Source organism: Pituophis catenifer, unplaced genomic scaffold (assembly GCF_029215685.1).
Source record: "Pituophis catenifer annectens isolate HBS135680 unplaced genomic scaffold, rPitCat1.0.hap2 SCAF_11, whole genome shotgun sequence".
In the NCBI taxonomy this organism is placed as follows: domain Eukaryota; kingdom Metazoa; phylum Chordata; class Lepidosauria; order Squamata; family Colubridae; genus Pituophis; species Pituophis catenifer.
Genome location: NW_027256891.1, coordinates 2,152,027 through 2,224,115, shown reverse-complemented (window position 1 = coordinate 2,224,115; position 72,089 = coordinate 2,152,027). Strand labels below are relative to the sequence as shown.

Genomic DNA, 72,089 nt, shown 5'->3' with positions numbered 1-72,089 from the left:
CAAGGACCCCGGTCAAGGGTACAGCTAGAGGACTAACCCAGTAGGACTATTAGGTGCCCTGCCTACCTCCACGATTGCATGAACTTGATTGGCCACAGATTGGCCAATCCTCCTTCTAGGAGGGGAGGGCTGTTACCTGGGTACCTAGGTGAAGGATTTGCAAGACCGCCACTGATTGGTTAAAATTGTGGCAGGAAAAATAAAGCGCTGTCAGTGGCCGGCTTGCATGCCGGAGCTCTATATAGAGCCAGTCCGGGAAGACTGCTGCTCTTCGTATTGCTGGCTGTTAACTAAGAAAAAGGTGCTGAATAGCTCCACAGCCTGGCTCTTCTTTCCCGCGCTCGCAATTTAAGGGGGGGGGCTCTTCTCTTGGCCGTGGGTATGTGAACGCCCCCCCCCTTTCCCTGCGTCCAGCTAGGGTTACCAGAGTGCCGGAATCGCCCGGAGCTTTCCCCGCAGGAGCAGAGTGGAGCCCCCGGAGGCATTCCTCCCTGTGACTCCAAAGGTCCCCCGGCTTTCTTCATCTCCCTCCTGGCCTCTGTCCCAGCCAGCCCTGCTGGGGACCCGTTATTAAAAGCCTTTTTAGCCACACACGGATGTTTGCAAGATGGGAAAGCGCGGGGGGGGGCAGATGATTGGCAGCGGGTGGGAGGTGGGAGCAGCCCCTGCAGGGGGAGGCTGTGTGCTGCGAGGCAGGGGGATTTAGCCGCGTGGAGGGGCTGCGTGGCTGGCCTGGCTTGTTCTGGCTCCCCTGGGGGCGAGGGGGCGAGCGGGGCAGGCAAGGGCCAGCGGGACGGCTGCGTGTTTGGGCGAGGCGAGGGGAGGCAGAGTGAGGCGCTTGCGGAGGGGCGAGGGGAGCGCAGTCCTTCTTAGGGAAGGGGAGGGTGGAGGAGGCAAAGCGCCCGAGAAAAGCAGCAGAGGAGCTGCCAGAGAAGCGAGTTCAAGGGGCTAAAGAACTGCAATTCTTCAACAGCGCGGCTGGCACGGGTCTCACCTGGAGAGGTGAGCAGGGTGACGGCCGTGGAAAGGATTTTCCTCCCTCTTTCAGGACTCTCCCCTTAGTCTACCCAGCGCCCGCCCACCTGTACCAAAATCCCAGCTCTGCCCAACTGGTCCAAACCTCTTGGCCTCCCTCTTCTATTCTAGCCAGGACGCCGCCTCTTCCACTCCCTTAGCCCAAGCGGGAGGCTCTCTCGGCAGCCCCGGAGAGGCTCGCTCCGCTTCCTCCGCGCTTTGGTTTCAGCCGAGCCCTTTGCAGACACGGCCAGGTGGAGGTCACAAGCGGCTTCGGCAGGGGAAGGGGAAGCAAAGCTGGAAAGGGAGAGCAAGGGGAGTAGATGTTGCCATAATTCGAGGATCAGACTCAATAATAGATTCAGACTTCTTATATTCAAACAGAAGATAGTTTATTTACAGAAGGCATTCTTTATTCACAGAGTGATTACAGAAAGAAGCAAGGGAAAAGGAGTGTGCATCATTTTATATACCAGGGAGGTGGGATTAGAAGTAGGGAGTGGTTAGTGAGGAATACATTAGAAAGGGGGGAATGAGTTAACTCTTGACACTCCTGAATATATGTTTCTTCCATTCAAGAATGAGGCATTTATACATGACAAATCCCCCTCTAAATGCCGATTCGATACACAACAATAATTACATTCAGAATTATAATAATGTTGAACACACAACTTTGATGTTACATATTTATGTTGTTTGGATTGTAAAGGTTTAGTCAATATATCAGCTATTTGTTCTGTAGTGTCACAATGAATAGCTTTGATGAATCCATTTTCAGATAATTGTCTTACATGTTTGTATTTGATATCTATATGCCTAGACCTTTGACCAATAGTGTCTGCTCTTGATATTTCTATTGCGGCTTTATTGTCTTCATATATAGTGATGGGTTGTGATGGACTCTTCCAAACATTAGTCAATAAATCATTGAACCAGATGAGATTGTTAGATGCTTTTGACAGACAAATATACTCTGCTTCAGTGGTCGAGGTGGCTACCAAATTCTGTTTCCCAGTATACCAGTAGACTGGGCAGTTGTTAAGAAAGAATACATAAATAGTTTGTAAAAAACAAACTATTTATGAATATAATTGCAGAGAGGCTCAAAAAATTTTTAAATCGATGGATACATAAAGATCAAAATGGTTTTCTCCCAGGGAGACAGATTAGAGATAATTTGAGAACAGTCCTTAATACTATAGAATATTACGAACAACACCCTGAAAAACAGCTGGCCTTAATGTTTGTCGATGCCCAAAAGGCATTCGACAACTTGAATTGGACCTTTATGATAAACCAAATTGACCTAATGGGATTCGGAACCAACTTTAGGAAAATGATAGAGAATATTTACCAAAATCAGAGGGCAAACATATTAGTAAATGGAGACAGAACCCAGGTATTTCAGATACAAAAAGGAGTGAGGCAGGGATGCCCCCTATCGCCCTTACTTTATATCTTGGCACTAGAGGTGCTACTTAGAAAGATTAGAGCTAATAAAGATATTAAAGGTTTAAAGATTAGGAAGGAAACATTCAAAATCCAAGCTTTTGCGGACGACGTTGCCCTCATAATAGAAGATCCATTAGAAACTGGTTTAAAATTAATGCAGGAAATACAGGATTATGGAGAAGTGGCAGGCCTTAAAATCAATAAGAACAAAACTAAAATAATAGTGAAAAATATGACAGATCCACAAAAAATAGAATTAGAAGATTTATTAGGCCTCCAGACAGTTAAGAAAACAAAATATCTGGGAATATGGATTACCGCAAGATTCTCCTCATTAAAAGACGATAACTATACCCCCCTATTGCAGAAAACCTATCAAGACCTTGATTTATTTATTTATTTAATTAAATTTTTATACCACTAGATAAAAAATTCTTTTTGGACCTGAACAAACATATTAGGAACTTTTTGTGGGAGGGCAAGAAATCGAGGATTTCTTTTAAGATACTTCAAGGGAAAAGAAATCTCGGAGGATTTGGGCTCCCTGATTGGGAACTATATCAAAAGGTGGCAAAAATAATCTGGATAAAGGAGTGGATCAAGCTACAAGACGGGAGAATTTTGACACTAGAAGGACATGATCTCCGTGAAGGATGGCATGCTCACCTGTGGGATACAAAGAATAGGAGGAAAACTTACTTTCATAAACATAAAATTAGGGAGACACTTATCCGTACGTGGGAGGAAATTAGACAGAGGGTTTACACCAAGGTACCTAGCTGGTTGTCTATTATGGAAGCTTTAGTGGCCCCCAATAGGAGAGATGATTACAAATTGGGCACATACAAGGATATCTTGGATGAAGAAGGGAAGCTCAAACCTCTGGATGTATTGAGGGACCAGGGGTTCAACTTGGATTGGTGGAATTACCTCCAGATAAATTCCAGATTTCAAAAAGATAGAGATAAATTTGGTATTGAAGCGAAACATGGACATTTTGATAAAATTATTTGGGGAACAGATAAGAAAATGCTATCGAAAATTTACAATTTCCTATTAGATGAGGATAGAGCAGAGACCATAGCAAAAAATCAGCTAAACATCTGGGAAAAAAATTTAGGATACAAACTTAATTTCAACGACTGGGAGACGGCCTGGAATAGGAACTACAAAATAACAAAATCGGCAACATTCAGAGAAAACCACTATAAAATGTTTGTTTTATAACCAATTTATTTAAATCCCCCCTTGGTCTTACTGATGTGTACTCCAAGATATTTGTTTACTTTCCCCAAAGACTTTAATGAGAAATGTTCTCCTAGTTTTGTTACAAAAATATCTCTTTTGTCTTTATGTTTGCCAATATACAAAATGTCATCCACATAAATTAATACAAATTCTAGTGATTCACCTTCTCTTCTAACGAAAAAACAATTGTCTGCCGTTGTGGCATTGAAATTCATGATCTTGAGTACATTGACCAAGCATTCATACCAACGTTTGCCGGATTGCTTTAATCCATATAAACTTTTGTTCAGTAACCATGTGTCATTTCTACTTGTGTTTTTGCTGTGTGGAGCTCTTACATAAATTTCTTTATCAAGTTTGGCATGTAGATATGCAGTTTGTATATCGTATTGAAAAACTTCGAGATTAAGGGCTGAGGCTATCACTAAAGCTGTCTTAACACTTTCAGTTCTCACTGTGGGAGAATATGTGTCGGTACAATCCTCAGGGTACCTTTGAGCAAAACCCTGTGCTACTAATCTTGCTTTATAAAGTGTGTTACCCTCTTCTAAATTTTTAATCTTAAATATCCATCTAGTGCCTATAACTGTTTTATCCTTTGGGACTGGTGCTGGAGTGAATACATTAAGTTCTCATAAGCTGTCCATTTCTTTGGCCATGGCTAGTTCCCATTTGTTTCTTTCTTCTAAAGGGAGTTTTAATACATCTTCATATGTGTTTGGTGTTGGTGTTTCATTGTGTATGTGCATTATATAATCTTTAAATCGTTCAGGTACTTGATTTCTGTTACATCTAATTGTTCTTTTGGGTCTGTCATTATTATCATGTAAATATCTTGCCTCCTTTTGTGTTAATGAATCTATGTTTTGTTTTACCTTGTGTTTTGATATTAGGCCTTGTTACTGGGAGTATTTCATTGAGATGTATCTTGGACCAATTGGTTTGTTCGTGAAATACAGCGGTCCTAGAGATTATAAATTTGTTGTTACTGTCAATAAATCTATATCCTTTTGTACCTGCTCTTGGCCAGTCCACCCAACTGCACTGGAAACAAGCCAACACCAGAATGGAATAAAGCAGTTGCAATCCTTTAATTAGGTTCAGCACAGCAAACACAGGCAGGAGAAAGGCACAAGCCGGAAACAAGGTTTAAAGTTAGCACTACACGCAATCGCAGTGTAGCCCCTTTTATATATGCAGCAATAAATCAAGTGGCAATTAAACAGTTAACATCACCCCTCCTTCCTCTAGCAGGCCTGTAGGAAGAGCACCATAAATCAATTAGCAATCAAACAGTCAACCTCATCCCTCCTTCCCCTAGCTGGCCTGTAGGAGGAGCGCGCTTCTGTTACATCACAAGGCAGCGTCATCTGCAAACTCCATGCCCCCCCATCTCCGATGAAAGAGTTTGCTTCGTTTTGTGCATGAGTGGTAAAGACTTCTCAAACAGCTGATGACACGCCCCCGGAGAGTCCAGCAGCTTGCCCCCTCCTCGTCGTCCTCCCCAGTGATGGCGAGACCCAACCGAGGCTCGACACCTGTTTCATAACCCATGAATCTAAGCCTTCTGGACACATTATCCCCCTTACGCCTTAATTGTTTCGGTATATGTACATCTGCTGTAACTCCAAACACATGCATGTGGGCTATCTTAGGTTTTTTACTATACATTAATTCGTATGGTGTTTTGTTCATGACGCTAGACCGAAGTCGGTTGAGTGTATAATAGGAATATAACAGGGCTTCTGACCAGAAATGCTTACCTAAACCTGCATCCTCTAATGTACATCTAATCATGGTTTGTAGTGTCCAGTTTCGTCGTTCTACTACTCCATTTTGAAAAGCAGAGAAAGGACTAGAGGTGAAATGCAACATTCCCTTTGATTTTAACCATTGAGAGAATTCTCTTGACATGAATTCAGACCCTCTGTCTGTCATGATTTGTTTGATCTGTATGTGATGTTGTGTTTCTACACGTTTATAAAATTCTTTAAATTTTTGAAATGTTTCATCTTTATGTCTTAAGGTGTAGACAAAACCATAACGACTGAAGTCGTCTACAATAGTGAGAAAATATCATTTTTTGTATATAATTGATGGAGTTAATGGACCAACTAGATCCATATGCACTAGATTAAAAATCTGATTTGATGACCTTGTTGCCTTTTTGGGTCTGGGCATAGTTTTCAGTTTTGAAGACTTACATACTGAACATTCCAGGTAGTTATTACAGTCTTTTATTTTACACCTTCAGCATGTTCACTCATTTTTTGTATTACAGGAAAACTGGCGTGTCCTAATTTTCTATGTAATATGTGTGCACATTCATCATGAATTGGCTTTCCAATTATGGGTTTTCTGTTTATGTGTGTATTGTTGTTAGATGTAGTTTCATCATCATGTTCTGGTTCATGTTCTTCATTGTCACTATCTATATCATTTTCTGTTTCTGCATTAGTGTTAGTGTCTATGCTTGAATTAATGTTGTGTAACCATTTTTCTTCTGTAATTAAGTATGGTAGGTCTCCTTTGGTAATTATATTACCTATGTTCATTTTGTTTTTCTCTAGAGTTACTTTTCCCTTTGAGAATATTATATTTATGTTTGAGTCCCTGCTTAGCTTTACTGCACTGAGAATGTTGTGAGGTATTTTGGGTATTAATAGTACCCCCTCTATTTTCCCTAGACCGGGTAATTCTACATTTCCTCTTCCAACAACTTGGACTTCCTCTTGGTTTGCTACTTTAATTAAAAATTTATCTTCGACGAAGGAAGATAATATTTTCTTATCATGTGTTGTGTGATTTGTTGCCCCAGAATCAATGAGCCAAGCATTGTCTTTTGAGTCTTGATTTTTGATTATTGTGTGTTTATCTATTCCGTACAATGATCCGGACTTCCTGTCCCTTGAGTTGTCTCTGCCCCCTCTATGTTCTCTAAAGTTTGGTGAATTTCTGTGTCTATATCTGTCAATGGATGATTGTCTATCATGATATCTGTTTCTTGTGTCATGTCTTTGTCTCTCTCTAGGAGGTTTTGGACAGTCTCTCCTATAATGTTCTTTAGACCCACAGTTATAACACTCTATTGTGTCCTGATGTCTGTCTTGGAATACTACCCTTTTGATTTGTCTATGCTCTTTATGTACATTGTAGCGGCTTCTTCTCAAATTATCTTCAGCAATTAATCTGTTTGACAAACTCTCTATAGATAGATAGCCTAAGTTAATAGTGTCTAGATGTGATATGAAGTTATCCCATGATGAGTCTAATGAATTAATAATAACGCTTTTCATTGTCTGGTCAGATATTATTTCTCCCCTTAAATGAAATTCTGCTCTAGTTGTGTTTAGTAATAGTAGATGTTCACTTATAGTAGTCCCAGGTTTTATCCTGGCTGAGAAGAAGTTTTTAGACATTCTAGTTGTGGTTGCCACACTTTCACTATGAAACAGTTTAAACATACAATGAATTATTTCTGAGACAGTTAAGTTATGCTTAATACTATGATAAATAGCAGGTGAGATACTAGAGATTAGTAAATAAAATGCTCTGTGATGTAGGCAGTCCAATTTCAGTGTCCATGGTTTTTTAGGAGGGTTAGTTATGTAAAACAATAAATTTTCTTTTAAGAAAACAACCTGGAGTTGCTGACTCCATTCCTGTAAGTTAACACCGTCTATTCTCAATTTTGGAAAATCATTAGGCAAATTTCCAATGTTATTTGTTGCATTACTTACAGCTGGTGGCTGTCCATGGTCCTGTATATGCTGATAATTGCAGAATGGTGTAGGGATACTCGCGATTAGTCTGAATGGTTCCCTCTGTCTTTTAGTATCTCTAAGTTCGTCTGGGCGTATTTGCACATGCGCGTAGATCATTTCATTCCTGAAGCTGTCGGGGAAGGGTCTCGCCGCTGCAGCTCCCTCGCAGTGCTCTTCTTCTGAAGATTCGCTTTCTGGCTCGACTTTGGGTGTCCATGTGTGGATCGGGGTTTGTTTCTTCTCACTGTAGTCATCTCGGCTGAGGTTTCTGGCTCCCGGAAGCGTCTGCGGTGTGGGCGAGTACTTGCAAGGCTCTCTGGGTTCAGGCGTTAGTGCTCTCGTTGGTCGGATCGGAGTAGACTTTAATTGATGTTGGGACGCTTGTGTGTTCGTTCCTGTGTCTTCGTTATTGGATTGTGTAGTTTGTTTTTTCTTTATTATTTGATTGACTGTCTTTGGTACTTTCGTAGATTCTTTTGTGATTTTTAAATTTGGGCCGAAGGCTGCGAAGAGTGTTTTCATAGCTGTTTCGATTTGTAGTTTGGTTGATGTTTCTTCGGTGTCTGTATCGGATTCTTCTGATGAGTAGAATTTTTCTTTTTTATTTCTTATGTTGTGTAGAGTTTTTCGTGCCAGCCATTTTGAACTCTGCTTTCTGATTGGTTCTGAGTCAGCCATTTTGGTGGGCTGACAAATCAAAGATGGCTGCCATTCAAAATTTTGTGCGGGATCGTTAGTCTTTTCTTTAGTTATATTTTCATCTATGGGTAATTTGCTCACCATTTCGTGGTCTTTTGGTCCTGATGTGTTGATGTAGTTTTCTCTCGCTGCTCTGCTATCTTTTATGATGTCTTGGAGGTTCGCAATGAGATTTTTGTCGTCTTTTTGGCTTTTCAGTAGTCTTAGTATTTCTAATCTGAGTGTGTTGTTTTCTGTCTCGCTCACTTCTTGGTCGCTGGATTCATCGATTACCTCTTCGTCGTCTGTAGTGAGGTTTTCAGATTCTTTTGTCATTTTTATTGTAGTTTCGTTGATCATTTCTTGATCTGTTTCCATTTCTTTGGTGTGTGCCCTGGTGTTGGGTCTTTTTCTTTTGTTTCTGGAGTTTTCTTTCTTTGGCATTTCTGTTTCTTATTGAGTCAGTCCAACCATCCTCTGCTACCAGATTGTTGCCGTAATTCGAGGATCAGACTCAATAATAGATTCAGACTTCTTATATTCAAACAGAAGATAGTTTATTTACAGAAGGCATTCTTTATTCACAGAGTGATTACAGAAAGAAGCAAGGGAAAAGGAGTGTGCATCATCTTATATACCAGGGAGGCGGGATTAGAAGTAGGGAGTGGTTAGTGAGGAATACATTAGAAAGGGGGGGAATGAGTTAACTCTTGACACTCCTGAATATATGTTTCTTCCATTCAAGAATGAGGCATTTATACATGACAGTAGAAAAGGAACTGGGGGAAGGGAGGAAAGGCGAAGGGAAAGGAATCCCTGTAAGGATCCGCGTAACCGACTCACAATCTCAGAGATCAAATCAATCAGAAGGCTGCTCTCTTCAGCAGGGATCCCTACAGCTGTCTTTGCTTCTGGGGTTTCTTGATTCCTCCCTCCCTCCCTCACCTTCCCTTCCTCCCCACCACCTGCCACCAAGTGTCTGCAGCGTATTTGTGACGTCCCCTTACGCAGCTCTTACCCAGGAGAGGAAAACACAGCAGCCAGCCAACCCAAGCGCTAGTTGGCACAAAAGAGGCCAGAGCTGTCAATCAGAGCCAGGGGAACAGAAGCCCCCCCCCAATTCACCCCCTTCTGGGACCTGGATGAATATTATGCAGCATTGAAGGTTTGTGACATAGTCCGTGATGCAGCTGCCTTCAGACAGGATCCCTTCAACCTCCTCCTGGGGAGAGTCTCAAGGTCCCCTTTCTCTGGGCATCTGGTCCAGCCCTTCACAGACAAGACAAGCTTGGAAGAGGAGCAGAGAAAATGCTTCAGGTAGAAATTGTAGAGTGGGAAGTTAAAGGGCCTGAAAACTGCTATTTTATTTTTCTGGTTGAGGAAAGAAAAAAACACAGTGGAAAATTCTTTACACTTTTCATTTTTTAATATTTATTTATTTATTTATTTAGGTGTGAAGTACACACCAAATAAATAAATAAATAAAAATAAAAACAATCTCAAGCTGAAATCCCAGACAGCTGTTCTGCTGAATTCTTTCTGCAAAGGAAGTTTTATCAAGAAATCAAGAAAGAATTATATAAGAAATTGATCTCCCCCCCCCTTGGATGCATTCCTTCCAAGGTCCTTTTGGCTGGAGGGGCAGACAGGAGCCAAGGCCTGGCTTCTCCAGAGGTCTCTGTGGATGGAAGCCTCCCTGGTGATTCCTAAACCCCTTGACAAGCTTCTTTTAAATGAAGGTTCTCTGGTTATGAAAAAGAGCATTGAGTGTGTTAATTCAACACCAGTTTGACCTTCCTTTGAAAGACTCTTTGAATCTTGGGCTGCACAAAAGGTCAATTTATATCAGGAAGGAAAGTTGGGTTCTGCCAGCTATAGGTTTCTGATTCGGCTACTACTAAGTGAATTACAGAGGGTGTGTGTTATACTTCAGATGATAATGAGTCTCTTAGAGCCAGACTTTTACTGTTTTTACTACTTTTATTCATTTTTCAACACCGCACTGTTGCCCTGCCTGGTTGAGGCTCTCAGGACAAACTATATAAAATATATACCGTCCTCATTCTGATACTGTTAAGTCTGCTATTCGCTATAACCTTAAGACAGATCATCAGATTCGTACTGTCCATCATATGAGTCAAATATACAGAAACATACAGTAAGCAATCTGGGTGCCAGGCACTGAATTATGTGCAGCCCCCCGCCTGCTATAAAGTAAGATCCCCCAAAATAAGACTTAATATCGGTTTTATATACTTAAAATGGTCTTTAGGGCACAGAACCAGTTGTTAAATTATTTGAATCCCACCATTGTCTCAAAATATTAGTGGGACTAACAGGAGAAAGGATAGAATCCCTCAGGGCTAGAAGGGACCTTGGAGGTCTTCTAGTCCAACCAGTAATCTTTTCTTGGAAATCTTCAGTAATGGAGCCCCCATTAAGCTTTATTATCGTTGTTAAGAGAACAGTGTACCAGTCAGTTATATTTTATTCTTTTTTTCTTCTTCAATCCCCAGAAAAAGGTGTCTGCAAGTGTCACCAGAGCAACCAAGCGAAGATGTTGAGGCGGCCACCATCACCGTGGAAACTTACATACCCGAACCCATCAACCCCAACATCACCGTCATTGATGAACGAAGAAGGATGTCAGATGTTCTACCTTGCACAACAATGTGACGGTTGGTAAGTGTGTGAACTAATTTGGTTGTTGGTTTTTCTTCATTTTTCTATTTTAAAGGTATTGTTATTATTATTGTTGTTCTTTAATTCTTAGATGGATTCCAGGGACGGGGCAGAAATCCACGGGTGGCTGCAGTCAGGGGACCCTAATGAGCTGCTGCGGCCATCCAGTGACAGACCCCACAACTTCCTTGGAAACCCCTGGAAAATGACCTTGTTCGTCCTTGGGGTCTATGTATTTGTTGGCCTCTGCATTTTTCTCCACCAGTGCAGGTAAATTGCTCCTGATCAAGGGAGTGGTGTCACCACAACCCTGGAGCCCTGGGGCACTGAAAACCCCCCAAAATGTGGGTGGGACTAACAGGAGAAAGGATAAAATCCCTCAGGGCTGGAAGGGACCTTGAAGGTCTTCTAGTCCAACCCCTAAGCTTTTCTTGGAAATCTCCAGTAATGGAGCCCCCATTAAGAATAAGCTTTGTTATCATTGTTAAGAAAAGAATGTACCAGTCAGTTATATTCTTTTTTTCTTCTTCAATCCCCAGAAAAAGGTGTCTGCAACTGTCACCAGAGCAACCAAGTGAAGATGCTGAGGCTGCCATCATCACTCTGGAACCCTACATACCCGAATCCATCAACCCCAACATCACCATCATTGATGAGAGAAGAAGGATGTCGAACGTTCTACCTTGCACAACAATGTGAGGTTGATAAGTGTTTGAATTAATTTGGGTGTCAGTTTTTTCCCATTATGATATTATTGTTATTTAATTCTTAGATGGATTCCATTCAAGAGGCAGGAAAACCCAGGTGACTGCTGTCAGTGGACACCTTGGAGGCTGGAAGAAGTGAGTGGACCAAGGATTTGTCTAAAAGAAGAGTCCTAGCTGAAGGGAGAGGATTTGGGGTCTCTTGAGGTCACCTGGTGTCCTTGGTTGCTTTGTATTTCCTGCTTGGGGTTTTTGGGTGGGGACGGCTGACCTTGGAAGCTAAAAAGAAAGAAGAGTAGCAGCCTGATAATTTTAAATATTAATTTGGTTGCTAAGTTTTATTTATTTATTGTTGCTTGCTTATTTATTATTTTATTATTAAAATATTAAATTGGTGCTTCTTTTGCCCCAGGATGAATAGCTGTCATGGGTGAAAGCTGAAAACAACTGATGCCCCATTTGGACTACATCGGCATTGACAACCTCACCATCAGTCAATTGCCAAAGGCAGCTTTCCTTGGAACAGCTGACATCTCTGGCTGACAGTGTGAAGAACCACAATCCCCCTGTGAGGCAGGACCTTGACGTGGTTGTGGTCTTGTGTGCTCTGAGGAAGATGCTCCATGGCTTAGGACCTGAGTACTTACGAGACCACCTGCTGCAACCGATAACCTCCCACCAACCAATACGCTCTCACAGAGTAGGCCTACTCATAGTACCATCATTAAAACAATGTTGTCTAGTAGTTCCAAGGGAGAGAGCCTTCTCTGTGGGGGCACCTACTCTTTGGAACAAAATACCCCCTGGAATACAAATAATCCCAGATCTTCGCACTTTCCGACGTGCCCTGAAGACCTTTCTGTTTCAACAAGCAGGGATAGCATAAACATCTAAATTCTATGCCAAGGTCTTAGCAGATACACCGTTGACTCAATTTATTATTTACTGTTTAAAAAAAAAAAATTATATGTATATGAAATCTTAATCTGTTCACTGCCCTGAGTCCTTCGGGAGAAGGGCGGTATAGAAAGCCAATAAATAAATAAATAATAAATAAATAAATAAATAAATAAATAAATAAATAAATAAGTAAATAAATAAGTAAATAAATAAATAAATAAATAAATAAATAAATAAATAAATAAATAAATAAGATGAGGGCTACACCTGAGGTTCATGCATACTGGACAGGACTCATGAGAGGAATCGGACAAAGAATGCCTCTCCCATAAACAATAGGGGAAAACATACATTACAGAAACCCAGATTGGCTCTCTAGTTGCCCAGGTCAGAAAGGACCATGCCAGGGGTTCAAATTCCTGGACATCTGGTGGAAAATGACCTGCAGGACTCAGGACTGCTGGCTGAGCATCCAGCCAGCAGCTGCTGAACAACTGGAAGGAAAGTGTTTTTCCGACTCTCCCCAAGATGGCAGCCAGACTCAGCAGGGGGTTTTATTCCCTGCTCCTGGTTTCCTCACCAGAACTGGTTCTTTTCTTTTCTTTTTCCTTTCTATGCACTTTTTAATATAGTTTTATTTAGCTTTGGGGGCTTGCTTGTATTTTTTTTTTCATTTTTTGGAGGTTTTGAAAATAAAATAAAATTAAAAATTGATTTAAAAAAAGAAATATGAGAAAAAATACAAATGAAATCTTAACATTGCACATTGCACTGCCATCCATTTGTTATTATATGAGAATAGTTTGTTAAGTCCTGCTAAATATATATATATATATATATTTCTACTGGATTTTACTTATGCACTCTATTGGGAAATCATAGATATTGTTCTAAAAGCTGGGTGGTATTTCTAAAACAACATCAAAGTAGCTTTGTCTAAGAGTTGAAATAAATGTTGCATCACAAAATCCTATTTCTTCAACTCTCCTGCCACTACTGATGACAATATAGAAGAATAGATGAGCAAGGACCAATTGCTATTCATACCTCCTCAGTTTTATGAGGCAGTAATTGTCTTAATTAATTAACTTAATTATCAGGAAGTAATTTACTTTGCAGAATCAAGGTATATCACCAGCATTCCCACAAACTATTAAGGAAGTGTAATGATATGTGCAAATAAAACATGGCACCAGGCTAGAAAGAGAGAGATCCTGAGTTCAAATTCTGCCTTAGTCATCAAAGGTAGCTGGGTGACTTTGGGTCAGTCACTATACCTACCTACCTCACAGGGTTGTTATTGTGAAGGGAACTAGCCGGAGGAAGGTGTGTTTGATATGCTCACTGCCTTGAGTTATTTATAAAAATAATTAAGAGAAGAAACAAATAAATAAAAATCACTAAATGACCTTGGGGGAAAGAAGGCGAAGATGCTGTATAGGGAATAGTCAGATAATTTGGGGGAGCCCCCAGGTGCATAATTGGCAGAGGAAGAACCTCAGAAAGGACCGTCCCTCACTTTTCAGGCTTTCAAAAGCATTGGTGGGAGATTTGCACTTTCAGACATGCAAGATTCTCTTATGTACCCTTCCAATAAAGTAGAGTTTCCCATCTGGTGTACCTGGGCGAAGATGGGGGGGGGACTTGCTACCTTGTGTGCCAGGTGAGTCTGGCCACAGCCAGATCTGGGAGCTCAGATGTGGCTGTTGCAGACTTTTGAGGTGCTTCTTCTTGTTTCTCCTCATAGTCTGAAGAGGGTGACTTTCTCAGTTGGCTGGAGTGGCTTTTCTCAACATGGTAACTGTAGTCCATCTCAGCCAGTTCATGCTGCAGACTCTGAAGGTGCTTCTTAAGTTCTGGCAGAAGGTTCCTCACCTCTTCCAGGTCTTTCTCAAAGTCGGCCTTCTCTTGTTTAAGATGGACACTTGGCTCAGATAGTTCTTTGTGGAGTTCTTCACTGCATTTCACCAAAGATGTGTTCTCTACCTCTAACTGATGGCATGATCTTCTGCAGGTCTTCCGTTGTGGTCTTAAGTTGATCCACTTTCTCCTGGAGACAGCTGTGCTAATGTTTCACCCATTGATTGTCTTTCTGGAATTTCTGGGTCTGAAAGTCAAAGGAGTCTCTTGGTTCATCAACCTGGAGATTGGGACCATCAGTGGTTGCTGAGAGATCACCCAAGGATATTGACCGTATGACCATTTCTTCCTTCTTGCTAACCTGTTTGAAAAATGGAAAGACACAGTCACATCCTCTCTCAGTTCAGGGCTAATTTTGCTAATCTGCCTTCTCCACTCTGGCTTTATCCTAATGTTTTGGAGTCCATCATCTTCTGCTCGGATGAGATGCAGGAGGAGTGAAGAACCAACAATCTGCAGAGGGGTCTCCTGCCAAAGGATCCTTTAGATATAATCTACCCAGATCTGTTCTCAACTAAAAACCACCAGGTTCAAAATATGATATTTGAGGGCACATCAAGTGAAAAGCAGCTCTCTGGAGACGTTCCTAATGCTGGGAAAGGTGGAAGGAAAGAGAAGGAGATGACAATTTGGGGTAAAGTTAGTAGATTTGATTACTGTGTGGATGGGTGAACTTTTGGGAGACCTGAAAATCCAGACTGGGGACCGGTCATCCATCTACCTCTGTAGTCACTCAGAGTCCACACAGTTTCAGTGCTGTCAATCAATGCAGACCAAACTCCCTGGAGAAGTCAATAATGCTGGCATGGGTGAAGGAAAGAGAAGAAGAGAACAAGCACCATAAGCAGCTATAGTGTAGATGGGGGCAGGTTGGGATACTTGAAGGACCCCCGTTGGGGACAGATCTCCATGGAGGAGATCGATCTATGGGCTGCTAGGCGTCAACATTCAACTTGATGACATAGAATCAATCCATCAATCAGGCAGGCAGACAGGCAGGCAGACAGACAGTTGACTTACAAGGTCCCTTTCAGCTGTAGGCTCCTATTGTCTACTTCCTTTTCACTATCGCCTTAACCTACAAATAGGGAACAGATTAGAGTTAATACAATCAAATGGCAGTAGCCTAAAGCAGGGGTGTCAAACTCGATTTCATTGAGGGCTGCATCAGGGTTGTATTTGACCTCTGGGGGGGGGGATGCTGGATGGGTGTGGCCAGAGTGGTGTGGCCAGCTCGACATCACTCATGTTCAAGGCACCCCTCCCAGGCTCCGTTTTCGGCAGTGACAGCCTCCTGCAGCGCTCTGCCAGTGAAAACAGAGCTTGGAAGAGCTGGTGTGCGGCCTCCTGAGCTTCATTTTCTCTGGCAGAGACACCACAGGCCAGTCCTTCGCTGTTTCCAAGGTGGCCCTGTGAGCCAGATCTAAGCGCCCTGAAGGCCAGATCTGGCCTGTGGGTCTGAATTTGACATCCCTGGCCTAAAGCAGTCATTAAATTACAGTATAACAATTTTGTCTAAAAACCACAAACTTGGCCCCTTTAAGACATGGATGGTCTTCAACTCCCAGAATTCTGCATGCTGGCTGGCTGGAGAATTCTGGGAGTTGAAGTCCCCCCATACCTTAAAGGGGCCTAGTTTGAGAAACACCAACATGATCCCTTAATACTGATCTCTCTTCAAACTATCCTGATTTGCCATTTAATTCTGAGTCCAACTCAAGGCAGATCATCGCTCAGAACCCTCCAGTATGAGTCAGTATTGGCTCTCCATCTATTTGGCCATCTTTGCACTGCTTTTGTGCTTCTGATAATAGGAAAAGGTGGTAACCGATTTGAATTAAGAGAGACCACACCACCCCCACCCCCAAGTACTTACGAGTCCCATCTCAGCCATGAAAGCCAGGTGGGTGACCTCGAGCCCCTCCCTCTCTCAGCCGTCACAAGGTTGTTCTTGGGGGGAAGAAGGAATCTTAGATATGTTCACTGCCTTGAGCTATTTAGAGAAATAATAAAGGTGGTGTGAAAATCCATGTAATAAAAAATGAAAATAAATGAACACTCCAGTCACCAGGCCAAGTGTGTTATTGGGAAATAACTACTATCTGGCCAATGGAATCAGAGTTTAGGTTAATTTCCCCAAATCATTAAACAGGTCAATCTCTAGCTTTGTGGTTGCAGTGCCCATCCAACTGGGACATCCTGAAGCCAATTTTTGGGCCCCTAAACCTTGCAGGTTTTTCTAGTGCATTTTACCAGCCAGCCAGCCAGCCCCAGCCCCTTTCCGGAGACAAGAACCTTTGACATGGTGGATGTGGAATCTGGTGACAGGTATGGAGCCTGCGGACACGGCAGGTATCAGCAAGTCTGTCATGTTTGGTTGAACCCCCCTTTTCTAATCTCCCCCCCTTAATCCTGCCTTAAAGGGAAGGGTCTCTCCTTCCTGAGGAGCCCAGGCGAGGGAGACCCTGCGATGCCCCCAGTGCTGCCATCCAATCCAGCCACTTTCCAGGGATTTTGAGCAGAGCCTCCATTATGTGGTCCAGACTCCCCAAGGATGCTGGAGGTTGCCATGGAGAGCTCCAGCCAATGAGCTTAGGATGAGCCTCTGATGTCACGAGCCAAGGTTTTGATTGGCCTGGACCTGAGATTTGAAAAATAACCACCAACGGCTGCCTTCACCTGGGGGCGGGGCTTGTCCATGGATGAACCGCCTCTGAAGGGGCTTCGAGCCCCGAATTCCCTTCAGCCAGAGCGGCTCCCTCTGAAGGGGGAACCCTCTGAAGGTTGGCTGGGGAGCCCCAGATTCTGTCCCTACTTTGCGGGTGAAATTAGAATTTTGTCCCTTGGATCTGGAATCTGGTATTAGGGATCCAGGTTTTCCTCTCCATGCCCAGAGGATGAAGGGGAGATGAAAGGGAAATAAATCTGCATAAAGGATCAGATATTATTCCTCTTAAAAAGGCCTTGTGAGAACAATGTGCCTAAAGAAGCACATGGGTCAGCTTTAGCTCTCCATCTCACTGCCTGCGGAGGCCAGGTGTGACTTAAAGGCCAGACTATAGACTGCCTCCAACAGGTAGTGAGGAAAGCTAAAGCTTGCATGGGCCCTGCAGCATCCTCCATTTTGTAGCAGGAGTCTCTCTGGAACTCGGGACTCCTCAGGGAAGATTTTTGGCTGCCTGGCAAAGCCTTTCTCGGAGTCTGGCTGGCTTCAGCTGAGCCCCAGCAGAACTGAGTGGCTGTGGGCAATGGAGGCTTCTCTGGGCCCAGGCGTTTCTCTCCTTTGCTCCTGGATGGGTCCGCTGCCTCAGAGCTCCGTTTCCTCTCATGTGGGTGGAGAGCCCCTTCCGCGCCTTCGGGGGGGAGAGAGGAGAGTCCATTTCCTCCACTGAGGGGCCTCTTCGCCTCCCAAAAATAGGAGCCCTCGGGTGATTCAGGCCAAGCACAAGGGATTCCTCGAGGGGTACATAAAATAATGGCACACACATCCAGTCAGCTCCTGTCGGCGAGCAAAGGGCAAAAGGCGCTCCTGACTCCCGAGCAGCTTCAGGGGAGGCTCTCCGAGGGTTGCCCAGAGGGAGAAAGTGGAAGATCCAGGAAGAAGCGGGGGAACAGAGCTTCAGAGAAGGGATCTCTTGATCACCACAGAAAGATCCCCAAAGGGGAAAACCGCATCCATGCACACGAGAGTGAGGAAAGGTCACTCAGGGCAACCTTTTTTTGGCACCTCTAATGAAGTCCATCTTAGTTTAAGTCCTGGAGTTTCCTCCTGGCCTTCTTGCACCCATCTGAGGCCGGCTGAGCTTGCTGACTCCTAAAAGCCAGGCCTGGATGGGGGAGGGTCTCCCCTCCGATCCTCTCCTGGGTCCCCAGGGGGCTGGTTGTCGGGAGGAGAAACTGAGGGGGGTCATGAAGGGAGGGGGCAGCTGAATGGACCAGGAGCTCTTCCCCCCAAAGACGGGGGTCCCCAGGAGGGGAGGTTCAAACATGGGGTCCCCTTCTCCCTAATTACATGGGAGGAAGGAATGGGATGTTGAACACGGGGGTCCCAGGGAATCCAGGAGTTTTCCCTCTTCTTTTTTATTAAGAAGATTTCTCTTTCTCGTCAACCAGCAGAGGACCCACACCAGCCACAAGCTTCTACTTTTATTCCTAGAAACTGGGAAGAACGGATACTGTTACGTAGTGCCAGGCAGATATTCAGCTGTGGCAAACTGATGATATCCCTACAACACACTTAACCTGGTCCCTTCACCCAGGGCTCCATTCACACTTGCAACTTTTAATCAGGGTTGTTTTCTGAGGGTGGATCTGTTGGTCGAGGAGTCAGTGAATTACGGGAACGCCGAAGTTCATTAATTCAGTGGAAACTAGATGAACAATAGCTGACAAATGAAATAAACTGTGGAAACTTTTCTTCCTGCAAGGACCATATTTGCACAACATACTTGACCAGGCTGGGGAAATGTCCTCGCAGCCATCCTGAGGTATAATACAGGTCTAGGTGCACTAACCAAGACCCTTTAGCAAACCACTGATGGCAGCAGCTACCCTTCCTTCTCTCCCCTGGGGTCTTTCCTGGGGCAAATCCAGAAATCCATGTGGGCACATTTCTGACCGAAAATAGGAGCATCCTCTCCTCTGGCTACAACCAAGCTTCAGTCAGACATGGCAGAGAACATTCTGGAGGAGAGCAGCCTTGTTACCCATCAACCTGTCATCCTTCCATGTTCAAAAGGAACAGCCTGAACCCAGAACCACCCAGGATCTCATAGCCAGTAGAACCTGAGGGATGTTCAGTGCCTCCTAGTCAGCTCTCCTCTAAAAATGTATATTGCTAGGAAAGATGGGCAGTTTAATTTCACTTCCGGCACAACTAATGTTAAAATCAGCTACAATTTAGGATTAATATATGGAGAAATGAAAATCCCAGACAGGCCCCACTCTTAACATTAGGCAGAAACCAAGGGGACTGATTGCTTCCTTGGGGTTCAAAGACTGGCAGCAGAAAAATTAAGAGACATCAGTCTAGAGTCTCACCAAACTCCGTAGCTCTGGGTGACCCTTCCCCAGCAGCCCCTGGAGACAAGAGGCCATGTTGTAGCACAGCAGAAGTCAATTCCCTTGTAATTGAACTATCATCATTTTTGCACCATTTTCTAGACATGTCCAGACAGGAAGAATCCCAAACCATTACATAACAGAGCCCTCAGGGGCTTTTTCTCCTCACTCACATGTCCCCCCCCCAGATAATTCTCCTCACATGGATCTGCAAAGAAGTTCAGTGTCTCCAGTGGAAATAATAATAATCACCATCCCGGTCTTTGGGGATTGTTCTGCTACTTCTCCAATAACTGCCTTTGATGTAAACATCAGACTGAAGCAATATGGAAGAGATTGTTCATCAGAAAAGGATAAATACCTTAGTTCACATTCTGTGTGGCCCAAGTTTTCAGACAGGCAGGTGCTGTGCTCTTAAATGTACTTTTCTTTCTTTTCCAGGTGAAGCTTGGGGTGTCTCTCACTGAATCGGCCACTAGCATTTCCATCTTGTGAGAGTGCTTTGAATACTTCTCCCTCAATTTCTTTCTGTTAAGAACTGGGAAGTGATTCATCCCCAAGAATTATGGACCTTCTGCTTCTGATGCTGCTGGTGTTCCAGCCGGTCTCTGGGAAGCTTAGAATGAAATGTCCACTGAGTTTGGCGCACCAGGATGGAAAACAGCCATGGAGCTTCTACAGCCCAGGAGACCATCTCATTGGTATGATCATCACTACGACCAACAGTGCTTCTTCTAGTCAGTCTCATTTGTAAGTGATGGAGTTGCATTCCCTCCATTTGCAGGGTTTTTTTCTTCTTATTTTACTTACTTCTGCATTGCAGGACTTATCTAATTTCCTGAATGATTCTGATGTTGATTTCCATGACTTGACTCTTTCTTCAGCTTTTGTGGAATCAAATTTAAAGAAGGAGCTGGAGAAAAATCCTGGGTTCATCACTAGACTACTGGCCTAACTGATCCTGGGTTTTGGATCAATGTTGGCTTGAGGCTCGGTAGACTTGTGGAGACAAACAGGATTGAATGTTTTAAAAACGATTTGTTGTTGCTGTTGATAATAATGTGCACATTTTTTTTGCAGTACGCTTTCCTTTGGTTTTATAAAAACTCTGCAATCTATTTTTGCCATTCAATTTTTGAACAAGGATCTCCAGCTCCTGCACAATCTCACACTTGGCTACAACTTCCATGACAACCATTTGAGCACTTTACGCACTTCAGATGCCTTGCTGGACATGCTCTCCACTGGAGAAGCCAATGTCCCCAACTATGGCTGTGGAAGGAAGGAGAACCTTCTGGCTCTTCTTGATGGAACTCACAGGGACATCTCCAACCAGATGTCAACATTACTAGGCACCTACAAAGTCCCACAGGTTTGTGTGTGTTTCTTCTATCTGATAAAGGGAGGGGTGGGTGGATGCAATTATATTTACAAGATCTGTGTTTAACCATATTAGTGAACATGTAAATTATGTTTTAGCACATTATGCTCATGTTCAAATTCATCATAAAAGGCCTGAAGAGCAATAAGGTCCCTGGAGAGGACTTTCTACTGGCTATTTGGCTATTCAAAAAAATACCCCTAATTGTGGGTCCTTCTATTGGCACTTTCATTTTCACATGTGAATAATACCTGCCATATTTGTCAAAAACAATCAGGTCACGCAAATCTTATTGCATTCTTTGTCAAAGTGCCTAAATTAGTGGATCAGAGAAATATTGCGGATATAATTTACTTGGACTTCAGTAAGGCATTTGATGAAGTAGACCACAGCCTACTCCTTGATAAGAGAAAAAAAAATGTGGGTTAGACAGCATCACCACCAGATGGATTCATAACTTGCTGACCAATCACATTCAACATATAGTCCTTAATGCAACTGCATCTTTATGGAGGGAAGTATGCAGTGGGGTACAGCGGGGCTCTGTCTTAGGCCCAGTACTCTTCAACATCTTCATCAATGATTTGGATGAGGGGCTACATGGGGAACTCATCAAATTTGCAGACAACACCAACTTGGCAGGAAGCCAACACTTAAGGCTTAAGATACAGAAGGATCTTGACAGACTTGAACATTGGGCCCTATCTAGCAAAATAAAATTCAATAGTGAAAAAAGTTAGGCTCTACATTTAGGGAAGAAAAACGAAATGCACAGGTACAGTATATGTGGTATATGTGTCACTATCGCGGTCCTTCTCTTCACTTCCTTTATTTTCCTCCACTTCAATCCCCACTGTCCCCGAAAGGTAGCCTTTTCTTTCTTCCTGCTGGATTTCACTACAGGTTTTTGTCTCTCAAAACACTGTTTCCAGTGTGTCAACCATTCAATCCACACTCACAATCACTTTCCCTCCTCACCAATCCACAACAATTCCGTCTTCTTCCTTCTCCGCTCCCACCGCTAAGGTGCCGCCACCTCCACCTCGGAGATTCACTTCTATTCAGTAGTTTTTGTAAATCCCATCCACCAGAGAGATAGTTCGGTGTCACTCATTTTTTCCTCTCCGCCGATACTTCTGCCAGTTCTCACTATCTGCTTCCACTCCTGTCTTTATCGGGCCGCCATGTCTCCGGACCTCGACAGCTCTTCTCTTCTGCACCAGTTTTCAGGGCTCTCACCCTCCGTAACGGGGGATCGCTCTTCTCCCCATCACTGCTGGATGTTCCCCTCTCTATAGTTGTCCCCTCCAAGGACCGCTTTGCCATTACTGGCTTTGAAAACACAGACACTCGGGCAGCGAGAATGGAGTTTAGCTCTCCTGCACCGCACCAACGTGGTGCTACCTGCTCCGGGGGTGTTTTATTTGCTTTTGTTTGGTTGCCTTTTCTTTTTACTAGATCGTTTTTTCAGTTGTTTAGGAATCTAGTGGACCACTTCAGGAAACTCAGTTTTGCAGCAATATATATATATATATATATATCAGGTTTTACCTACGTAAGCTAAGTTGTTCTACAGCCCTGGTTCTGTGAAATCTCATTCACAAGTTTCTGGGCCTTTTGTAGGCTTTTAGAAAAAGAAAAGAAAAAGACACATTGTACCTTTACAGGGAGGATATCTGAGAAGTGGGTGTGGCTCACTGATGATGCCTTAAAAGGCAGAAATAGCTATCGGAGTCTCCCAGAGAGCAACACAGAGTTGCAGTTTGTCAGCAGAAAAAAGGCCCAGAAACTTGTGAATGAGATTTCACAGAACCAGGGCAGTAGAACAACTTAGCTTACATAGGTAAAACCTGGCTAGAAAGAATATGCACATAAAAGCCTACGAAAAAGAAAAAGATATATATATATATATATATATATATATATATATATATATATATGTATGTATGTATGTATGTATGTATGTATGTATGTGTATATATATATATATATATATGTTTTTCTTCTAGCCAGGTTTTCCCTATGTAACCAAGGTTTTTTTTTGTAGCTCCAGCTCAGTAGAATCTCACATCTATATCTATCTATATCTATATCTATATCTATATCTATATCTATATCTATATCTATATCTATATCTATATCTATATCTATATCTATATCTATATCTATATCTATATCTATATCTATCTATCTATCTATCTATCTATCTATCTATCTATCTATCTATCTATCTATATCTTTCTCTCTCTCTCTCCCTCTTTTTTTGTCTCTCTCCCTCTCTCTCTCTCTCTTTCTCTCCCTCCCTCCCTTCTTCCCTCTCTTTCTCTTTCTCTCTCTCTCCCTCTCTCTCAGGGAGTCCTAGTTGTCTCTCTCAGTATTTTGGACAGTACATTAGACAAATGACCTATTGGGATTCATATATTAAAATATTTCCTGGGCAGTCAGAATTCAAAAGTTAAATATAATAAAGTCCCTTATTTGAGCAAAATGGTTCAATTGAGATCGCGATATATGGTCTGATTGTGATAAATTATAGGGGAGATTCAGAAATGATTTACATTCTTTAATCTTATTTTTTCTTACTTTATTTTTTTCTTGCATTCTGTTTTTATACAGTGATTTATTAATGTTCTGTGTTCTACAATATGCATTTTGGTATGGCTTAATGGCCAATCAATAATAAATTATTCTAATATGTTCAAGACGACCAAGGTGGATACATAAAAGCAAATATTTAGGATTTGTTCTGATCCCAAATATAACACAGTATTTTTCATTGCTTTTTCAGATGAGTGTTGTAGCTGCTTCAGAAGCCCTGAGTGATAGAAACAACTTCCCCTTTTTCCACCAGATGCTCCCCAAAGAAGGGATCAACTACCCAGCAATTGTCCAACTGCTCCTCTACTTCAGATGGACCCTGATTGGCCTCTTTGCTTCAGACTCAGACAAGGGAGCGAATTTCATGAGGATTTTCACTCCTATGCTTGTCAGGAATGGAATTTGTGTGGTTATATCACGACAATTCTCAACAACTGAACATACAGCAGGCCTCAGGGAGGCCCTCTCTAAGTGGAGACAAGTCAACGTCTTTGTCCACTTCATGGAATTCGATGCCATTTGGTTCAGAATTCTTCCTTTCCATTTAGCACTCAGGCATTTTCCAGGAGCCATTGAGGGGAAAGTCTGGATCTTGACAGTCTTGGGTTATTTAGAAATTAGAAGGGGCAGACTTCTCAGATACATCCATAGTATTTGGGCCTTTGCTTTTCAGCAGAAAAATGAGAAAATACATTATCCCTTTGAACCCGATTTATTTTTGGAACCTCAGATTGAAAACCAGTATTTTCGCTGTTCTTTTTCAAAGCATGTCTTTTCTGTCAAAGGCCGGAGAAGATGCACCCAGAAAGCCCCACTGGGGACCCAAAAGAAAAGGAATAGCATCTGGATCCCAAATCACCCCTATATGTACAGTTTCATTCAGACTCTGGCCCACGCTTTGAATGCTGCCTATTCCTCCGGACTGAGGAGCAGAAGGAAGATTGTTGAGGAGAGGTTGGGGGCTCCAAGGCTGCAGCCATGGCAGGTATGGGGTCCTGACATTTTACTTTCCATCCCTCTGTTCTTATACAAGATACCATAATTTGTCAAGTGCAAATGGCTAAATATCATGTCTTTTTCTACTGGGTTTAATTTATGCACCTTTCTTCTATTGAGAAATTATAAATATGTTTTCTGGAAGCAGGGACTTTTTTTTTAAGTAATCTAAGAATTTTTGTCTATCAGTTGGAATAAATCATTGATTTTATCTGCCTGTATTAATGAATATATTGCAGAATAGATGAGCAAGGAATACTTTGTTAGGTGTTTTGTGCCAGCCATGTCAGTTTCTTAAAAGGCCACCAGATGGGAGCAAAGAGGCACCTTTGATCCCACTGGTGGGTCAAGGGGCTCCGGCCCCTGCAGCCCCATTGAGGAGAGTTAATGGCCCTCTGGTCCCCTCACACACCTTGGTAAGGGAGGGGCCAAGGGCCCATATAAGAACCCCTGCACAGGGGCTGCTCTTTGGCTCTTGTTCTACCTTCCTATGGGAATGATCCATGGACTCAATCCAGGCATGGATACCTCCATGCCAGGGAACTCATTTTACCTACTTTATTCCTAAATAAAGATTTAACTTGATTGCACCCTTGCGTGCTGCCTTTTCTTGGAAGTGCCTTCAACGAACCATCAATTTTCATGAGATCCCTCACAAAGTGGTAGCAGAGGATGGTTTGAGGCAATGCTTCCAAGCCAGCAGAAGCAAGATGCCTGGAGGTTCCAGCAAGAACCTCTAAGAGATGGATGGCAGGAGATCCCCGATTGTGACCAGAAGTCTTCAATCAAGGATGGCAACCCTTCATCCAATCCCTGATGCAAGCTTCAATCCAGAGGAAGGCTCAGATGATCTCTATGCCCCCAGAGGACTCAGCGGAATGCCAGGGACCCCTTTGCATGCTTCTCTGCAGCTGCAAGCTACAGAGGAAAGCATGGAAGGCCAGCAGTCCACCCAGGACTGCCAGGACACTGGGGAGGCAGCCAGGGACCCGGCACCCCCAGCATAGACCAGCTCACTGGCAAGGAATGCAGAGAGCTGCTACAAATGCTCCTAGCAGCCCGAGGGACGCTACAAGCCAAGCCACGTGGGACTCCAGCGCAGTGGGCCTCTGGACATCAGGTAAGTCCTTCCCCAGTGGCCAGGAGGCTCCCTAACATGGTGCCGGCCACCCTGGGGGCCCCCGGGGCCCCGGAGCTTTTGTTGGGAAAATTCCCGCCAAATCGCAACCTGCAGCTTCTGAGGCCAACCGGAAGCAACATGGCGGCCCCCAGGCTACCTACTCCAGCAAGGCTTGGTGGGTCTCAGCTAGGCCACGAGGCCCAGCAACCAATGGTGACTAGCCGAAGCAGCATGCAAACTGCTCGCCCCCCACCTCCACCGCAAGCCTCAAAGTCTGCCCAGCCGCACCTGCTGCAGCGGGCATCAGAGCCGCAATCCAAGCCCTGGTCACGGCCCTGGAAGTCACGACCAACACAACCTTGATGTTGGGGGTAGCCAGCCCCCCTCGCTACCCCCAGGAGACCAATGAGGGAGGGGCGTCCAGTCCGGAGCCCCCCAGCCGTGACCCATGCCTCCAGAGAGTCTCAGAAGAACCCCTGGGGGCTCTAGCCTTTCCAATACCCCACGGAGGCAACAGAGAACTCACCTTGACGTCTTCAGGGGGCCTCCAGCTGAGCCTCCCACCTCCGACGATGGCTGCCTCCGCTGGGATCTTCAGGACCAGCGGTGGGCCCCTCCAGGCGATCCTCGGCATCTTTGGGCCTTTCCGGCTCCATCCTGCAGCCTTCGCCCACCAGTAAGTGTTCCAGTACCGGGAGGGCTTCCAGAAGAGTCTTCAGGGCTTCACAGGCTTGGGTCCAGGCCTGGCCCTGGAGCACAGAGAGAGACGTCCGCTCCCGTCGGCTCCTGGGCTGGAATGAGCTCTGAGCATGCTCAGTCGGCTCCATCTGCAAAGGAGAAAAATAATCAAAGAAAAATACCAACACTCACCAGCAGAGGGATCCCTCTCCCCTTTACTTCAATGGGATTTTCACAGAGGTACCTCAGACAGCAAGTGGGATCTGCATTTTCTGCCCCAGCTGTGTCTGTTCTCCCAAATAATTTTGAAAAATTACATCTGGGGGGTGAGAACTTCAATATATGGAATAAAGAGATACAGGTATGTCTCTTAAAAGAAGGGACCCTAGAAATGGTTTTAGACCCCACACCTTTCCCTTGGGGGCCTCAAGAAGAGTGGTATCACAGCAAAGCCTATACCACTCTACTGAGCTCACTGGATGCTAAATTGGAGCCTAGCATTCCAGATGGGCTCACAGCTGGTGAGATTTGGGGGTTGTTATATAGCCTATTTAATAGTGATAGCTTGGGCTCCACCACAAGGCTTACATCGGAGTTCTATAACACCAAGCTGAAATCTGGGGCTAGCATGGCTGAACACCTGGGAAAGTTGAAGGCACTCAGGGCAGAACTGGTGCTCAGAGACTACCCAGTGACTGAGGCCAACATGATTGCTGTTATTTTGGCATCCCTGGACAAAAGTTGGGGCAATTTTATTGTCTCACTAGAGGGAACCAAGAAGGAAGCCATGACTCTGTCCTACCTCACAGGAAGACTCAACGAGGAAGACAGGAGGCGTAGAGATGCAGGAGAATACACCAGGGCCACAACTCAGCGCATCAACAGGAGGCACCAGAGTTCAGAGCAGGTTAATGCTCTACCCAAGTGTTTCATCTGTGGCTCTGAGGAGCATCTGAAGAAGGACTGCCCCCATTACCAGCAAGGACCTAAGCATGGTTCCAATCAAAGAAGGGGCAGGGGGCAGAGAAGGGGGCCTGGCGGGGGCAAAGGTGGTGCTAAGGGCAATTTTATGTGTACTACTTACCTCACCCCCGCCACAAGGGCTGATGGCCCCATTGGTTAAGGAGAATTAACTCCTCCGTCAAGGTTGCTAATGGTAACAATGCTTTGGTTGTTGGGGAGGGCACTATCTCTGTACCAGGGCTGGGCAATGTTGAAGGTGTGTTGCATGCTCCCTCTATCGCCAATAACCTGTTGAGTATAACCAAGTTATGTGATGATGGCAAGGTGGAGGTATTGTTTCGCAAAGGGGGAGGTCATGTCACTCGAGACAAAAAGGTCATTGGGAGTGTTACCATTATAAATGGTTTGCCATATTTCTCCCCCGAGTACCCAGCTACAGGAGACAGCTCACAGGGTGCCACCCCAGAAGAGGCCTGCGTGCAGAGAGAGAGAGAGAGGCCCCACAGCCAGCCCCCAGGCTGTCAAAGGGGCACAAGGCCGAAGCAGTTGCGCCCATACCATCTCAGCCAGCCCCACAGTCTTCCAAGGCCAATGCGGGCAAGAAACCCGAGCCTCAGCAGGCACCTAAGGCAGATAAGCCCAAAAAAGGGCCTAAGGTGCCAGCACCGCCCAAGACAACCAGAGCCAAGGGGGTGTCAGTGGGGAAGCCACTTCATACCAAATGTGCCCACCTCTTACATCGGAGGTTAGGCCATGCCAGCTTCCCAGTGGTCAAAAAGATGGGGGAATTTGCTGAGGGGATTCACCTCCAGAATTGTGAGGTGTTTCTGGACTGTGCCATCTGTAAGAGGGCAAAGAGGAAGGCAGCCCCAATACCTAAGATGTCACTGCGTAAAACCCAATACGCGTATCAATTAATACATGTTGATTTGGTTGGGCCATTTACACCGTCCCTAGGAAAAAGGCAGTATTTCCTCACTGCCGTTGATGACTTCTCGAGGTACAGCCATGTGTATACCCTCACAGAAAAGTCTGAAGCCTTTGATGCCATAAAATCACTGTATAACTACGTGGAAACCCAGTACAAGACAAAGATTGCGCAGCTGTAGAGCGAGCATGGGGCCGAGTTCATGTCCCGAAAGTTGCAAGACTGGGTAAGGCATAAGGGCATACACCATTTTCGAACAGCGCCTTTTACTCCTGTGCCGAACGGCGTGTCCGAAAATCGAAATGGTGCTCTGCAGACTATGGTGCGTAGCCTGATTGCGGATGCTGGAGTTGTGGAATCATACTGGGCGGAGGCAGTACACTATGCCAACTACACCCTGAACTGCACCTGGAGCAGCGTTGTGAACCAGACACCATATTTTCTGGTCCACGGTAGGAAGCCAAGTTTGGGACACTTGCGTGTATTTGGCTCCTACGCTTGGGTGCACATCCCCAAGCAGCTGCGGAAGAAGGGGAGATCCGTCTCCCAGAGACTGAGGTTCTTGGGCTATGCCCCTGGCTCCAAGGCCTACCAGTTCCTGGGAGAAGGGGGCTGGACTGTGACCGCCCAATCTGCCTCCTTCGAAGAGGACTCCAATTGGACCCAGATCCACTCAAATGATCTGGGCCCATACATCAACCGGCACAGTAAGGCCGTACCAACCACAACACCGCCCGAGATAACCACAGACCCTGCCACCGATGAGAGTGAGGAACAGGACGAAGAGGTCAGCCTACCTGGTCCAGATGAGGAGGATGAGCCGTCAAGTCCTGAGGGGAAAGACACGCCATCTTCACCTGACTCTTCACCTCCAGCAATGCTTCAGAGGCCCATGATGCCCAACGCCTGGGACCGAGGGCCTCCACATTCCGGTCGTGAGCAGCCAGTCGATGAGGAACCTGCAGAAAAAAGGGCGGTGAGTGGCAGGAGGTCAGAAGATCAAAGCAGTCCAACAAGGGGGTCCCACCAAAGAGAATCGACATTGGGCACGTTGCGTCCGTCAACAGCATCGTGGTCACCCCAAAGACCTTCTCTGACATCCAGGAGCTGCCCATCGAAGAACAGGAGAAGTGGCAGCTCGCGATGGAACAGGAGATGGAGAGCCTGAGAAAGCTCAAGATCTTCACCCCCAGGCAACCACCAAAAGAGAAGAAGGTCATTGGCACAAGGTGGGTTTTCAAGGCCAAACCACTTGCCAATGGCCGCTACCTGTACAAGGCCTGCTTGGTAGCACAGGGGTTCGCGGAAGACTACATAGAGACCTATTCTCCGACCATCTGGGCAGAAAGCGTCAAGGCCGTCCTCGTAATGGCAGCTGCTCTGGGAAAGGAAGTCTACCAATTTGACATCCAGACGGCCTACCTCCACGCCAACTTGGACCGGCAGATCTACGTGAGGGCCCTTCCTGGTTACTAGCAGGAGGGGGGAAACACATGGTTGCTCCAAAAGGGATTATATGGCCTCAAGCAGTCGGGAAAACTCTGGTACGACTGCCTCAAAAGGAGTTTAGAGCAAATTGGCTTCAGGGCATCTCATGCAGATGACTGCATTTTCACACATGACACCAAAGGTGATACAGAACGGGTTTTGGTTTATGTGGATGACCTCCTATATGTAGGGCCTGGCAAGGAAAGGTGTGACAAATTTGCCAAGGCCCTGGGGGAAAAGTTTACCTTGAAGTCCTTGGGCGGGTTGACAGGTACCTGGGTGTGCATATCTTGGCCACTAAAAAGGGATTTGCATTATCCCAGAGAGAAAAGATCGAGGAGTTGTTGGTCAAATGCAAAATGGCGGAGTCTAACTCAACGTGTAGCCCCATACAAACTGACTACTATGGCCACGATCACAAGGACAGCCCTGAGTTCACAGATAACAAATTATACAAATCTGTGATTGGCTCCTTGCTATACATTAGCAATTGGAGCAGGCCTGACATAGCTTTAGCTTTAGCTTTAGCCTAATCTATTGTCCAGGCATGTGGAAAACCCAAAGGAATTCCACTGGAATGCTGTCAAGAGGGTACTTAGGTACCTCAGGGGCACGGCCAATGCCCTGCTTATGCTGGAACCAGAGAAGGGGAAGCCGGCCCAGCTCTCTGCTTACTCAGATGCGGACTGGGCTGGCGACATCAAGAGTAGATGGAGCACCTCTGGTTTCCTCATATTGCTAAATGGCTGTCCTATCCATTGGCATGTTAGGCAGCAAAAATTAGGTTCTTGCTCCATGGCTGAGGCAGAATATGCCAGCCTATCGGACACAGCAAATGACTTGATTTGGTTCAATGCTCTGGTAACGAGCATCTGGGCACCTCCTACTCTGCCCATCCAAATTCAAGAAGATAACACGGCTGCAATTGGAATCTCGGGGGCATACGCGGTAGGCTCTAGGTCCTGCCACATAGACATCCGCTACAAGAATGTCAGACAGCTTGCCAGAATGGGGTTTGTACACATCAAACATTGTAACACAACCGACCAGTTAGCTGACCTGTTCACAAAACCTGTGCCCATTGACCGACACAACCTTCTATGTAAGCGTTTGTGTTTGGTCCTGTAAACCTGTACATGTCTATGACACCTGCTCGCCCTCATATATACTCTCTGGTACCTGTCATTGGCTGGCAAGAAGGGGAATTGTTAGGTGTTTTGTGCCAGCCATGGCAGTTTCTTAAAAGGCCACCAGATGGGAGCAAAGAGGCACCTTTGATCCCACTGGTGGGTCAAGGGGCTCCGGCCCCTGCAGCCCCATTGGGGAGAGTTAATGGCCCTCCGGTCCCCTCACACACCTTGGTAAGGGAGGGGCCAAGGGCCCCTATAAGAACTCCTGCACAGGGGTTGCTCTTTGGCTCTTGTTCTACCTTCCTATGGGACTGATCCATGGGCTCAATCCAGGCATGGATGCCTCCATGCCAGGGAACTCATTTTACTCCACTTTTACTTCTAAATAAAGATTTAACTTGATTGCACCCTTGCGTGCTGCCTTTTCTTGGAAGCACCCTCAACGGACTATCGATCTTCGTGAGATCCCTCACATACTTGTTACTCATATCTCATTTCTATGAGGGACATTAAACATTATTTTCATCTCTGCGCATGCTTCAAGATGGCGGTGACCAAATGAGCTCTGTTTCGGGGATGGGAAAATTGCTGGTCGTCAGGGTCTTCAGGAGCCTCCTTGTCCACCTCCGGCTCCAGTCCCAGTGAGGGGAGCATCCGCCCTGCCTATTGAGGGCTTTTTCGCCCTCTGGAATGTCAGGGCAGGGCTGGACAGCACCGTGGGAGATGGGGCAACGGGCTTGACTGTGGCAGCTGTTTCTGGCTTTTCGCTGGCCTTTCAGGGTCGGAAGGAAGTGGAGGCGAGGCATCCGGCGGTGGGCGGCGTTTGTGCGGCGGCGGCTTGGAAGTGCCCCCCCCTGCTTCCCTCAGCCCTCTGGACCCCTGGGACGCTCTTTTCTGGTGTTTTTGGGGGGGCCGGTGTGCCTTGGGAGCTTGGGGTGCCTGGTTGCGGGCTGGCGACGACGGTGGCGGCGGAGGCAATGGCTGCCACGGACCGGCCGGCCAGAGAAATGGCCTGGAGGCAGGTTGATGGGGGAGATGCGGACAGCCTCACCCTTAGGACTACCATCTGGCTCACAGTAGACTTCTACTGTGATGGGTGTTTGAGATCAGAGCTGTGACTGGGGGTTTGTGGAGATCTGGGGGTTGGAGAGGCGGGAGGCTGACCATGATTTGGTTTTGTTGGTCGCCTCGGGTGGCCTCTCCTCCACCCCCTCCCCCCAGGTATGGGTGGGTGTTGGCCTTAATGGCCATCCACCCCTGGATTGGGCTTTGCTGTTTCGCTACTCCTACTCTCACCTCAAGGAAGATCTTGTGCCCGTGGGTCTATTACCATTGTTATTAACATCTTTACTATTACCATCGTTATTAACATCTACACTCTGGACACTTTGGACCCCTTACCATGTTCCACTCACGCCCTTGCTGGTAGGAGAGACTGAGCACCATTTGAGAGAGCTGAGGGATTCTCCACATCCCAACGGAGAGGATAGAACATTGTTCCCGATAACTTTTGTAACGGGACCGGCCGTCATGAGAGGATGGTTGGCTATTAACCTCCGTTGGAGAAAAAGAACATTGGACCTTCTCCCTGTCATGAGAGGACAGTGGAGTCCAGCTCTATAAATGGATATTTTGTGACCTTTTATGCTCAGTTATCCCTTGGACTATGATAGATTCCTGGACTGGCCTTTCTTTTCCCATCTTTGGTTCGGTTGATGCTCCTAAAAGCCGACCTTCTTGCGCTGCGAGACTCCCCCCTCTTGCAGGCCTGGCCCTCCATGTTATTGAGGGCCTATCTTGATGATGGGCTTTGGAACCCCGAGAGATGGCATGCAGTGAAGAGGGGGTTGAGGGCTTTTTTAGCCAAATTTTTAAGGAAAATTTTAAGGGGACCCGGGAGGGCGGGAGGGGGTTGTAAAAGCGGACCTGGGGGGGTCCAGATAGCGACTGTGTGGGATGATGGGTCGATTAGCTGCAGCAGAGGGGTCGCGAAAGGAAATTTAACCGGGGAGCAGGGGGACGACAGGAAGGGCTGTGTAATTGAAATAATGAGTGGGAGGGGCAGGTATGATGGGCGCAGGGGGTCATATCAAGTGTCGGGGGTGCTCACGCGCTGTCTCTGAGCGATTGCGCACTCCGGCCCCCAATGCGTGACTCGTGTCCTGGGCTGTGTAGAGCCTCAGGCCCAGGGTCCGCGGCTGATGTTGTGTAATGCCAGGTCGGTGGTTAATAAAGCCCCCCTCATTTGTGATCTTATTTTGGAGGGGGGTGTGGACCTGGCAGGTATTACGGAGACCTGGTTGGGCCAAGAGGGGGGGTCCCCCTCGTCGAGATGTGCCCGCCAGGTTTCCGTGCATTTCATCAGCCAAGGGCCCAGGGGAGGGGTGGGGGAGTGGCGGTGATTATTAGGGAAGGTCTTTGTCCGAGGGAGACCACTGTTCCTCAGATAGCCGGATGTGAGTCGCTTTGTGTGAAGTGGGGCCGTGGGGTGCAGATGGGTTTGCTGACTACGTACCTGGCTCCCTGCCACGTGGCAGCGACCCTGCCCGAGCTACTCGATGTCATTGCCGGGGTGGCGGTTGATACCCCCAGACTTATTGTCATGGGGGATTTCAACCTTCCATCCGTGGGTGAGGCGTCAGAGGTGGCTTGGGAGTTCATGGCTTTGGACCGCGTCGTGCCTTTGCGGCCTCTGACCCGATGCCGATCTCAATTAGCTCCTTGGTTCTCTGAGGAGCTGAGAGAGATGAAGCGTCGAAAAAGACGCCTAGAGAGAATTTGGAGGACTAGTCAATCCAATTCCGACCGGACACAGGTGAGGTCTTATATCAAGACCTACCTAGTGGCGATAAAAGTGGCAAAATCTAACCATTTTTCCACTCTTATCGCATCTGCAGAGAACCGCCCAGCCGCCCTGTTTAGGGTGACCCACTCCCTTCTTCGGGGGGGAGTGTGGGAAGATCCCTTGCAGGGTCGTGCTGAGGATTTTGTGCAATTCCTGCACGATAAAGTCGCTCGGATTCGGGATGGCTTGGACTCCGATTGGATGAGTCCACGGGAGGAGATGAGGGCAGGTCTTGAGAATGTTATCTGGGAGGAGTTTGATCCTGTGACTCCCAAGGATGTGGACAGGGTTCTGGGTAAAATTAGTGCTGTCACGTGTTTATTGGACCCGTGTCCCTCCTGGTTGGTACTGGCCTCCCGGGAGGTTACTCGAGGCTGGCTCCAGGGGATTATAGGTGCTTCTCTGAGTGAGGGTGCCTTTCCTGCCACCTTGAAAGAGGCGGTAGTGAGGCCCCTCCTCAAGAAGCCTTCCCTGGACCCGGCTGAATTAGCCAACTATCGTCCAGTCTCCAACCTTCGTTTTGTGGCGAAGGTTGTTGAGAGCATGGTGGCACGACAACTTCCCCGGCACCTGGATGAAGCTGTCTATCTAGACCCGTAGCAGTCGGGCTTCAGGCAGGGGTACAGCACTGAAACGGCATTGGTCACGTTGGTGGATGATCTCTGGAGGGCCCGGGACAGGGGTTGCTCCTCTGTCCTAGTCCTATTAGATCTCTCAGCGGCTTTTGATACCATCGACCATGGTATCATGCTGCAGCGAATGAGGGGGTTAGGAATAGGGGGCACCGTTTTGCGGCGGTTCTCCTCCTTCCTCTCCGATCACTCACAGTTTGTGTTGGCAGGGGGATAGAGGTCGACCTCGAGGCGTCTCGCATGGGGAGGGCCGCAAGGGTCGGTCCTCTCGCCCCTCCTGTTCAACATTTATGTGAAGCCGCTGGGTGAGATCATCCGTGGTTTTGGGGTGAAGTGTCATCTGTACGCTGATGATACTCAGCTGTACATCTCCACCCCAGACCACCCCAACGATGCCCTTGATGTGATGTCTCGCTGCCTGGAGGCCGTGCGGGTCTAGATGGGGAGGAACAGGCTCAGACTCAACCCCTCCAAGACCGAGTGGCTGTGGCTTCCGGCGCCCCGATATAGTCAGCAGGTGCCATCGCTGACTATTGGGGGTGAATCTTTGCCCCCCCCGGAGAGGGCTCGCAATCTAGGTGTCCTCCTGGATGCACGGCTGTCTTTGGAAGAGCATATGATGGCCGTGGCCAGGGGGGCCTTTTATCAGGTTTGCCTGATTCGCCAGTTGAAGCCCTTTCTGGACCGGGACGCCCTGCGCATGGTCACTCATGCCCTTGTTACTTCCTGGTTGGGCTATTGTAATGCTCTCTACATGGGGCTCCCCTTGAAGAGCACTCGGAGGCTCCAACTGGTCCAGAATGCGGCCGCATGGGTGGTTATGGGCGCAACTCGTTGTGCCCACGTGACACCCCTCCTGCGCGAGCTGCACTGGTTCCCAGTGGTCTTCCGGGTGCGATTCAAGGTGCTGGTTACCACCTTTAAAGCGCTCCATGGCATAAGGCCTGGGTACCTTCGAGACCGTCTTCTGCCACCAATAGCCTCCCACCGACCAGTTCGCTCCCACAGAGAGGGTCTCCTCCAGGTGCCATCGACCAAGTTATGTCGGCTGGCGACACCCAGGGGGAGGGCCTTCTCTGTGGGAGCCCCAGCCCTGTGGAATGAACTCCCCCCAGAAATACGTAAGATCTCCGACCTCCGGGTGTTTCGCTGTGCACTGAAGACCCTGTTGTTCCGCCAGGCCGGGCTTTCAACATAATAGTTTTAAATTGGGGTATTTAAATTTCTGGGGTTTTAAATTTGAGCCAAATCTATTTAATTATTTTAAATTTTAATCGCTGCTTTGTCTTGTGTTTTTAAATAGGCTGTACACCGCCCTGAGTCCTTCGGGAGAAGGGCGGTATAGAAATAAAATTATCATTATGATGATGATGATGATGATGATGATGATGATGATGATGATGTTATTCTTTAGTGAGATTCACAGTCTTTGAGGCTGGTTAATAGCTCAGCAGCTTGAGTCCTAACCAAGGACCTAGGAACTGTTAAGGTATCGTCGGAGGATGTAAGCTGTTCCGAGTAAGGTGGTTTTTTGTAGAGTCAAAATGTTCAAGTCCGGCAAATTTAGAATTTCTAAATAGCGGGGTAGCCCTTTGGGTATTGCTCCGAGGGCTCCAATTACAATCGGGACAACACACGATTCCTTTTTCCACAGTCGCTCAACTTCAATTTGTAAGTCCCGGTACTTTGTGATTTTTTCTTGCTGCTTATCTTCAATTCGTGCATCACCAGGTATTGCAATGTCAATGAACCATACTTTTTTCTTTTCAACTATTATTATGTCAGGTGTGTTGTGGACCAAGTGCCTGTCAGTCTGAATCCTAAAGTCCCACAAGATCTTGAGTTTCTCATTCTCTAAAACTTTCTCAACCTGATGTTCCCAGTGGTTTTTGCTGTACTCAAATCCAAACTTCTGGCACAATTTCCAGTGAATGATCTTAGCAACACGGTCATGGCATTGTAGGTAGTCAGTTTGTGAAATTTTGCTGCACCCACTGATCAGGTGGTCAACTGTCTCCTCTTTCTCATTGCAGAGGCGGCATTTGCTGTTGGTGGTAACATGTTGAATTTTTGCCTTCATACAGTTTGTGGCTAGGGCTTGTTCTTGAGCTGCCAAAATAAAGCTTTCTGTTTCTTTTTTCAGTACTCCTGATCTTAACCAGTTCCAAATTAATTTCTGGTCAGCTTTGCCTTCAATACTTTTCAAGTATTGGCCATGCAGAGCTTTGTGTTTCCAATTTTCAGCTCGCTGCTCAATTACTTCTTTCTTATATTCTGCTTTTGTTTTAGTTGCCTTTAAAAGGCCTCCTTTATTTACTTCCTTAATCATTTGTTCTTCACTTTTCTGGATGTAATCATTCAAGCTGCATTTTTCTTCTTCCACAGTCTGCTTTACTTGTAGGAGTCCTCGACCACCCTCTGCTCTTGGTAAATATAATCGGTCAACATCACTTTTAGGGTGCAAGGCATGATTCATTGTCATAAGCTTCCTTGTTTTTCTGTCCAAATTGTCTAACTCCATCTGGGTCCAGGCAATTATTCCTGCAGAGTATCTAATCACAGGTATAGCCCAGGTATTTATGGCTTTTATAATGTTTCCTCCACTCAATTTGGACATTAATATCTTACGAATTCGCCGAATGTACTTGGCTGAAGTTAATTCCTTGACTTTATTATGCATTAAGTCAGAGGCTTCTAAAATCCCCAAGTACTTGTAGCCTTCTTCTGATTTTACTGCCTTTATCATTTCTTCATTCTCTAGTTCTATTTCATCTTCTTCTATGATCTTGCCTGCTTTGGTTGCTATTGTTGTACTTATATTATTATTATTATTATTATTATTATTATTATTATTATTATTATTATTATTATTATTATTATTATTATTATTATTATTATTTCAGTACAGTTTGTAAGACTCTTTTTCCACTTAATTATCACAGCATCTAACAATCATTTCAATAGGTTCATAATAGGTAGACTTTAGGAGAAACCCTTCCATATTTCCACCTCTCACAAAACTAGACAACACAGTATCAACAGTAGAGACCTTCAAATGTCTAGGTTCTACCATATTGCAAGATCTAAAATGGACAGGTAACATCAAAAACGTCATCAAAAAACAAAGAATGTTCTTTCTGCACCAACTCAGGAAGTTCAAACTGCCCAAGAAGCTGCTGATACAGTTCTACAGAGGAATTATTGAGTCTGTCATCTGCACCTCTATAACTGTCTGGTTTGGCTCTGCAACCCAACAAGACAGAAACAGACTTAAGAGGATAATTAGAACTGCAGAAAAAACAATTGCTACCAACCTGCCTTCCATGGAGGACCTGTATACAACATGAGTCAAAAAGAGGGCTGTAAAAATATTTACAGAGCCCTTACATCCTGGACATAAACTGTTTCAACTCCTACCCTCGACGCTATAGAGCACTGCACACCAGAACAACTAGACACAAGTTTTTTCCCAAACACCATCATTCTCCTAAAGAAATAATTCCCTCAACACTGTCAAACTATTCACTAAGTCTGCACTTACTATTAATCTTCTCATCATTCCCACCACCCATCTCGTCCGACTTATGACTGTATGACTGTAATTTTGTTGCTTGGATCCTTACCATTTGTATTGATATTGTTTCCTGATTGCTTATTTGTACCCTATGACTGTTGTACCTTATGATTCTTGATGATGTATCTTTTATTTTATGTACACTGAGAGCATATGCACCAAGACAATCACACTTGACCAATAAAAAAAGTTCTATTCTATTCTATTCTATTCTATTCTATTCTATTCTATTCTATTCTATTCTATTCTATTCTATTCTATTCTAGACTTCATGAAGAAGTTTGTTAATAGTTGGATGAAATCAAGTTATATCACAAGCATTCCCACAATCTATTAACAAAGTGGAATTTTATATGAGAATGACCTTGGGGGTGGAGGAAGAGTTGTTAACTAGAAATGATCAGGCAAGAGGGAGGGGAGCCCTCAGATGCATAAATGGCAGAGAAAGGAGCCTGCTCAACATTTCATGTTGTAGAAACAATTGGGCAGAAAATTATGCTTTCAAGATTCTCATAATGTAGTTAGATAATAAATTAGAATTAGCTCCTCTGGTCATGTTTCCTGTCTGCTTACCTGGAAGAAGATTAGCCTGAGAACTTACTTCTAGACCTTCTAGACTTCTAGACATGCTTAATCACCTAGTTGTTTTCAAGGAGTTTATAAATAATCTCTTTATTGGATTGTTTGTTTGTTTGATTGTATTGTATTGTGACTGCTCTAGAATATTCAATATATAAATGACAAATTTTGTCAATTATGTTTTATCAATATATGATTTTTCTTGTTCTCCAAATGAGGAATACATGTAATTGTAGAAGAAAGATTCAAATGTGAAAAGACCATGTGGGATCAGAAATCAAGTTTCCTGCTTTTAACATTTCTGGATCTTTCCATTTCAGTTTCATCCCTTTCTGGCAAAGAATGAGTTTTGCAATCTTTCACTCATTAATTTGTACTTGGACCAAAATGGAGATGTGACAGCAGATCTGAAGATCAGGAGCTGGGTGGTTGTCCCCAAGATCAAGATGGATCTCACCGAAGAGCCACTAGGGAGTTTTGAAAGACAGAGACTTATTCTCAACCAAGAGGCTCTTCCACGACTGAAGTCGCTCAACAAGGTGGGTGAAACATTGGTGTCTTTTCTCTGTTTTCCGATGCCTCAGGAACCATTTCAACTGCGCTAAGCAGAGTCACCATGATGGATGACCTTTGCGGAGAATTGAAGGTGGGAAATGATAGTTTTCTTAAACTGCTTGGGAGGTTAATGAAGACACTTCCTCCAGATGCTATAATGAGGAACAATGTTCAAAGCTGGTTCACAGAATCTGGGATCTGGACCATTCTTTAGATGATGATCTTTTGTGTCCCCTGTGTATTTACTGTCTCCATAAACCTGGTGACAGAGGCCATCAATTGCAGGGGATTGTGGTGCTGACAGCCTTGAGATCGCTTCGTCCTTATTTGTGAATATCAAAGAAGAAGGCAATTCTGTTGACCGGTGTCTGAGTTGAAGTTAGGATTGAATCCAATGAAGTTTATTCAAGGCTGCATGGAGGTCTTTGGTGTCCCAGTGGGAAACAAGCTTTGGAATTAGAATTCAGCTTCTCCAGATTTGTCTGCCGCTTGTCTCCCGTGTCCAGAGGGACTCTGGGAGGCTTGCAAGAGTGCCTTGTTTGAATAATGCCTCCCTTTGTATAATGCCCTGACCCAGAAAACTGAACTAGTGAAAGATTTCTTTTAGCCAAAGAAAAGCCCTTCCTGAGATCAAATGTAATGAGGGAGAATTTGAAATAAAAGCTGCTTAGTTTTGTCTTTTGTCTTACAAGAGGGCGAAAAGGAGGTTCCAAATTTAAGTAATAATAAATGCGGGTCTCTCTTTCCATGACAGTTGGTGTCATCTAATTGTAGATCTTCAGAGGAATTGGATAACCAGACGGGCCCTAGAAATATCCCTGTTTGACAAAGGGCTCTTATTCATGTCCCATCTGCTATAGCAAAGAGATGCCTCACTTTTGGGGGAACACGCTCTTATGACCTCACCTCCATCTCATCCCACTACGATTCCAGAAACTAAAGAGTCCATTTTATTATTGTTTCACCAGGATGAAACCATATGTATTCAACAAATAAACATACAAACAAACATACAAACAACATCATCCGCTTTCAACTTGATAGTCCTAGTTTGAAAGAAATTTCTCCTTTGTGTCTTAACTGGAAGACTGTTTTGGAGCACTTTCAAAGAGAAAATTTAGTATGAATTGATCACCATACTTTAAAATCATGGCTATATGAAGACCAGAGAAATGCCTGTTAATAGGGCCATGAGGAGGAACCGTCTGCTTGTCACCTAATGCTTAAAACTTTTTTCAGATCCATCCTTCCAGACTTCTTTATCCAGAAATGGCCTAATGTCCATTTCTCCCCCCATTTTCCATAGATGGAGAGTCCTAATGTATTTTCTTTGGCATTCCTTGTTTTTCTGCTCAGTCCCTGCCTCAGTCCAAATGTGTGGAAAGTTGTATTCCTGGATTTGTCAAGAGGGCTCAAGAAGGAGAGCCAGTTTGTTGCTATGACTGCGTTCCTTGTCCGGAGGGGACCATCTCCACTCAGGAAGGTGGGTGACACTGGAGGAAATGGCAAACTTTGTGGAAATTGGTTTATCCAGAGCAGTTTGAGGAAAGTCCATGTTGAAAGGCATTTTGAAGCAGTGGTGAAATTAAAATTGTTTTACTACCGGTTCTGTGGGTGTGGCTTGGTGGGCGTGGTGTAGCTTGGTGGGTGTGGCTTGGTGGGCAGTGGCAGGGGAATGATACTGCAAAATCCTCATTTCCTCCCTACTCCTGGGGGAAGGATATTGCAAAATCTCCATTCCTACTCCCCTCTGGGGCCAGTCTCTGAACTACTCAAAATTTCCGCTACCGGTTCTCCAGAACCTGTCAGAACCTGCTGGATTTCACCTCTGCTTTGAAACTTAATTCAGTTGGGATTCAATTGAAACAGACTTAGCAAAAACAATGCAAAAATGGAGAATTAATAAAAGCAAGAAGCTGCACAATATTGATTTATATGGAACTACAATTTTACAATTTTACAGTTTTACAATTAACAAGTGGAACAGCTTACCTCCAGAAGCTGTGGGTGCTTCATCCCTGGAGGTTTTTAAGAAGAGATTGGACAGGCACTTGTCTGAAATTATATAGGATTTCCTGCTTAACCAAGGGGCTGGACTAGAAGACCTCCAAGGTCCCTTCCAGCCCGATTCTGATAGTTCAGACCTTGAACAGATTCTAAATCTAGATAGTGTGGAATGAAACTGCTTCATCTGCTCATTCTTCGAATAGAAAGATTTTGCAAAAAACCCCTCTCCTTATTTATTACTTAAGGAATTAATTTTCTTAAATTTTCTTTAAATGTGCATAAGATCCATTTACTCTAAATCCCAAACCCTGGTGAACCAAAACTCTTCAATGAATGCTACACATTTTTAGGAATTTAATTTAACATCACATTTATAATTACACTAACGACTATATTTATTTTCAAAGTGTATTAATAGATGCTGTTTGGAAACCAGCATGGAGTTTGGGCCAGAAATATGAGTTAGAGACCCCTCAGATTTCTTACATCATGACAAAAGAAGTCTGTCACTTTTTGTGAAACTGTTTTAAGCAATGCATCTTGGGGAATAATCCTGATATCAGTTGTCTCAAGAAGATATTGCTTGAAAGATAAAAGGATAGAATAACAAAGGAATATTGCCTTTGCTTTTCTCAGATACAGAAAAATGTGTCCAGTGCCTGGATGATAAATATCCAACTGAGGACAGAGTCCAATGTATCCCCAAAGTTATAATCCTCCTGTCTTTTGAAGAACATCTAAGCATCATCCTGGTCTCTTTTGCCCTATTCTTGTTCTTAATCACAGACCTTGTCTTAATAATCTTCATTCAATACAGAGAAACTCCCCTTGTCAAAGCCAACAACCGGGACCTCTCCTACATCCTCCTGGTCTCCCTCCAGCTTTGCTTCCTGTCTCCTTTTCTCTTCATTGGTCAACCAAGGAAAGCCACCTGCCTTCTCCGACAAACGGTCTTCAGCATCATCTTCTCAGTTGCTGTTTCTTCTCTCTTGGCCAAAACCATCACGGTCGTGCTGGCTTTCCTGGCCACAAAACCAGGAAACCGAGCAAAGAGATGGTTGGGGAAGAGCTTGGCCAACTCCATCATCCTTTCCTCTTCTGCAGTCCAAGTTATCATCTGCTCCATGTGGCTGGGAGTTTCTCCCCCATTCCCTGACTCTGACCTCCACTCCCAGCCTGGAGAGATCATCCTGCAATGCAACGAAGGGGCTGTTGTCATGTTCTACGTCACCCTCAGCTACATGGGCTTCCTGGCTGCCATCTGCTTCACGGTGGCTTTCCTGGCCAGGAACCTGCCCGGGGCCTTCAACGAAGCCAAGCTGATCACCTTCAGCATGCTGGTCTTCTGCAGTGTCTGGGTGTCTTTTGTGCCCACCTACCTGAGCACCAAAGGGAAATACATGGTGGCTGTTCAGGTCTTCTCCATCCTGGCCTCCAGTGCTGGTCTGCTGGGCTGCATCTTCATTCCCAAGTGCTACATTATCCTTCTGAGGCCAGGCCTGAACACAAAGGAACAGCTGACGACCAGAATAAATGTAAAAACATGAGATGTAACATCATGTTATTTACATCATGTTATTTAAAGAATTGCATTCTTTTATGCAATTGCATTGTTTGTTGAGTTAGACTGGCTGACTGCATTTTACCTTTTTATTTGAAAGAAGACACACGTTGTTTCCACTTAGATGGTATGCAGGAATAAAAGAAAATCATATATGTATGTTTCTAAATGGGAAATGTTTGAATGACTGGAATTCTTGTATTTCCCAATTCATCCCAATAAATCTAGCTGAAGAGAACTCTGTGAAAGTCATTTAGAGGAATTTAATGTTCAGCAACCACCAAAGAACCAGACACCTCATGAAAAATAATTTGAGAAATTATTCCTACTGACAGTGGCTAAAAGTATACATATGTGTGAGAAAGAGTAAGTAGGAACCATGCTCCAAGAGTTGTAGGATATTCTTCATGAGAACCGTTGCCCTTCACCCCAAGCCAGGTAGGGAGCGTCCGTGAAGTCTCCCTCACCTAGAGACCCAGTCGGCACACATTCCCCACAGCTGCCCTGTGAAGGAGGGTTTCCTATGAGATCCTGCACCCTCCCTCTGTCCCCTAATTGTGTGATCAGGACTCCTCAAACAGCCGGTTCTCTTCCCGGATACTCGGGGCAGGTTGAGACTGGAGTCCAGAAGCTTTGAGAAATGAATGTGTTTTGGGGGGCACCACATGGACTCCTTTTGATGATTACTATCATTTTGTTGGGTTTTGATGTTTCAAAATTCTTATGCACCAATCCGCCCAAGGAAGTTGCGCATAAGGTGGGCATCCACATCAGTCTCTGAAATAAATCAAGAGAAGGTGTCGCTTCTGTGTGATCTCCTGTCTGAGGACAAAATCCAGCTGATCTCCCCAGTGAGGGAGGAATTTGCATTGAGTCTGTGTCCCCTGCTTTGAACGGGAGGGAAAAAGATCCCCTCACTTTTCCTTCTCTTTGGATTGTTCTGTAGCTACAAATACCTGGACACACATCAGCCTGGCATACTCCAATCTTCAGAGATCAAACCCAGCAGAACGCTGCCTTCTTCACAAGGGAGCCCACACAGCGGTCTTTGGTTCTGGGAATTTGTTGACACCCCCCTCTTACCCTCTCCCTCCCTCCCTCCCTCTCCCTCCCTCCCCCACCCCAGTTTTTCCCTTCATTGGAGTTTTCCTCCCTGATCAGCAGCCACAAAGTATCTGGAGCTTGTTTGTGACTTTCCCTTACACACCTCTGACGTAGTTGAGCCACTCTCCCTCAACAGCCCACCCAAAATCTCCGGGAGCTGTCAATCAGCCCTGGCAAGATGGAGTCCCTGTCACCGCTGCAGAGAAAGGGATCTAGCAGGACGGCCGGTTTGAGAGGTTTGACAGGAGGAAGGAAGAGCCTCCTGGGACTCTTTGAATGGTCATCAGGAAGGGCTCATCTGCACGCTCTCCGGTTCCTTCTGGCCCTTCAGCTCCACCTGGCTGTGTCCGCAAAGGGCTCGGATAGGGGGGGATCTCAAGCGAGGGACTCAGGGGCTGTGGTGTCCTTTGGCGGGGGCAGCGGGAGTGGGGGCAGCGGGAGTGGGGGCAGCGGGCGCCTTGGTGGGGCTGAAAACTTCAGCTAATGGTGTGGAAGAGCGCCCCCTGTGTGAAGGGTGACGCAGTGTTGGAAAGCTGCTTAATAAAGGTGGGAAAATCGGGGTCCTCTCCTCTCCTCTTCCTTTTTTCTATTTTTCTCTATTTCCTATTTCTTTGTATTGACTTTATGGAATCATTTCCCCTTGATGATGTCCTCTCCCCACCTCCACACACACCCCGCCTTGCCCTTCCAACCTCTGGGGCTGCCCAGAGCCCCTCCAGGAAAGCTGGGCAGAGCACCGCGGATGGGAGGGCTGGACAACCCGGAGCGCCTGGATGGGCTTCCTCCCAACCTGGCTGCAGGCCTTGAGGGGACTTCCTGGAGGGCGATGCTGGAGGCCGGCAATAGCCAATCCGCCCCTCCGGAGAGCAGAGCTTCCCTGGGAACCACGGCAGTGGGGCCGAAGAGAGGTGGACCCCAGATGGGGGAGGGGGAGAAGTGCTCCAGGTGAGCGGGATGCCTAGGGGGGTGGTTGAGCCAATGTGGGGCTTCTAAGGGGGGGCAGCTTCCCTCGGCACCTCTCTGCAGGAGTGTTCCCAGCTGATGGGTGAGACCAGTCTGTGGGACCATGGAGGAAGAGGCTGGCAGGGAAGCTGCTCTCTGGAGGGGCGGATTGGCTCCAGCGTCGTCCTCCGGGAAGCTCGAGGGTTGCTCTTGCTTCGACGCTCCGTTTGCCGAGGTTGCGCGGTGGGTGCTCGGAGAGCCGAGGAGCAGCGGCAGCCATAGGGCCAAAGTGCAAAGCCATAGAAATGGGGTGTTACATACGGATGTACATGAAGGGATCCCTACAGCTGTCTTTGCTTCTGGGTGTTTCTTGATCTCTCCCTCCCTCCCTCTTTCCCTTCCTCCACCCCACCTGCCACAAAGTGTCTGCAGTGTATTTGTGACATTCCCTTACGCAGCTCTTACCCAGTAGAGGAAAACACAGCCAGCCAACTCAAGCGCTAGTTGACACAAAAGAGGCCAGAGTTGTCAATCAGAGCCAGGGGAACGGAGTCCCCACTCCCACCCCCCCACCCCCAGTTGCAGAGAAAGCGTTCCAGCCGCTTTGAGAAGTTGGGCAGAGGAAGGAAGAGCCTTCCAGGACTGTGGGGCTGGATTTACCCTTGCCAGGTGTCCACTATTTGAACGGACAGTCCGCTTTTTTCACATTATGTTCACTATTTTTTTTCACAAAATAGTGGACATTTTTTTTATTCAAAAGCTTTATGATGAAATGGTACGTAATCTAAAGCTGTACAGTCTAAGAGAATAAGGATAGGAGAATCGCGTTTTGTCTTTTTTTTCATGTTAGAATGAGACAAAGATCGAATATCCATTGAACTCGATTCTCCGAAAAAATTAATGATGAGATTGAAATAAAAATATATTATAAAATTATGTACAGTTCAAATTTTAAAATGTATTGTAGCTTGTGTCGACTGACCTAAAATGGCGTCGAGTGATGAGAGTGACAGCAGCAAGATTTCAAATTCTTTAAAATGAAAGAGAGGAGTGTGCAAATACACCAAAGACTGGGAAGCTACTTTTGCATGGATTACCAACAACGAAACCGACAGAACAAATACGAAGGCCTACTGTAAATTGTGTCAGAAATCGTTCACAATTGAATATAATGGTATAAAAGCTGTCACACAGAATGCAAGCACAAAAAACCATTTAGATAAGGAGAAAATAGCTTCCAGCAACAAGCGAATCAATTCGTTTTTCATTGTTAAAGGCTTCCTCTTTCAGTGAGAAAGTGACTGTAGCTGAAATGGCTGAAACTTACCATGGGATCAAACACCATATTTCTTTCCTGGCTCAAGATTGCAGTATTAAGTTAATGAAGCAAATTTTTGATGATTCAGAAATTGTAAAAAAGATGTCTTGTGGAAGAACCAAATCATCAGCTATTGTCAATGAGGTTTTGTATCCTTTTTCTATTGAGTTGGTTCTCAATGATCTTAAAACTGGAATTCCATTTTCTCTCTCCACTGACGCATCAAACAAGGGAAATCACAAAATGTATCCCGTTGTTGCACAATATTTTACTTGTGAAGAAGGACTGTGTGTGAAAATTTTAGATTTTTATGAGGATTCTTTCGAAGATTCTACATCAATAAAAAATCAGCTGTGTCGAGTTCTTAGTGATAACGAATTGGAAATAAATAATGTTTCAGCTTACTTAGCAGATAATGCATCTGTCAATTATGGAGTGAACAAATCTGTTTACCAAAAATTATTGCTGGAAAATGACAATATTGTAGCTGCTCATTGCAATAATCACATTTTACACAACAGTGCAAAAAATGCATTAAAGCAGTTATCTTTTGATATCAAAAATGTAGTGCTGAAGGTTTTTGCTGAATTTTTGAATTCTGCGAAGAAACGAGAAGAGTTGAAATCATTTTTTGAGTTTTGCGAGTCAGAATTCCATGAAATTTTGCGCCATGTTCCAACACGTTGGGTTAAGTTTGTTTAAAGTGGTCGAAAGACTTCTTTTAAACTGGATACCTCTAAAATCGTATTTTATTTCTCTTGGATCTGATGAGTGCCATAAGGTTATCTGGAATCTTATTTCGGATCAGGAAAATGAACTCGCAAAGGACGATGAACCAACAATTTCAGAATTGTATTTATATTTCACGCACTTCTTCATGTCAATAATGCAAGACATCCTACTGAAGCTGGAAAGCAAGAAAATTCTTGCATGTGATCTTCACATTATCATGTGTAAGCTGCGTTCCTTGTCCAGAGGGGACCTTCTTCACTCAGGAAGGTGGGTGACAACAGAGGAAGGGAAGGCTTTGTGGAAGTTGATCCATCCAGAGCGTTTCCATGAAAGTGCAACTTGAAGGACAGATTTAAGCTATTTTTAACCTGCACAATTTCTTATCTAAAAGAAAGAAAAGCAAAAAGAGAGGCTGGGACGAGATGGGAGGAGGGTGTGGCAGATTGGACAATTTACTAATAGCAGAGGAAATATTTCTTCTGCTTTTGCATATACAGTATATGAGTCCTCCAAAGATTACCTTTCTAGGAACGTCTGAGTTCTTTGAGTTTTGAGGAATTGTCTTAGGTCCACCACCTGAAAGGCTTCTTGCAATGAGTTCTACTTGGTTCTCTTGAGGATCTCTGAGAAGCTGTTACTGGTTCAGAATGAGGCGGTGTGGATTGTTATGGGTGGAACACATTGCATCCCTCTTACCTTTCCTTTTCAGTACCCTTTCCGGATTATTTGCAGGACAAACTTTTTCTGCCAGCCAACTAGATTTCAAAATATAGTATCCTCTAAATTCAGCATATGAAGAGATGTCCTGTGGCAGAACGCAGGATGTTTGCCTAGAAAGATGATCTGATTCATTATTTACCTCTAATAATAGAGTTTCCTATGAATTTTCTGCACATTAGACAGGTAATAATTATCACCCTAGTACTTCCTCTAACTTCATAGACTTAGCTATATATTTATATATATTTAAAGGGCAGAATGTTAAAGAAACATTGCTTTTTCCTTTTGTCAGATAAGGAATACAAATCTAAATACAAAAAAGACAGAGATAGGAAGGGTATTAATGGTGAGTTACAAGAACTAGATAAAATTTTGATGGGCCAAGAAAAAGGCATGATTTTGAAAACTTATCAGTTGTTGATGAGAATAGAGATAGGTGATGAGATAATTAAGGATACAATGATCGCCTGGGGAAAAAACTTTGGTTATTCAATCTATTTAGAGAAATGGCAAGAGATTTGGTGGGAGAATATGAAATTAGTAGTTTCCATGGCATACAAAGAAAATATTTACAAGATGATATACAGATGGCATCTTCCCCCTGATAGACTAGCTAAAATGTTCACTGGACAATCAGCAGAATGCTGGAAATGTGGGTGTGAGCGTGGCACTTATTATCATCAGTGGTGGACGTGCCCGAAAGCAGTAGAATTCTGGGGGGAAATAAAAAAATGGCTGAATGGGATTCTAAATCAAATGATTGAATGGCAACCAGAGACATGCCTGCTCGGCTCCAAACCAGAAGGTATTAAAAGAGATGTATGGTATCTTGCATTACATATTATCACAGCGGCGAGATTGGCGTATGCTCAACTTTGGAAAAATCAAAGTATCCCATCAGAGGAAGCTATTATAAAAAAGATTTTAGACTGTGCAGAAGCAGATAAATTGACCAAAAAATTACAGGATAGAGATCAAACACAAATATGTTTATCTTGGGAAAAATTCTATAGGTGGCTAGAGAAAAGGAAAATATAACCCAAATTAGAAGAGGAACTATATGTACCGAGAAACTTATATTATACAAGTAAAGTGAGGTCGGATAGACATAATTGTTTTATAAAGATATGCAAGATGTTCTGTCTTCTCTGGATTATAATATAGATATACAGTACCGAGTACTAGGTTATTAAGGTACTGCTTATAGGTATGCTAGCTTTGTTGGTTTTTGTTGTGTTGTTTTGTATGTTTTGTTTGTTATTTATATAATGTGTCATTCTCTTTTTGTCTTTAATGGAAAATGTAAATAAAGATTTTTTTTTAAAAAAAAAGGCTATTGCTTAACGCATTGTAAGCCACCCTGAGTCTCCAGAAAAGTCCCCTCCTCCCACAATAATCAGACCGGGAGCATCTTTAGCCACTGGTCTCAGTTCAGACCCCACCAATGTCTTCAGCAGATTGCAGGGGAATTCTGGGTGCTCTTTCCCCAATATGCGAGGTAGTCTCAGCTCCACCCTGACTAGGTTTATGGCCTTTAGGATGGGAAAAGGTCCTAGGTACTTTGGCCCCAGCTTTTTACAAGGTAACCTTAGCTTTAGGTATTCTGTAGACAAATACACTTTGTCCCCTGTGTGGAACAGTCCTTGGGACGCCTGTCTCTTGTCTGGCTGAATTTCTCTCGGTTGCTTTAGATGGTACCTTTTCCACATTTCCCCAGGCATTCTGGAGGGACCCCCCCCCATCCAGTCAGGTTTACAGAGGAAGGGGGCTCCCTAGGGTACTCTGGCAGGGGTAAAAATTCCACCCCCATTGCCACTTTGAAAGGGGTGAGTCCCGTGCTACTGGGCACCGCATTATTGTAGGCAACTTCAGCAAATGGCAAAAGATCTGCCCAGTTAGACTGCTGATAATTGACATAGCAACGTAGGTATTGCTCTATCGCACATTCTGCGAACATTCGTACTTGGGTGGAAAGCCGAGCTAAGCCCTTGGGATGATCAATTTTATGAATTCCCTCCAGAGCTTCGTGGTAAACTGGACCTCTCGGTCTGAGATAATTTGCTTCGGCACCCTGTGCAGCCGATAAATGTGTTGCAGAAACATCTTAGCCAGTTTCTGGGCTGACGGGAGGCTCGAGAGTCTACGAAGTGAGCTTGCTTGGAAAATAAATCTAATACTGTCCAAACTATGGTATTTCCCCCACTTTCTGGGAGTTTGAGTATAAAGTCCATTGCTTTCTCTTCCCAAGGTCATGTTGGCTCTGCCACTTGCTGCAACAGCCAGGGACTTTTTCTCCCATCTCTTCTTCATCGCCGCACACACTGCACAACTTTTCCCATTGCTCTCTATCTCCCTTTTCATCCCTGTCTTTTAACCAAGTGCTTTAAGAACCCAAATGGCCAGCTTGCTTAGTGTCATGGCTCTGTTGCAGGACTTGGTCTCGTAGGCTGCTAGGGACATACAGCTTGTCCCCCTTCCACCCCAGTCCTTCTCTTGAGGCTAACTTCCCCCCATGGGCTCCAAACCAAGCATCCGTTTCTAATTCCCTTTTCATCTGCTGCATCAAATCACTGCTGGAGTCTGATGACTTTTTTCTCGTTTGTTGTCTCATGGTTGCTTGTGCCGCTCGCTGCTTTGTGGGGATGATTGCATTGACTATCTCCTCTTGGTTACTTTGGTAAGGATTAGCAAGGTTAGCAGGTTAGCAATGCCCATTTTACCGCGAATGCTTCCTCTACCCCCACTGCCCAGCCTCTTTCAGTTTCATTTAATTTCCGTCAGGTGTAACTTTCTCTCTCTATTTTTCTGGAGGAACACTGCTCGCACTGCCACATCCAGTGGTGGGATTCAAAAATTTTTACTACCGGTTCTGTGGGCATGGCTTGGTGGGTGTGGCAGGGGAAGGATACTGCAAAATCCCTATTTCCTCCCGATCAGATGGGACTCGGGAGGCAGAAAAAATATGGGGGTGGGGCCAGTCAGAGGTGGTATTTACTGGTTCTCCGAACTACTCAAAATTTCTGCTACCGGTTCCCCAGAATTGGTCAGAACCTGCTGAATACCATCTCTGGTGGTTACTAAATGAAAGTCAAGGACAACCTGTTTTACACACATTCAGAGAATTGTGGAATGTTAGCTATGAAAGGGGCCTTCATGATAATCTAGTCCAACCCTCCTGCTCAGTGCAGGAACCCACTTAGGGGTGAAATCCAGCAGGTTCTGACAGGTTCCGGAGAACCAGTAGCGGAAATTTTGAGCAGTTCTGAGAACCAGTAGTGGAAATTTTGAGTAGTTCAGAGAACCGGCAAATGCCACCTCTGGCTGGCCCCAAAGTGGGGTGGGAATGGAGATTTTGCAATATCCTTCCCCCAGGACTGGGGTGGGAATGGATATTTTGCAATATTCTTCCCCCAGGAGTGGGGTGGGAATGGAGATTTTGCAGTATCCTTCCCCTGCCAAACCTACCAAGCCACACCCACAGAACCGATAGAAAAAAAATTTGGATTTCACCACTAGTTCAAGGGTGCCGATTGCTTCCTTGGCATTAGAAGACAAGTGGCACTAGAATTAAATGTCATCAACCTAGAGTGCCGACAAGCTCCGTAACTCTGGGTGTCTTTTCCCAGCGGTCTCTGGAGCGAAGAGACTATGTTGAAGGACAGAAGAATTTAATTTCCTTGTTATTGAGCTATCTTCCTCCAGCATCATTTTCTGGACATGTCCTGACAGGAAGGATCACAGCCAATACAGAACAATAGCCCCACAGGTGTATCTCTGGTTTTTCACTCCTGTGATTTTCTCCAGCTACCCCTCCTCACATGGAGCCCTGGGATGCCTCTCGCTACGGTTCTCACAATACCAGCATCTGAGATCTTTTCTGCTACTTCTCCAGTGACGTCCTTTGTAAACATCAGACTGTAGCAACATAGAAGGGATCTTGTATCCGAACAGGATAAATGCCTCAGATCATGTTCTGTGGGACAGGCAGAGGTTGTGCTCTTGAATGTACCTTTCTCTCCAGCTGAAGCTCAGTTTGTCTCTGTCTGAATCAGGAAATCCACTGGCATTTTCATCTCATGAGAGTCCTTTGAATTCTTCTAATTCTTCTTTAGAAATGGGAAGGGGATTGATTGATTCACCCCATGAATGATGGACCTCCTGCTTCTGCTTCTGATGCTGCTGGTATCCCATCCAGTCTCTGGGAAGCTGAGAATGAAATGCCCGCTGAGTTTGGAGAACCAGGATGGAAAACCATGGAGCTATTACAGACGAGGCGACCATGTCATTCATATATTCACAACTGAAAGAATAATAGCATCTATTTCTTTGCCTTTCAACACAGCTCCTCCTAGTCAATCTCATTCGTAAGTCATTTGGAATTGCTTTCCCCCCATTTGCAGTTCGAACACTTTCCTTCTTCTCTTCTTATTTCACTTACTTCTATATTGCAGGACCTGTCTAATCTCCTGAAAGGTTTTCATTTCCGAGGCTTGCCCCTTCTGTCTGATTTAGTGGGAAGGACTTAAATTCAAAGATGGGGCTGAAAAAAACTGAAGAAAGTCCAGATTATTTTCCTCTCCCAGTTCAATCCTGAGTTCATTACTTGAATATTGAACTTTGTTTAAAGTCGTGATTGAAATACTTGTTTTTCCTCAGCCTAGTCCATATTTGTATAACTGGCCGTTGGTTTTGGATCAATAGACTTTTTTTTTTTAATTTGATTTATATGCCGCCCTTCTCCAGAGACTCAGGGCGGCTTACAATGCGTTAAGCAATAGCCTTCATACTTTTGTATATTTATACAAACTGGGTCCTCATTTTACCTACCGTAGAAAGGATGGAAGGCTGAGTCAACCTTGAGCCTGGTGAGATTCGAACTTACAGTAATTGCAGACAGCTGGTGTTAATCACAATGCTATCAGTCTTCTGAGCCACCAGGCCCTTACAAGCCTATTAAGTCTTCCTAAGACTTAGTAGGCTTGTTAAAACAAAGAGGACTGATTTTTTTTAAAAAAGTATTTTCTTGTTGCTCTTGATGATGATGATAATAACATGAACATTTTTTTTACAGGAGAGTTTCTGCTGGTTTTTCAACAATTTTACAATTCATTTTCACCTTTCAATTGGTCAACAAGAATTCCCATCTCTTCCACAATCTCACACTTGGCTACAACCTCCATGACAGCTCTTTGAGCACTTTACGCACTTCAGATGCCTTGCTGGACATGCTCTCCACTGGAGAAGCCAATGTCCCCAACTACGGCTGTGGGAGGAAGGACAACCTCCTGGCTCTTCTTGATGGAGCTACAAGGGAAATCTCAATCCAGGCGTCACCATTACTAGGCACCTACAAAGTCCCACAGGTTTGTGTGTAAATCAGAATAGAGATGCAAGGAACCTTGGAGGTCTTCTAATCCTACTCCTTGCTCAAGCAGGAGAACCTATACAATTTGAGACATTTAAATCTTCTTAAAAACCTCCAGTGATGAAGCCCCCATAACTTCTGACTTCAAGGTGTTCCATTGATTAATTGTTCTCACTGTTAGGAAGTTTCTCCTTATTTCCAGGTTGCTTCTCTCCTTGAGTAGTTTCCACCTATTGTTTCTTGTCCTGCCCTCTGGGGCTTTGGAAAGTAATATGTTCATATGTTTTAGTCTCCAGGCCTTTAATCGTCTTAGTTCCTCTTCTTTGCATTTTTTCCAGTCTCATCTTTTTTGTAATGTAGTGGCCAAAACTGGATGCAGTATTCCAGGTGTGGTCTTACTAAGGATTTGTAAAGCAGTACTAATACTTCACATGATTTTGATTCTATGCCTCTAGAGATTAACGTCTTGCCTGCATTAATGAAGGATCCTGAAGAACACATATTTATTTGAACACACTGATTTACGCTGATAAAATGATACTGCTATCATTGTCATAAGATGGATTGTGTAGGCTGTTGAGAAAACTTCGATTCTATTGCCATTATAGTTCTCAGACTATTTACAAAACAAAGTAAAAAGTTATGCGTTTTTTGGAAAATCACATCATAGCCATAGATGCCTATTTGATGATGAGCCAATAGAGCAAGTAATACCTTTCCTTTCCTGGGGTAGTTTTCTCAGAAACTGGATATTGTTTCCCACATCATCAAAGGAACTCACTTAAAGAAAAGGCACAAGTGAATTTGGTGCTTAAACACTAAAAAAAACTAATCAGAGCAATCCATCTTTCTCCCCATTTATATAACTTTGGTATATAATGCCAAAGTTACCCCCAAGCCCTTATATGGTGTTGAAGTTTGGGGCATTATGTTTGGGGCATTATATCACTAGTAGAACCAACCTAATCAAAGAATTTGAGGGGTATTTTTGGGATGGGTGAGGGTGGGGATAAAAGGACTTCAGCTGTTACCCTCAGAAGTGAGTTGGGATTTTTTTTCAATGTGTCCTTTGTCTAAAATCACTGTATTTATTAATGTATAATGAAAGCTATGGAATCTAATAATTAACAATAAATTATTCTAAGATATTCATGAGAACCAAGTTGGATTTATTAAAAGGTGATGTTATGGAATTTATCTGACCCCCAATATAACACATCTTTCTTCATTGCTTTTTCTAGATCAGTTGTGGAACTGCTTCAGAGGCTCTGAGTGATAAAAGGAAATTCCCCTTTTTCCACCATTTGCTCCCCAAACAAGGGGTCCGGTATCCAGCAATTGTCCAACTGCTGCTCCATTTCAGATGGACCTTGATTGGCCTCTTTGCTTCAGACATAGAGGAGGGAGAGAATTTCATGAGGATTTTCCCTCCTATGCTTGTCAGGAATGGAATTTGTGTTGTTATGTCACAACTATTCTCAACAACAGATCATACAACACCCCTCAGGGATGCCCTCTCTAAATGGAGACAAATTAACGTCTTTGTTCACTTCATAGAACGTGTTTCCATTTTGGACAGAATCCTTCCTTTCCATTTAACACTTAGGCGTTTGCCAGGACCCATTGAGGGGAAAGTGTGCATCATGTCAGCCTTGGGTTATGTGACAATTGCAAATCACAGACTTTACAAATATGTCCATAGTATTTGGAGATTTTCTTATCAGGAAAAAAAAGGAAGGCGAAAAGATGATGTCTTTGAACCCCACTTCTTTGTGGAACCCCGGTTTCAAGGTCAGTATTTTCACTGTTCACTTTCAAAGGACGTCTTTTCTGTCAAAGGCCGAAAAAGATGTACCCAGAAAGCCCCCCTGGAGACCCAAAGGAAACGGAACAGGAACTGGATCCCAAGCTCTGAACATTTTTACAGTTTCATTAAGACTCTGGCCCACACCTTGAAAGCTGCATATTCCTCCAGAGCAAAGAGGAGAAGCAAGGAGGTCGAAGAGAGTTTGGGGCCTCCAAGGCTGCAACCCTGGCAGGTATGGGATCCTAACCAGGATCCATCAAACTTGGTTAGTTTTTAAAAAGCATTCAAAGGAGGTTGAGGGGAACCATCTGAACCTCTTTGTGGTGGAAAAGGGCAAGCGGTTTGGCCAATTTAATCACTCATGGGATAACATTTCAAAAAATGGGCATCATGACAGGTATCGTACATAGAAACAATAGGTAATAGTCATTTCTATAACAACTACCTACTTAATCAACAAAACTCAGAGTCAGAACATAATTTTTGTTAGATCTTGGGCGAGAATGGAAGCGAGACCAGAGTGACTTAAACAAAGCTCTTTTTATTAGGTTCATAGGAACAACAGCTAAAAAGCCTGGCTGGCAGTGCTCCTTTTATAGGAGGCTGTCAGCCGGTCAACCAATCAGTTTAAAGTGTTTTCCCGCTTCAATAGCGGACCTGAGTGAAGACTTCAGCAATTTGTTTAGTTACTAATTTCAATACGTAACAATTTTCATCTCTTTTGATCAGAAAGTCCAGAAGTGGTTTTCAAGCTATTTACATTCCTTTCCTTAATCAATGTTGTTAACTTTGCCATGTCCACCAATTCTGTCAGATTCTCAATCAGTTCTTCGATTGTGGAAGTTGACGCCTCTTTCCATTTTTGAGGGCATAACATTTTCACTATATTTCTTTGCCTTATCACAAGTTAGCCATGTATCATAAAAAGGACCTTCTTTACAATTGCTTTTCCAACAGACATTTGAAACATCTTTAAATATTAAAATTTAAAAACCAACAGTACATCACTTTATACAATTTCACTATAAATTTCTTATTACATTACAATTCACTGTAAATTTCCAAGAAATCATTTTTATAAATATTATTATACACCATTTGTACACCATCCTTCTTCCAGATTAATGAAATTATCAAGTTAATTATATGATTATATGATTATTTATCTAATAAATCAGTTGACACCATCAATTTATTATAATCAGTGACCAATATACATACGTAATAATATCGAAAATGAAACCTTAATCATAGATCTATATTGTAGTTCCCATCTGTCTGTTCTTACACGAGATACCGTTGTTTGTCAAATTCAAATTGATAAACATCAGATATTTTTCTACTGGATTTTGTTTTGTCCCTCTATTGAGAAATCATAAATATTTTTTCTGGAAGCTGGAAATCTTTTAAAAGTGATCTAAATAGCCTTATCTAAGAGTTGTTATAAATTATGCATCACAAAAATCATTATAGATCAATTCCATCTGCCTTTATTAATAAATATATTGAAGACTAGATGATCAAGGAGTAATAGTAATTCTTATCTCCCCAGTTCTATGAGGAACATTAAAAATTATTTGAGTTCAATTTTAAGGCAGTTTCCCCCCACTTAATTATCATATCATCCAACCCTCACTTAACTAGGTTTCTACTGATGACTTTATGAAGAAATTCAGTGATGAAATCAAGTTATACCACAAGCATTCCCAAAATCTATTAACAAAGTGTAATGATACCTGGGAATGATTTTGGGGATGGGGAAAGAGATACTGACTAAAAATGACCAGATAAGAGGAAGAGGAGGCCTCAAATGCATGACAGACAGAAAAAGTAACTCAGAAAGGATCCTGACTAACTTTTCAGGCTAACAGAAGAGTTGATGGGGGATTTATATTTTCAGACTGATGGTATTCTATATTATTCATTATAGTAAAGTAAAATTAGCTCTTCTGTTTATCTAACAGTAACCTGGGAAAATCCATACTTACTAGTAGTCACTGATTTCAAGGAGTTTATGAATAATCTCTATCGGTTTGTTTTTTTGAATGTTTTTTGACTGCTACAGGAAGTTCTATATAATTGACAATTTTTGTCAATTATTTTTCATTAATATATGATTGACAAATTTTTCCTGAATCTTTGTTTTTAAATTTTGAAGATAGTGGTAACTCATGTTCTCCCAGCTCAGAATGCTGCAAATTAGACAATTGCAGAAGAAAGATTCAAATGTGAAAAGACGATGTGGGATAAGAAACCAGATTTTCTGCTTTTAAAAATTCTGGATCTTTCCATTTTAGTTTCATCCCTTTCTGTCAAAAGAAGAGTTTTGCAATTTTTCTCAGGAGACACTGTACTTGGACCAAAATGGAGATGTAGCAGCAGATCTGGGAGTCACCAGCTGGGTGTTTCTCCCCAAGATGGATGTCACCATAAAGCAACTGGGGAGTTTTAAAAGGCAAAAATTTATTGTCAACCAAGATGCTCTTTTACGGCTGAAGTTGCTCAACAAGGTGGGTGAAATCTTGGTGTCTTTTTTCTGTTTTCCAAAGCCTTAGGGGCCAATTCAAGTGGGCTAAACCTCATCACTGCGGTGGATGATCTTCGCTGAGAATGGCATGTGAGGGAATGATAGTTTTTTTTAAGACTGCTTGGGAGGCTTCAATAGTATTGAAGGACGCATCCTTCAGTTGCAATTGTATGGAACTGTTGGAAGTTAAAACCCAACCCTCTCCTAGAGAAGTGAAATATTTTGGGATACACTGTGAGAGTGTTCCAGCTGAGCTATTCAAAATCTTAAAAGACGATGCAGTAAAAGTGCTACGCTCAATTTGCCAGCAAATTTGGAAAACTCAGCAGTGGCCACAGGATTGGAAAAGGTCAGTTTACATTCCAATTCCAAAGAAAGGCAATGCCAAAGAATGTTCGAACTATTGCACCATTACACTCATTTCACATGCTAGTAAAGTTATGCTTAAAATCCTACAAGCTAGGCTCCAGCAGTATGTAGATCGAGAACTACCAGAAGTACAGGCAGGATTTGGAAGAGGCAGAGGAAGTAGAGATCAAATTGCCAACATACGCTGGATCATGGAGAAAACTAGGGAGTTTCAGAAAAACAGCTACTTCTGCTTCATCAACTATGCTAAAGCCTTTGATTGTGTGAATCACAACAAATTGTGGCAAGTTCTTAAAGAGTTGGGAGTACCAGACCATTTTATTTGTCTGTTGAGAAATATCAACAACCTCAGATATGCAGATGATACCACTCTAATGGCAGAAAGCGAAGAGGAACTAAAGAGCCTCTTGATGCAGGTGAAGAAGGAGAGTGTAAAAGTTGGCTTGAAACTCAACATTAAGAAAATTAAGATCATGGCATCTGGCCCTCTCAATTCCTGTCAAATAGATGGGGAAGAAATGGAGGTAGTGACAGATTTTATTCTCCTGGGCTCCAAGATCACTGCAGATGGGGACTGCAGCCAAGAAATTAAAAGACGCTTGCTCCTGGGGAGGAAATCTATGGCAAATCTAGACAGCTTACTAAAAAGCAGAGACATCACCCGACAGAGAATGAGGTGGTTGGATGGAGTCACTGAAGCAGCAGGCGTGAGCTTAAATGAACTCCAGAGGATGGTAGAGGACAGGAAGGCCTGGAGGAACACTGTCCATGGGGTTGCAGTGGGTCGGACATGACTTTGCAACTTTGAACAGGAAGTTCAAAGCCCAGAGAGGGAATAGAACCCAGGGACTCTCAGCAACTCCTCCCTTTTTTTCTTCAAGATCTCAGAGGCATGTGATTCCTTTTTCTTTGGGGCCAGGACCTCAAACCATGTGGTCCTGTTAACCAATAAACCTTCTTTCCAAGCAACTTCCATGAATCCAGTGCTTCTTTCCCCACTTGGAACTGAACCCAGATGGACATTTCTTCCAACAGAACAATGTTTTAAGCAGACTCAGCCATGTTGGACATGAGATCTGGGGTGACAATTGTTTAGGACATAGATGATCATCCTTTTGGGTCCTCCCTGTATTTTATTATCTCCATAAACCTGGTGAGAGGAGCCATCAAGGGCTGGGGACTGTGGTGCTGAAAGCCTCAGATTTGCTTCTCCCTTGTCCTCAAATAGAAGGGAAGAAGAAGGCGATTCTGTGGGTCAGTTCCTGAGCTCAAGTCTGGACTGAATCCAATGAAGTTTATTCAAGACTGACCGGAGGTCCTGTGGATCCCAGTGGGAAATAAGCTTTGGAATTAAAATTCAACTCCTCCAAATTTAGATGCCGTCTGTCTCCCTGTCCAGAGTGACTCTGGGCTGCTTACAATATTGTATTGTTTGTATATTGTATAAATAAATAAAATAAATAAATAAATAATTTTATTTCTATACCGCCCTTCTCCCGAAGGACTCAGGGCGGTGTACAGCCAATTTAAAAACACAAGACACAACAATGATTAAAAATTAAAATAATTAAATAAATTTGGCTGGATTAAAACCCCAAAAATTTAAAATACCCCAATTAAAATTATTATGTTGATAGCCCGGCCTGGCGGAACAACAGGGTCTTCAATGCGCAACGAAACACCCGGAGGTCGGAGATCTTACGTATTTCCGGGGGCAGTTCATTCCACAGGGCTGGGGCTCCCACAGAGAAGGCCCTCCCCCTGGGTGTCGCCAGCCGACATAACTTGGCTGATGGCACCCTGAGGAGACCCTCTCTGTGGGAACGGACTGGTCGGTGGGAGGCTATTGGTGGCAGAAGACAGTCTCGAAGGTACCCGGGTCCTATGCCATGGAGCGCTTTAAAGGTGGTAACCAACACCTTGAATCGCACCCGGAAGACCACTGGGAGCCAGTGCAGCTCGCGCAGGAGGGATGTCACATGGGCACAACGGGTTGCGCCCATAACCACCCGCGCGGCCGCATTCTGGACCAGTTGGAGCCTCCGAGTGCTCTTCAAGGGGAGCCCCATGTAGAGAGCATTACAATAGTCCAGCCGGGAGGTGAAAAGGGCATGAGTGACCGTGCCCATGTCCTGACACAAGAAATTGAAGTACTGCAACATTTATTTGATCGAAAGAAAAGCCCTTCCTGATATCAAATGTAATGAGGGACAGTTTGAAAGAAACGCAACTTAGATTTGGCCTTCATCTGAAAACCCTTGGAATACAATTGCTTATCTTAAGTTAGCTACTTTCAGTCTCTCTGGGGAAAAAGGATTCTTCAAATTTAACTAATATTACATCTGGTCCCCCCTCCCCCCCCCATGCCACTTGATGTCACCTAATTGTAGTTCTTCTACAGAAAGGACCTTGTCTTGGATAACTAGATGGGCTTTAGAAATACCCCTTTCTGACACAGGGATTGTATTCATAATAATAATAACTTTATTGTCATTGTACGTGTCTACACAGTATACCCATAAAATGAAATTCACTTAACACCCAAATACCAGGTCCAACACACATAACAATCCCCAAATACACTCCCACCCACCGCAATTCCCCACCCCTAAACCACCCAAACATCCACACAACAGACCAAGTAATGCTGTCCAACAGCTCACTGATGGTGGCCCTTTCATGGCCCATGTGGCCTAAATGGCCCTGGCCTAAATCTTCTCCTCTTTTAAATTTAAATTTTAAATACAAATTTTAATCTGTTTAATTATGGGGTATTTTAAAATTCAGCCAAATTATTTAATTTGTTTTAATCTATTTTAAATTTTGTATCTCTGTGTTTTATCTTCTGGCTGTTCACTGCCCTGAGTCCTTCGGGAGAAGGGCGGTATAGAAATTTAATAAAATAAATAAATAAAATAAAATGTGCTGCAGCAAAAGATGCCACATCTACCCTTTTTGAGGGACATATTCTCACAACCTCATCTCCATCTCCCCTCACTACAATTCTAAAAACTAGAGTTGATTTTATTCTTAATTCACCAGCCTATGAGTTGAACAGATAAATATACAAATCAATGAAGAACACCTGATTTCAAGTTGACAGCCCTAACTTGAAAGGAATTTGTCCTCCCTATATTAACTGGGTCACTGTTTGTACTAATTTCAAAGAGAAAATTTAATAGGGATACATCATCATGCTTTACAATCAAGAATGGAGGGCAATGAGGAGGAACCAACTGGTTGTCACTTAAATATTAAATCATTTTTCAATTCCATCCCTCCAGATTTTATTAAGTAGAAAAGTCCTTTTTTGCAACGTGATATGCCAGAAGCAAAAGGCAGAAACTAAATGAAGAATCTGACAGTAGCTGTATCTCCGTGGTTTTCATTTGGACAACCGTGGAGCGGTATCAAATGGTTGTCATTTGGAACTAGTCAGAAGTTTCATATTTACCTAAGTGAAGCCCAGAGGCTACTTGACTAATGCCCATTTCTCTCCCCATTTTCCATGGATGGAGAGTCCTAACACATTTTCTTTGGCATTCCTTATTTTTCTGCTTAGTCCCTACCTCAGTCCAAATGTGTGGAAAGTTGTCATCCTGGATTTGTCAAGAGGGCTCGAGAAGGAGAGCCAGTTTGCTGCTATGACTGCGTTCCTTGTCCGGAGGGGACCTTCTCCACTCAGGAAGGTGGGTGACACTGGAGGAAAAGAAGGCCTGGTGGAAATGAATCAATCCAGAGCATTTTGATGAAAGTACATGTTGAAAGACACATTTGAAGCTTAACTGTTTTCCTGTTTATTTTCAAAATGCACAATTTATTATCTAAAGGGAAGACTAATCAAAACATCTTGAAGGAGCAGTTAGGAAGAGATAGGAAGGTAAGGCAGATTGTGCAAGCTTTACCATTGGCAGGGACAATAATTCTTCCACTTCGTAATTTGTTTTTCTAGGAAAACCTCAGTTCTTTAAAACTTCAGGAATAGTTTTAGGTCTGTTGCTTTTTCTTATCTGAAGCAGACTTACATTATGTAATCCTCCAAAAATGATGCATAAAAAGTTGTATATTATAGTATTATATTATATATTATTATTGCTTTTTGGGTTTTTCAGATACAGAAAAATGCACCAAGTGTCCAGATGATAAATACCCAAATGAGGACAGAGTCCAGTGTATCCCCAAAGTTATAACTTTCCTGTCTTATGAAGAACATCTGGGCATCATCCTGGTCTCTTTTGCTCTACTCTTCTTCCTAACCACAGGCCTTGTTTTAATCATCTTTATTAGATATCGAGAAACTCCCCTTGTCAAAGCCAACAACCGGGACCTCTCCTACATCCTCCTGGTCTCCCTCCTGCTTTGCTTCTTGTCTTCTTCTCTCTTCATTGGTCAACCAAAGAAAGCCACCTGCCTTCTCCGACAAACAGTTTTCAGCATCATCTTCTCAGTTGCCATTTCTTCTCTCTTGGCCAAAACCATCACGGTCGTGCTGGCCTTCCTGGCTACAAAACCAGGAAACCGAGTGAAGAGATGGTTGGGGAAGAGCTTGGCCAACTCCATCATCTTTTCTTCTTCTGCTGCCCAAATTATCATCTGCTCCATCTGGCTGGGAGTTTCTCCCCCATTTCCTGACTCTGACCCCCACTCCCAGCCTGGAGAGATCATCCTGCAATGCAACGAAGGGGCTGTTGTCATGTTCTACATTACCCTCAGCTACATGGGCTTCCTGGCTGCCATCTGCTTCACGGTGGCTTTCCTGGCCAGGAATCTGCCTGGGGCCTTCAACGAAGCCAAGCTGATCACCTTCAGCATGCTGGTCTTCTGCAGTGTCTGGGTGACTTTTGTGCCCACCTACCTGAGCACCAAAGGGAAATCCATGGTGGCTGTGCAGGTCTTCTCCATCCTGGCCTCCAGTGCTGGTCTGCTGGTCTGCATCTTCATCCCCAAGTGCTACATTATCCTTCTGAGGCCAGACCTGAACACAAAGGAGCAGCTTACAGCCAGAAGAAATGTGGAGATTTGAGACAGAGGAATATCAAGTCTCAACATGTTCCAAGAGGCCAAACATAGAAAATGATCCAAGCTGTTCTCTATTCATGAGTGGGCCAATGATTTTTCTTGAAATAATTAAAGAGCTGCTGGAAGATTGTGAGGAAAACCAATTTTCCGAGGCCTCAGGGGAGGGGAGGGGGAGTAGCGGTTATTATTAGAAAAGGCCTTAGGCCGAGGGAGACCACTGTTCCTCAGACAGCCGGTTGTGAGTCCCTCCTTGTGAAGTGGGGTCATGGGGTTCAGATGGGCTTGTTGATCACGTACCTGGCTCCCTGCCACGTGGCTGCAGCCCTGCCCGAGCTACTCAATGTTATCGCTGCGGTGGCGGTTGATACCCCCAGACTTATGGTCATGGGGGATTTCAACCTGCCGTCCGCGGGTGAGGCATCTGAGGTGGCTCGGGAGTTCATGGCTTCCATGACGGCCATGGACCTGACCCAGCTAATTCTTGGCCCTACGCACAGGGGGAGAAACACACTGGACCTGGTTTTTGTCTCTGGACAGTGGTTGAGTGATCTTGAGATAGGGGACATAGTCATTGAGCCCTTGTCATGGTCGGATCACTCTCTCCTTCGCCTTGACCTTCGAACCGCGGCACCCCGCCGCAGGGAGGCGGAACCGGTAAGATGGTACCGCCCCAGGCGCCTGATGGAACCTGATAGGTTCCAAAGGGAGCTTGGGCCAATCCCCGAGGATCTTGCACACGCCTCGACTGGAGACCTAGTGGCCGCCTGGGATAGAGCGGCCGCTGGAGATCTGGATCGAGTCGTGCCTTTGCGGCCTCTGACCCGGCGCCGTTCTCACCTGGCTCCTTGGTTCACTGAGGAGCTGAGGGAGATGAAGCACCGGAAAAGATGCCTAGAGAGTAGTTGGAGGGCTAGTCTTTCTGAATCGGACCAGACACTGGTAAGATCTCATATTAAGAATTACCTAGTGGCGATAAAAGCAGCAAAATGTACTCATTGTGCTGCTCTTATTGCATCATCAGATAATCGCCCGGCCGCCCTGTTTAGGGTGACCCGCTCCCTGCTTCACCAGGAAGCGCGGGAGGACCCCTTGGAGGGAAGAGCCAAGGACTTTGTTCAATATCTGCATGACAAAATCACTCAGATTCGGGAAGGTCTGGACTCCGACTGGGTAGGTCCAGCAAGGGTGACGGGGGCAGGTCTTGAGAATGTTATCTGGGACGAGTTTGATCCTGTGACCCCAGATGACGTGGACAGGATTCTGGGTAGACTGAATGCGACCACATGTTTGTTGGACCCGTGTCCCTCCTGGTTAGTACTGGCTTCCTGGGAGGTGACGCGAGGCTGGCTCCAGGGGATTATAAATGCTTCATTGGGTGAAGGTGCCTTCCCCGCCACCTTGAAGGAGGCGGTGGTGAGGCCTCTCCTCAAGAAGCCTTCCCTGGACCCAGCAGTATTGGCTAATTATCGTCCAGTCTCCAACCTTCGCTTCATTGTGAAGGTTGTTGAGAGTGTGGTTGCACGACAGCTTCCCCAGTACCTGGATGAAACGTCGTATCTAGATCCGTTCCAGTTGGGTTTCAGGTCTGGGTACAGCACGGAAACGGCATTGGTCGCGCTGGTTGATGATCTCTGGAGGGCTCGGGACAGGGGTTGCTCCTCTGTCTTGGTCCTGTTAGATCTCTCAGCGGCTTTTGATACCATCGACCATGGTATCATGGTGCACCGGTTGGAAGAGTTTGGGGTGGGAGGCACCGTATTACGGTGGTTCTCCTCCTTTCTCTCCGACCAGTCGCAGTCTGTGTTGACAGGGGGCAGAGGTCGACCCCGAGGCCCCTCATATGTGGGGTGCCGCAGGCATCGGTCCTCTCGCCCCTTTTGTTCAACATTTATGTAAAGCCACTGGGCGAGATCATCCGTGGTTTCGGGGTGAAGTACCACCAGTACGCTGACGACACCCAGCTGTACATCTCCACCCCGGACCACCCCAACGATGCCCTTGAAGTGATGTCCCGGTGCCTGGAGGCCGTACGGATCTGGATGGGGAGGAACAGGCTCAGGCTCAACCCATCCAAGACTGAGTGGCTGTGGTTTCCGACGTCCCGATATAGTCAGCTGGTGCCATCGCTGACTATTGGGGGTGAATCATTGGCCCCCACGGAAAGGGCTCGCAACTTGGGCGTCCTCCTGGATTCACGGCTGTCTCTAGAAGAGCACTTGACGGCCGTGACCGGGAGGATTTTTCATCAGGTTCGCCTGATCCGCCAGTTGCGTCCCTTTCTAGATTGGGACTCCCTACACACGGTCACTCATGCCCTCGTCATCTCTCGTCTGGACTATTGTAACGCTCTCTACATGGGGCTCCCCTTGAGGTGCACTCGGAGGCTCCAACTGGCGCAGAGTGCGGCCGCGCGGGTGGTTATGGGAGCAACATGGAGCTCCCATGTAACACCTCTCCTGCGCGAGCTGCACTGGCTCCCGGTGGTCTTCCGAGTGCGCTTCAAGGTTCTGGTTACCACCTTTAAAGCGCTCCATGGCTTAGGACCTGGTTATCTACGGGACCGCCTGCTACCACCAATAGCCTCCCACCGGCCAGTACGCTCCCATAGAGAGGGGCTCCTCCAGGTGCCGTCGGCCAAACAATGTGGACTGGCGGCCCCTAGGGGGAGAGCCTTCTCTGTGGGGGCACCTACAATCTGGAACGAGCTCCCCCCGGAGATACGGAGGATCCCGGATCTGCGCACCTTCCGCCGCGCGCTTAAAACGTTTTTATTTCATCAAGCTGGCCTGGCCTAAATCTTCTCCCTTTTAAAATTTTTAAATTCAAATTTTAAACACTAATTTTAATTTGTTTAATTATGGGATATTTTTAAAAATTTAGCCAAATTGTTTAATCTGTTTTAATCTATTTTAAATTTTGTATTTCTGTGTTTTATCTTTTGGCTGTTCACCGCCCTGAGTCCTTCGGGAGAAGGGCGGTATAGAAATCTAATAAAATAATAAAATAATAATAATAATAATTTGTTGGAGGAATTTGAATGTCTGTTAACAAGAGAAAAATATAGAAGGAATGCATGGGGCAACATTGAGACCCTTATTTCTCAATACATTTTATAAAATCTGTGATGGAAATGAAACTGGTTTTTTATTTATTCAATAACACATTCTTGGAAAGAACTGGGGCTTGCTAATTGTGAATATTTGTGCTTACCTTATATATTAAACAACTTAATAGATATTATTAATATATCTCTGCTAAACAAATAATTCCCTCAACACTGTCAAACTATTCACATTAGGCTGCATTACTATTGCCATTGGTCTTCCCATCGTTCCTGTCGCCCATCTCCTCCCACTTGTGACTGCATGACTGTAACTTTATTGCTTGTACCTTTGCAATTTATATTGATATTATTTCCTAGTATGATTTGATTGCTTATTGTACCATATGACTGTCACTGGGTGTTGTGCCTTGGGATTCTCAACAAGCATATCTTGTCTTTTTATGTACACTGAGAGCATATGCACCAAATTCTATTCTATTCTATTCTATTCTATTCTATTCTATTCTATTCTATTCTATTCTATTCTATTCTATTCTATTCTATTCTATTCTATTCTATTCCATTCCATTCCATTCCATTCCATTCCATTCCATTCCATTCTATATGCATATGTATGATTATCATTTTATTCCTTCATTCATGAAATATATAAATATGAGGGCATCCATCCTTTTATTTGTGGGATTTCATCCACTATTTTGTGGAGGAAAATTCCTCCTCTGGACAATGAATAAATAATAACTGCAGTGAACTTTGATTATTGCTTTTTTGGCTCCTGCATTTGATTCCACAAAACCTGCTTTCAGGAGTGGGATTCCCAATCTTTGATCAGCAACCAGGGGCAACAGCTGGGGAACCCCTTAGGATGAGTGTTGTGAGACTGATCCCATGTGCTTTCCTGATGCAACATAAAGGCACCGTTTAGGAGTTTGTGGGTGGCCACAATCTGTGTCTAATTGTGGCTGGGAAAGTTTGTGGCGTGTATGTGATCCCTTCCATCCCAATTCTCAGCCACCCAGGCCTGGCTGTGAGCTCAGCTGAGTGATGGTCAGAGGTGTCCAAGAAGCCAGGGGGGATTTGGCTTTAGAGGGGTCAGTATGACCTTTCTGTGTGGAAAAATGGAGACTGACCGGAGGCTCTGTGCAAACTCCCTTTTTCCTATTGTCTGAATGGAGGAATTCAGCAGATCCTAGGCAAGGAGGGAAGTGGATGATGGGGCTCAGGCAGACTCTGATTGGAGAAAGAAACTTTCCCAAAGAAACCTGCTGTGGCCCAGGGCTGGGAGTGAATCCGGTGCCCTCGCTTCTGCTTGCAAAGTTTTCTTTTTATGAATTAATTTGCTTTCTATATTTCAAGGCTGTAATCTGAAGCCATCAAGGCTAATGAGAACTGGACAAATACTATCATGGCATTACAAATAGAAGATGATTTTTCATTGCTCTGCCTCCCCGTCAATTGGATTCCGCATGAACCGTTTCTTTCTTCCAGCTGAGAAGTAAAGAAGTGTCTCTACAGGGGTTGTGAACTTGTGATAGAATCCCTGCAAACACAAGCAGGGAGGTGGATTTATTTGTCTATATAAAATTGTGAGTGTGTGTACACGAAACAAACTCTCCGGATGAAAACCTGTTGAGCTTTATAGGAACAGTGTGGAAACTGTACATTTCTCCCTTTAAAAAGCTGGATTTCTTTTGGTGCTGAGTGCGAATGCTGACCATGCTCACATCCACCATTTATTCTGGTCTGTGTGAGTTTTGCATGAATGTTGTGATAAGTTAGAAAGTGGAGATGTTTGTTTCTTTTTTGGTATTCGTTTTTCATTTTATATATATATATATTTTGTTTTTCTTCCTCTCTTTTCTATTGACTTTGGCCTTCCCCAAGCTCCAAGCCCCCTCTTCTGGATGTTGTAAGACAGGTAGTTCTCGAATTACGATCACAATTGAGTCCAAAATTTCTGTTGCTAAGTGAGACAGTTGCTAAGTGAATCACTCCAGTTGTTAAGTTAGTGACAGAGTTGTTAAGTGAACCTGGCTTCCCCATTGACTTTGCTTCTCAGAAGATCTGAACAATTACAACCATTTCAATCACTCCTTTAAACAAAAGTTAGCATTCAAGTGATGAACTCAATTTGGATGGAGAGAGGAAAATAATCTGGAGTTGTTACAGTTTTGATTCCGTCCCATTTTTGGATTTCAGCGACTTCCACAAAATAAGAGGAAAAGAGAGAAGCTTTGGAAATCCAGACCATTCAGGAAATTAGACAGGTCCTTTAATTTATTTATTTATTTATTTATTAAATCAAATTTCTATACCGCCCTACTCCTGAAGGACTCAGGGCGGTGAACAGCCAAGATAAAATACAGATAATACAAATATTTAAAAAAATCCCTTAAAATTATTAAATATTTCGGCCGAAACACAGATTAAAACACCCAATTTATAAAATCACAAATTAAAAAATTTAAAAGATGGGAGTTAGGCCAGGCCAGCTTGCTGAAATAGAAAAGTTTTGAGAGCACGGCGAAACGTGCGCAGGTCCGGGATCTTCTGTATCTCTGGGGGGAGCTCGTTCCAGATGGTAGGTGCCCCCACAGAGAAGGCTCTCCCCCTTGGGGCCGCCAGTCGACACTGTCTCTACATGGGGCTCCCCTGAGGAGCCCCTCCCTATGGGAGCGTACTGGTCGGTGAGAGGCTATTGGTAGCAGAAGGCGGTCTCGTAGATACCCCGGTCTGATGCCATGGAGCGCTCTAAAGGTGGTAACCAAAACCTTGAAGTGCACCCGGAAGACCACCGGGAGCCAGTGCAGCTCGCGCAGGAGGGGGGTCACATGGGAGCACCACGTCGCTCCCATAACCACCTGCGCGGCCACATTCTGGACCAGCTGGAGCCTCCGGGTGCTCCTCAAGGGGAGCCCCATGTAGAGAGCATTGCAGTAGTCCAAGCGGGAAGTAACGAGAGCATGAGTGACCGTATTTAATGAGTCCCGATCCAGAAAGGGACGCAACTGGCGAATCAGGTGGACCTGATAAAAAGTCCCCCTGGCCACGGCCGTCATGTGCTCTTCTAGAGACAGCCGTGAGTCCAGGAGGACATCCAAGTTGCGAACCCTCTCCGTGGGGGCCAGTGACTCGCCCCCAATAGTCAGTGATGGCACCAACTGACTATATCGGGATGTCGGAAACCACAGCCACTCGGTCTTGGATGGGTTGAGCCTGAGTCTGTTTCTCCCCATCCAGATCCGCATGACCTCCAGGCACCGGGACATCACTTCAAGGGCATCATTGGGGTGGTCCAGGGTGGAGATGTACAGCTGAGTATCATCAGCATACTGGTGGTACTTCACCCCGAAACCACGGATGATCTCACCCAGCGGCTTCACATAAATGTTGAACAGAAGGGGCGAGAGGACCGACCCTTGTGGCACCCCACATACAAGGGGCCTCGGGGTCGACCTCTGCCCCCGTCAACACAGATTGCGACCGGTCAGAGAGAAAGGAGGAGAACCACCGTAGAACGGTGCCCCCACCCCTAAGTCCTCTAGCCGGTGCAGCATGATACCATGGTCGATGGTATCAAAAGCCGCTGAGAGGTCTAATAGGACCAGGACAGAGGAACAGCCCCTGTCCCGAGCCCTCCAGAGATCATCAACCTACACAACCAATGCCGTTTCCGTGCTGTACCCAGACCTGAAGCCTGACTGGAATGGATAATATAGGAGTAAGTGAAATAAAGAGAAAAGAAGGAAAGTGTGAGGACTGCAGACAGAGGAAAGGAAACTCCAGCACAGGGAATGACTTAGGAATGAAACTGACAAGGAGGAGCCTGGTTGGAAGTCCTTGTTGTATGTGATCTTCTTGTTCAACTGAGGATTCTCCCCATGAGATGGTCTCCTGGCCTGGAAAAGCTTCCCCTTCAGCCTCTCCCGTCTCAGATGGCCCAGGAGGAGCTCCGGGTATTTGGGAGGCCATTGCCTGGAGGGGATGAGATCTCCCTGGACCAAATTCTCTCCCTCCGACAGCCGAGGCTCTTTTCCTTTGCATTGGGAGCACTTAGAGATCTCCTGGAGCAATCCCACCTCTGCCACCAATTGTTGCCTCTGTGTGTGTGTGTGTGAGAGAGAGAGAGAGAGAGAGAGTCGCGGGTGTGCATATGCAAAAAATTAAAATCTCGGGTGTTTTCCCACGTCATTGTAAATAAGTTGGTTAAAATATTTAAAATCCTGGTTAAAATCCCAGCTTAAAATCTTCTAAAAATCCTTACAGAGCACTCTGCAAGGTCCTTTAAAACCTCAGCTAAAAGGTGAAGCAGGAAGAAAAACTGTTGTCCTCCAATCACGACACAGAGTTGCAGGCTAGCCAGCAGCAAATATAGATAAGTGACAGCTCCGACCTCGCAACAGAGAACTCATAGCTTCTAAATGAAACAGAGCCTGAAGATGACAGGGTCGAAACGTTGCTTTAAGAAAAACTTTTAAAGTCACTGGTAGGATTTTAGCTGAGGTTTTAAAGGACCTTGCAGATATATATATATATATATATACTCACAAAGCACTAGAAACTTGAATTTGATTTCAGGTTTTCTCTCTCTCCTTTCTCACTGGGGTGAGATTTTTATTTCACAAATAGGAAAGCTTACACATTTTTAAAATTAAAATAAACAGACATTCTAAATTCTAAATCCTTTCAACCAGTGCAGAAAGTAATGTTAACACTATAACTATTTTAGCTATTTTCTATAAGCTGTTTGACAACACTATTTTCTTTAACGTCCAATTTCACTTCATCTTCTGATCTTTCTGCTCTGCGTCTCCAATAGATTTGCTTAAGGCTGACTTTTATCATTCTTTAGTTTTAATTGCTATATATCTCATGGATCACACCCTAGAGAGCTAAACAACTTTTTTAACAGAGTTTGATGATTTCTCTTTTTTTCTATATTCACTCTTTATTTTTCTTCTGTCAAAGTCCAAGTTTTCTTTTCTTTTTTTAAATATATTTTTAAATATTCCTTCATTTTCTCTGACCCTTCTCTCCTTCTGATTCTGGGCTGCATCTAAAAAGAAGAAAGCAGATTTCGCGTTCAAATCCTCCAGTACTTTTTTTTTAAAAAAACATATTATTAGATTATAGAATAAAATACAAAAATTAAAAAAAAACAAAGAGGGAGAAATGGGGGAGGGAGAAAAGAAAAAAAAGTGCTGACTTCAGACTTCCTCTGTTGGAGTAAAAGAAAGCATTAAAATCGAATCTCAACTTTTTACTTTTCCATAATAATATAAAGCGTTTCCTAAAAGAAAGCAGACTTTGCATTCAAATCCTCCAGTTCTCAGGGAAGACAAAAATTCCGCCTCTCTTTCTCTCTAATGGCTGCCTCTATTCCTGGCCTGCCCCCTTTGCCATGACAACCCTGTAGCCAATCAAAGAGGGGGAAGAGATGGTTGCCTGGGAGCTTCCCTGCCCTCAGCCTGATGGAGAAGAGACTGAAGAAGCCAAGCCAAGCCAAGTTGGGGGGGGGGAGGATGTCAAATAAAGAACAAAATTCAAAGCTTTGGGGGGGATGAAAAAGAGGGAAAATCTCTCAGAATTGCAGAGATAGGGGGGGCTTAAGCCCCTTCCCCAGAAAAGGCTGCAATGAAGAGAGTCTCCTCAGCTGGGGGCTCTGAAGGGTCTGGAGGGGTGAGGGGGGACCCCCATCTTCCTCAGAGTCATGGAGGGCTCCCTCCAGGGTGAGGCCGGCTGCCTTTTCGTCCTGGGCAACCCCAGATTCCCCTTGGAAGACCCAGCCCTGCATGGCTTCACCCGACAGGAGCCTCTCCTGGAAAGACACACAGTCCAAGTGAAGCTGGAGAAACCCCGAGGGATGGGTCCCCCCAACGTTAACCCTGGGACCAGTGGTGAAATCTAAAAATTTTCCCTACCGGTTTTGTGGGCATGGCTAGGACGGTGTGGCTTTTTTAATTAATTTATTTATTTATTTATTATTGAATTTCTATACCGCCCTACTCCCGAAGGACTCAGGGCGGTGCACAGCCATGAAATAAAACACATAGATATACAAAAATTTAAAATCGAATAAAATGAATTAAATAAATTTGGCTGAATTAATACCCATAATTTAAGATACCCATATTTTAAAATACATTAAAAATTTAAAATTTACACTTAAAAGGGAGAAGATTTAGGCGAGGCCAGCTTGATGAAATAAAAGCGTCTTCAACTCGCGGCGGAAGGTGCGCAGATCCGGAATCCTCCGTATCTCTGGGGGGAGCTCATTCCAGATCGTCGGTGCCCCCACAGAGAAGGCTCTCCCCCTAGGGGCCGACAGCCGACATTGTTTGGCCGACGGCACCTGGAGGAGCCCCTCTCTGTGGGAGCGTACTGGTCGGTGGGAGGCTGTTGATGGTAGTAGGCGGTCCCGTAAGTAACCAGGTCCCAAGCCATGGAGCGCTTTAAAGGTGGTAACCAGAACCTTGAAGCGCACCCGGAAGACCACCGGGAGCCAGTGCAGCTCGCGCAGGAGAGGTGTTACATGGGAGCTCCATGTTGCTCCCATAACCACCCGCGCGGCCGCACTCTGCGCCAGTTGGAGCCTCCGGGTGCACCTCAAGGGGAGCCCCATGTAGAGAGCATTACAATAGTCCAGACGAGAGGTGACGAG

The 72,089-nt window shown here is 44.7% G+C and overlaps 2 protein-coding genes across 2 annotated transcripts in view; both read left to right on the top strand.

Moving 5' to 3' along the window:
- Positions 1-30,373: 30,373 nt before the first annotated feature.
- LOC139322854 (vomeronasal type-2 receptor 26-like) lies at positions 30,374-44,049 on the top strand. Its single transcript, XM_070952103.1, has 6 exons — positions 30,374-30,526; positions 31,488-31,784; positions 38,659-38,877; positions 40,250-40,376; positions 41,537-42,435; positions 43,897-44,049. The coding sequence occupies exons 1-6, from the start codon at positions 30,374-30,376 to the stop codon at positions 44,047-44,049; spliced, it is 1,848 nt and encodes a 615-aa protein (XP_070808204.1).
- Positions 44,050-71,138: 27,089 nt separating this feature from the next.
- LOC139322853 (vomeronasal type-2 receptor 26-like) overlaps positions 71,139-72,089 on the top strand; it is an 8,184-nt gene continuing 7,233 nt past the window's right edge. Inside the window, exon 1 of the mRNA XM_070952102.1 lies at positions 71,139-71,325. Within this exon, the coding sequence (XP_070808203.1) occupies positions 71,139-71,325 (187 nt within the window). The remainder of the gene's footprint in view (positions 71,326-72,089) is intronic.

Bases quoted from the DNA above. Each gene is read 5' to 3' on its own strand.
- LOC139322854 (XM_070952103.1), top strand. From the start codon at position 30,374: ATGGCTGAGGCAGAATATGCCAGCCTATCGGACACAGCAAATGACTTG. The intron at 40,377-41,536 runs GTGGGTGACACT...TGCTTTTCTCAG, and splicing joins GACCATCTCCACTCAGGAAG to ATACAGAAAAATGTGTCCAG. The intron at 42,436-43,896 runs GTAAAAACATGA...CTGGCCCTTCAG, and splicing joins AGCTGACGACCAGAATAAAT to CTCCACCTGGCTGTGTCCGC.